The sequence below is a fragment of the Hyalella azteca genome, unplaced genomic scaffold (assembly GCF_000764305.2).
Source record: "Hyalella azteca isolate HAZT.00-mixed unplaced genomic scaffold, Hazt_2.0.2 contig14244, whole genome shotgun sequence".
NCBI lineage: Eukaryota > Metazoa > Arthropoda > Malacostraca > Amphipoda > Hyalellidae > Hyalella > Hyalella azteca.
The window spans coordinates 36,590-97,537 of NW_025944135.1; the positions used below are offsets into that span (position 1 = coordinate 36,590).

The following is a 60,948-nucleotide window of genomic DNA, read 5'->3' on the forward strand; positions in this document are numbered from 1 at the left end:
GTTCAATGAACTTCAAGATCACATTAAATATGATTAATTATTCATCTAGACTGCATAGAAAACCATTCGGAAATAACAATGAACATTTATTTTTCAATCTAGGGTGCCTATGACATCATTAGGTGATCAAATTAGAGAAAATTATTTCTATAATTCATCAATCTAAATTACATACATCATTGGCTGAACACAACAGCCTGAAGCCCGTGCCTTGACAAAAACATGGTTCATTTAACAGTCTCCTGAACAAGGATCGTCATTAGCTAGACAACCGTCAGTCATCTTGGCCAATAAAAATTTAGTTCATTCATCAATCTAGCTAAGATGTTTCATAACCTCAACAAAACTGTTCAAAGTCCCAACCTGAACAAAATTTAGTTCATTCATCAATCTAGCTAAGATGGATCATAACCTCAACACAACTGTTCAAAGTCCCAACCTGAACAAAATTTAGTTCACTCATCAATCTACAGCACAGGAAACATAACAGACGGTAGACAAACCCAAGTCATCGAGCTGCTCCTTAATTTGTATGGCCAGCTCTCGGGTGGGTGTGAGGATGAGGGCGAACATGCGTTGAGGTTTTAGTAATAATGCTTGTAGGATGGGCAGTCCAAAGGCTCCTGTCTTGCCTGAACCAGTCTCAGCAATCCCAACAACATCTTTGCCTGAAAATATAAAAACCTATTGGAAGTTTGCTAACAATTCTTTAAAAAATCTGTAGAATGATTCAAGTAATGAGTTTACATCCTAGCAAAATAATGAGAGCTCCCTTCTGGTGTATGCAATGAACTCCTTTGCCACACACAGAGGGTTAAAAATATTTTTTTGTGTCTGCAGAGTACAAAAAATCTTTCAGGTCATATTTTAAAAATTCTTAAAGCTACACCAAGAACAAGGAGGATTCAATGTGACTATTCCTACCATTAGCAAACACAACTAGAAAAAGTTAAATCAATGAGAGTTAGCATGAACAACAATAGCACGTTTTATGACAAACATTTCAATAGCTATTATTTGAGGTCCATATGGAATGACTTTGCACACAGCTGATTTAATCTTAGTAGCACTGAAAATAGCTCTAAAATGCTTCTTATACTAGTTTACTTTTGTTTAAATGTTTGATGCATTTGTGCTGTTAAAGGGTTAGTTAATTTTTAATCTGAATGTTTATATAAATCAAAGCACAAAAAAAAAAAGAAAAACTGAAGGCTGTAATGAATATCCTCCACAGCACAATATGAATGACAAGATGCTAGATACAAATTCCTTAAGTAAATGCTAGCTTACGAAATACCTTGTAAGGCCACAGGGATGGCTTCTTTTTGGATTTGTGTAGGTTTGGTCCATTTCATTTTTTCACAAGCCTCACACAGCTCATCAATCAGGCCCTGGAAGATAAGAATATTATATTGTCAGTAATACTACATAAATTATCACCCAGGCACAGAATGTATGCATCTATTTTCCAAGCAAACTTTACCCATTCCTATGATTCGTGACTACCATCAAATGAGGGAATAAGGGACAATTTAAAATTTAATTTAATTTTTTTATAACTTCTCACCATGAAACATTTTATAAACAAGTTTGAGCTCACTTTAAAGGTCAATGCAAGGGCCATCATATGGCAGCTCCAAAAAAATCATTGTTATTGTATTGTCTCTTTATGAAGAATTTGCAAGATGAGCATTCTGACATTTGGAATGCAGTTGTTAGCAGAACATTGCTCTGTAGAAAAAAAAATATCATCTAGCTTATTTATTCATATATTCTAACAATGGATATAAATAGGACCATTAGAAAATTTGTTACATAGGTATATTGTTAGGTATAAACTCAAAGCTCCAAATAAAGTTAAAAATATCGTCTGTTTTGAGCTGTTGTGTATGGAAGCATACCTTGACCACAAGTTAGAATTGTGTATGTCATGTGACTGTAAATAAAAGGTGAAACGCTTCAGTAGAGTGATTTATGATAGAGGTAATGGAAAAACAAGCAACACTGAATTTAATGGATAAAACATTATACTGGCTTACACAATTCAGGGTAAAAAGTACAAGCTGTTTGTCTGTGTTATTTCTTCAAGAATGAAAACTTTGTATCTGTATGAACTATGAATAGAAGTAACATGTGTTCCACTTCAGAATATCTGTATATGGCATTGGCATGTGACTCATGTGAGCCTCTGATCTCTGCCATGTCTTCGTTGTGGGGGTACCCTGGCCTGCGCGTCGGCCGGGTGCGCCCAGCCCACCGTAGGACTGGCCAAATGGCAGAGGCCCCCCCCGCCCGGATTGCTGCCGGGTGGAAGCCTACCCCACCTTATTTTTTTCCGCTTAAGGGTCGGGAAACCTCAGCCTCCCCTACCCCCTAACTCCCTTGCCTCTGCATCCTCCACTTTAACTGCAATGGGATCCAATCCAGCACAGATGAACTGGCTGCCTTCCTCGCACAGAACGATGTTGCGATTGTCTGTATCCAGGAGACTAAACTATCAGCTGCCTCCCGCCCCCCCTCTTTTCCCGGATACACGCTGGAGCGTAGGGACCGTCCCAGTGGTCAAGGTGGCGGTCTCCTAATCCTGATCTGTCATGACATCCCATACACCAGGCATGACATTTCTCACCTCCTGCGCAGTGATGCCACCATAACAACCATGACATTTCTCACCTCCTGCCCAGCGACACCACCATAACGACCACAACAATCTCCACTCCTCTTAATGGCTCCCCTCTCCGTATTGTCAATATATACATCCCACCAGCCACCTCCTGCCTCCTGGGATATTCCCCGGACTTCTCTGACATTGCCACCATCCCGGACAACTGTCTGATAGTGGGCGCCTTCAATGCCCATCACCCCTCCTGGTTCTCCCACACCAAGGACCATAGAGCAGCAACGAGAGGGATCAACATCGATGACTTCATCTCTGGCTCCCCCATAGTTTTTCTCAATGAGGATTTGCAGACCTGCCTTCTCTCCCATGGTCCGCCCTCCCCACCTGACCTGCCATCATCGCATGGCAGCTGCTACTCAGCACCTCATGAGCTCCTCAAGTCACCCTGAATTCCGACCATTTACCTATCTTGCTTCATTTACCTCCCGCCATTGAGGCCCCAGCTCCCAGGTCTGCCCGCTCTTATACTAACTTTAAGAAAGCAGACTGGCCCGCCTTCACTGCAGCAAGAGGCGTCTTGGCGGTGGCTGCCAAGCAGCACATCCCTATGGGCTTTCGAAAGGAGTTCTCCTCCGCAGCCAACCCTGGCACCCGGTTGCTTATAGAGCAATGGGATGACATCAGGGCGCACAACCTTAATGAATCCCAGCTCCCTGAACTCAACCTAGAAATCACTACTTCAATACAGGCTCATGCCAGGAACACGTGGCAGACACATCTCGCCTCGAGCAACAGGCAAACCCACCAGTCAAAACACTGAAATCTCCTCTGCTTACTATCCCAAAAGCTTAGCTGCCCTCACCCAACCAGCCAATCCAATTTGGTCAGACCCCCCTCTCGTCGCAGCGCAAGATTTCCATCTCCTTCTGCAAACTATTCACCTCCATTGCTCTGCACTCTCAAAACACATCCACCTGCCACCTTATGCGTCGAATTTGGGCTGAGTACCCCCCGGACAGGGATTGCACCCCTTTCACCCCAACATGTTGAAATTCGCCATCAGAGCCTCCAACAATTCTTACGCTTGGGGTCTGGACAGCCTCATGGTCCGTCGCCTCAAACATCTTGGCCCACATGGCCTCCAGTTCCTCACCCAGATCTTTAATACCGTATCTCTGTCTCCACCACCTCCATTCCACCCATATGGAAAAACTCAATAATTATCCCAATATTAAAACCAGGTAAATGTGGTAACCAAGGCTCCTGTAATGCATCCATGTAATGCATCCGTAAATGCAATTCTGCATCTGTCTTTTTTTGCAAATAAATCATAGTTTAGGTTAATTACTTTCCATTCTATGTTGCCTGTTGCACAATTTGATCTATGACATTCTATGCACAATTTTGTGATGACCAATGATGCATTAATTTTTTGTCAAGTGAAATTTTTTTTTTCGCTGAGTGAGGTAAATTTATGTTAATTGATTTTTTATTAAATGGAGCCTTTGCTAATCTAGGTTCTACTGAAAATGCATTTTCAGGGGTGTCCCTTATGACCCTATCTTGCAGATATGGCTCCCATTTTTTTAATGAGATATCCAAATTCAGTCATTCATGTTTTTTGAGCCAACACCTGTGTGCATCTTTCATGTAGGTAAAATTTTTTAACATGGCTACTATTTTTTTTTTTTTTGCTACATAGCTTAGCAGAGGAACTTTTCCAAAATCTCTTTCCACACTTTTTTCAGGGATTTTTTATATGTAGTAAATTTATGATTTTTTAACTTGCTTTGAGTTACATAGATACCGGTAGTAAAAATGTTCAACTTTATGCCACTTTTTTTTGGTTTTGCAATATCTTGACTAGTTTAGCTGCTACAACATTTCTGCAATATGTGGGACGACAGTCCCAATTTACCTCACCTCATCCATCCCTTAGTACTCCATTTGACAGTATATGAACCTTAATTTTTAGAATTCCAACCTGCATGAACACTGGTGATAAAGTGATTGTTGTGCAGATTCTGCCAGTTCCCTTTCCCCTCAGCCCTTGATTGTCAGTTGCCTTTCCATTATGCAATTTTCAACAATCACCTACAAAAATTGAAATTTTGTTTTTACCCATGCCACAATGCAAGACATTTCTGCCAAAAATTTAAAATTGGCTTTGCCTATGGACCATCCACTGTGCAGAAAGTAGGTGAATATTGCAAGATCTTTGGAGAGGCTTCTGCAGCAAAATTTACACATTCAGAAGATCTTGCTGACACATTTGGATTGAAATTATTACATTCTAGACATTTGCCATTCTTCAGCAAACTAGGGTAAACGCACCATATTCCGACATCATGGGTAATTCCGATACTTCTCAACTTTTTCCTTTATATTAAGATTTATCTTAGTTCCATGCATGCATAGATGGTTGAAATAGTGAAGTCATACTATTGCACGCCAGATTTCCACAAAACACTAGGTCTGGCAGGAAAATGTTAAGATCCTCAGCGCAAAAATCCACGTCACCCAGTGAGAACATCGAAAAACATGTCAAAGTTGATAGTTGACCTTGCTCTACCAAATAGTGATAAACTGTTTGCGTAGAAAGAATATTATTGTTTGAGACTTAAATAAGTCTGTGAATATATTAGGAATCCTTCAAGTATACTTGTATTTGCTGATTTTAAGTGGTAAATAAATTAATAGATGATCAAGTTAAGAGACGGTTTTAGACACATAAAAACTAATTCCAATACAGCTCAGAATTGGACACACACAGCTAGTTCCGAGCTGTGTCGTATTCCGATACGGCATTGGAATTTGAACAGAGGGCATTGAATTATGATTTACGGTTTTGAAGCGCTCTGTCTGCAAGTCTACAGACATCACACAGCACATTTCAGTGATGTCAAAATTAGTCTCACAATATGCCAAATTTAGTCACACACAGCGTTGGAATTCAGCAAATTGTAGATTTGGATTCTAAAGGCTTTTAAATAAAAATGGCAACAGTTTGTGACGTTTCATCATTGCTGGCGCATAGTGTGGTGTTTTGAGAGTGACATAAAGCAATCAGAACTCGAGTTGCGCATACGGTGATCTTTTTATAGCCATTCATTTCTTGCTATGTCCTTATAGTGTTGGAATATGGTGTGTTTACCCTATTTAGAAAATAGTTTAAAATCTGAAAGACCGCAAGTGACGCATGCAGTGAATAACGAGAACAATAATAATTTTAGAACTAAGCAACAGTTGCTAGGACATAGGGTTCAGGATAGCTTTGTTGATATGAGCACAGCACCATCTCTTGGCAGTCTGGGCGGCAGAATCGTGTTAAGCCTCACTCTACTTTGCTGCTCTCTCTAGTCTAAATAGAAGGCGCCACGCATCGACTGCCAAATAGCTGCCAAGCTATATGTGTTGCAGTTTGTGGAGAGTAAGGGATATACTATCAAAGTTGTTAGCAGCATTTTCTTATTAACATTAGGCGACGGATCTTTAAAATGGCCATCAACGCTTTGGGCTAAAAATTCATATATTGGCAACGCTGCTTGCACCCTCTTCACCCTAGAGGCCTATTACAATTTTTTCAGCAAAATACAAGAATAATGGTTATCTTTGCCTTTAATTTTCTACAAAAATCACATATGAAACTTGCTTTATCAATATTTATAAAAAATTCCGTCCAACATTACAGATAAAAAATTTGCTCAAAATTTTAATTTTTCAAAATTAGCCCATGTAGCTACAAGTGATACAACAATCTGTTTCAAAAAGGGGCTTAAAAAGATATCAAATTGTTAGCAGTCAAGCATTTTTGTCTCATTTATGGGTGGTTTATGCACAATTTTGGATTTTCCAGTCTAGCATGAGGCCGATGGGGCTGTGTTCTAGAAATATGGGCTAAATTTTTCATTTTTCCCTGCCTTTAGCAACAAAATTACAATAGACACTTACCAAATCTTTGAAAGTAACTTCTCTTTCTTCCATTGTAATTGTTGTTCTTGTAGATACTGCTGAAGATTTGTCTTGAAAAACAGAAGAAGGAGGTCACCAGTCAAGGGCTGCTACTTCCGTACTTAGCCTTTAGGTAGGTAGGCTACTTTTGTTTGCTTGATAGCCTACTTAAAGTTAGGTACTAATAAAGTTGGTATCACAAATTCACAATATTAGTCTTCAGCCATTCCTCACATAAGTTTTTCAGTATGGTAAGTTTGAAAATATGTTTTTAACTAGCCAACAAACTGTGGGTAGAACACATGAAAAAGAATTATTAATGTATATTTTTCATAAAAATTATGAAAATACAAACTACTACAGTAGTTTGTACAGTATTCTTTCTTTCTTATTTATTCTTATAGGAGCACTGGAAACTAGTCCATAAAGCCCCTTGCCTAAACTGGGCTTAATTGGTACCTACCTAACAATTAAACAGCTCTTAAAGTGAAAATCTGAAACAAAGAGAGAACACACACACACTGACACACATGGAAAAAAATAATAAATAAATAAAAAATACTAAAATAAAAAAAAAATAAATAAATAAAAAATAAAAATTAAAAAAAAATAAAATAAAATAGAATAATAAGAGTAAATAAAAAATAATAATAAATAAATAAAAATAGAAAAAAATAAATAAAAAATAAAAAAATTCAAAAAGTAAATAGATAAATAAAATAAAAGTAATGCAAAAATTAAACATACCTAGATAAATAACAAGAATGAAGCAATGAATGCAATAAATGTTAAGAAAAAATAAAAGAAAACAAAGAAAATTGAAAAAATAAATATATAAATAAATAAATAAAAAGGCCAAAATTAATATAATAAAAATAAAGAAAAACACACAATACTGACATTAGCAAAAAAAAATAAAATAAAATAAAAATAAATAAAAAATTTTAGAACAAAAGAACAACAAGATACAAAATGCAATAACATAACATAGCAGCATGGATGGCAAACCCATTGAAGAGTACAAGACACAGCACTCGGCAGAGCCGTGGAACATGGCAGAGCCGATGAACACGGCAGAGCCAATGAACACAACAGAGCCGATGAACATGGCAAAACCGACAACCGTGAAACACAGCAGAGCCGCGAAGCATATCTATATACAATACACATCTATATCTATACAGCGTCTCATGTCTATATACACATGGGCTATGAACTAAAAAAATAAAATAAAAAGCAATAAGGCACCAAACATTACAAAGTTGGGACTTTGTAATGCTACCACTATGGTCAGTCATCACGCTATTATTCTTTTCAGCAATTCAAGGTAAAAATGTCTAATCCAGTATTAGTTGTCTCATCCATGCCCTAACTTGCAGTCTTGCACCACACCACTATGCAGAGGGTGGATGCAGCGTCGCCAATATATGGATTTTTAAGCCCAAAGCGTCGCCGGCCATTTTAAAGATGCGTCGCCGGGTAATTTTTAATGAAAAGCCATTTACGCTGAGTAATGACAAACTATTTACAAGCCACAAACTTAGTTACAAGGTTGCATGCACGTGTTACCCCAAATAACTAATTTTACCCTAAAAACAGTCCGATTGTACAGCAAGTGTCAACTGAACATGTAATAAAGCAGTCTGACCACTCTAATGTGATCGAAACTATGCAATCAAAAAAACGTTGTTTACATTTTTTGCGGGAACTCATCGCAACTGATTTCCGGACAAGCTTCGCTGCATCGTATTCCTTCCAATGCACCGAAAACCTTACTTTTTTTCTAAATAGTAGGCCGAAGACTGAGAAATATATTAAATGCAAGAATTTCAATCTAAATGTGTCGGCAAGATCTTCTGAAGGCGAAAATTTGGCTACTGAAGCGTCGCCAAAGATCTTGCATTATTCATCTACTCTCTGCACAGTGGGCACCACACATGACATCACTATGCTAGCAGCTAGCTGAAAGTCCAGCCTGGGTCAGGGTGGGGGCAGCCTGGAGCTTCTCTTGACTTAGCAGCCAAGGCAAAATTCTACTCTACACTCTCAAACAAGAGGGAAATAAAATAATTAGAAAAAACTTTTTTAAAAACCACGTTTTTCTTGTGGACTAAAAAGTAGAAAATAAATTATGGCTTGCCCCAAAAAACGTGTGTCGGGCAGATTTATGATTAAAGCAAAAAGCACACAACACACGAATTTTGGAAATTTGATGCCATTGATGGTGAACGTACAGCCCGACCCACGTTTTTTGGGGCGAGCCATAATTTATTTTCTACTTTTTAGTCCACAAGAAAAACGTGATTTAGAAAAAAATTTCATCATTATTTTATTTTCTCCTTTTTAGTCCTTTGCTACACATGAAAAACGTTGTTGCGAGCCAATTTACTTGACTTGACGTACGACGACGTACATATCGTCTGTCGGTATCGATAATATGCAGCGTAGACTCCTGCGTCCCGAAATAATTTTCTCGAAATGAACTGGGACAGACAAAACGAGACGAGAAAATTCCGGGAAAAAAATAACGGGACAGAGGGTAAAATTTGTCCCGGAATAAACGTATGAACCGAGACAAGACTTCTGTCCCGGACTTTAAAACTTGTGTCCTGGTAAATTATGAACCAGGACGAGACAGACAGATTTGAAACGAGACATAACGAGACAAGACGAGATTTGTCTGAATTATTTACGACAAAACAAGTTTTTCAATTACGATACGAATCATTTCGAAAACATGGGTTGAAGAATGCCAAGTTAGACCTTTATTGCTAATAGGGCCATAGACAGTTACCACTTAAATTGAGTTAATTTGCAGATTTAGCAAAATTTGTCTGACTAACTGACATGGCAGTTAATTTGTGGTCGGACAAACACCGCAAACCTGTCAATGTATGGCTGAGTATTGAGTTAAAAAATGTTACTCTTAAGTCTTAACTTAATGGTCTTAAGTCTTAACTTAACTTAACACTTTATGGGTACCGTACGTATACTAGTCAAGTTCATTACGCGTTCGGAACAAGTTCAGGCGCCATGGAGCCCTTATGGAGTAGGGACGCAGTGTCTAGAATAGTAGGCCAATTAGTAGACTGTGGAATGGAGTCCTGGTAAGATATTCCTAATAATACTAAAGCTAGTTTTTCATTATCTCTGCCTTTAGTAAAATTTTGTGCTACGCCTCCAGGAAATCTTCACAATTGCCCAGTTACCTGAATTGTTATTAAACGCTTGTTTGACGTTATTTAGAAAGGATAAACATGGATATTTAGAGTTTTTTTTTTTAAGATCAAACTATTATATTTTTCCAACTTAAGGGGAGCGTCTGCCCCAAATTTTATCTCAGTTACGGTATTTATCCACGGATCAATTCGAAATTCAGTACACATATGTAAAACGGAATTCTAAGACTTTGGTTTGTGTGAATTTTTCGAAAAAAATGAAATAAAACGTGAAATTCTTCGAAAACGGACAAAAAAGGGGGTACTGTAGAAATCTCTCTCCTCCTAGGATTTTCAAGCTACAACATTGAGACACATATCATTCGATGCGTAAAGATCATATCTAAGACTGATGCAGATGGTTTTTTGAAATTCTCATTTTTGTGGGTATGGGAGCATTTTTCATGAATTTTTCGGAAATTTTTTCATTTCACCCCCGCCACCCCTCCCTTTCTGCAGAATAAAATCCAAACTATTACGAAATTAGAAAAAACGTCTGCATCATTTGTAGATCTATTATTTGCATTTCGAACGGAATATCTCTCATTGATGTAGCTTCAAAACTCTAGGAGGAGATAGGTTTGCAGTGACAATAGGTTAACTTTTCAGTAGAGCCCCACAAAGTCGCACGCGCCTCTAAATAGACATTCACGGGTGCTAGGTTGCAAGACTAGACAATACTGGAGCTCAATTTCTGTCAAGGATGGTGCGAACGACGGCACGAGAACCATCCCGTACGACTGCAGGCGGATAACTGAAGCACAGCGTGTTCAGACTAGCTATTTAAGTGTTCTACCAGTAATTTCGGCCTATCTAAAATGTTAAAGAACTTCATTACCCCTAACCCTTTCGCGATCTGTCGTGAACGCATAAATCAACGTACAGAGATGGTTTTGGTACCGTTAGATGCATCAGAATATAAGCTTTAAGATGAGTATAGAAATCAAAAAAGTCAAAAAATTTTATATTGGGGCAGACGCTCCCTTTAAATTTTGTTGTATTCTAAAATGTTGTTGATATTTCTTTCTAGACTTTTTGTTGAAGGAGATTGATCAAGGCAAGATCAATGAATCTTATTCTGTGATTGAGCTGGAGGCAAAATAAAATCTGTCCAGACAGCCGATGTCACCAGCTACAGCTAGGATGGCCTCCTCCAGATTGTGCATACCAAATTTCACATCTCTAGAGCAATCAGAAGTGGGCTAATTTTCGTTGTCAATGTTAACAAGAAACAAACAAACAAACGAGAAGCTGAGTAAAGAAAAACGTGTTAACAAATAAAAAACACGACCTGTGGCTGTGGGCAGGGCTCTGAACTTCTGAAGGAGAATAGGGATAGTTTGATGATGAAGGAATAAGTAGCACACCTCACATGGGCTGTCACTACCTAATTAGTTCTAGACTGTCTTAAATCTATTGAGACCGCATGGAGTGCTCCTTTTTCCGTAACAGGTGACACATTTGTGTGTTTAGAGGGTCACTACAGACGTTTTTTTTTTTTAATTTGATTTGAAGGCTTCGGGTATGCTGGTAGCACACCTCCCAGCCTGAGCACAACTGGGATTTTGGTCACTCCACTTCACTTTTGGTTCTACTTAGTTTTTATTCAATTTTAGCACTTCCACCAGCCAGTGTGGCAGTAAATTGTAAAGAGAGAAAGAGATGGATTAATTAGGCTTTGAAGAACTTTATAGCCTGGTCACCATATTGCAGCTTAGCAAATATTGACCCAGATGACGGATGGCAGCAGTGCGTCTCCTTGTTGGGGCGTCCCCACCGCCGAGAGCTGAGATAAGATCCCATTGTAGTGAGAGGCCTTCCAGTCTTGAGCGGAATTCCCTTCGTTGGTTGGAAAATTGATACAAGGTAGCAATCCTATTACAATGCTGCAGTCCTACTACAAGGTAGCAATCCTATTACAATGCTGCAGTCCTACTACAAGGTAGCAAAGCGTACCTGGATGCGACGTTGGTCGCCACAAGGATGGACCTCTCCTGCTGCTTGAACTTCTCCAGCGCCTCGATCCTCTTGGTCTGGGACATGTCTCCGTAGAGGGGCACGGCCCGGTGGCCGCACTCACGCAGTATCAGCGCCGTCTTGATGGTGTTGGCTTTGCTGTTGCAGAACACTATCATCGACTTCTGCTTCAGTTGTTGCATCAGGTACAATAGGTATGCGTGCTGCACAGTAAATTTAAAGTGAACATATAGCAGGCATATAACAGAAAATAAAGTTAACATGTAAGAAAGTCAACAGTAGAGTGGCCTAATGTATAGAACCTCGGGTCATGAGAAGTAGAACGATTCATCAACCCAGATAGTCTGTCCACAAGCCATTGTTGATTAATAATTAAGGTTTCATTAGAGTGGAGCAGCTATGATTAAAATTTGACAGTTAATTGTATATATTATTACCCAGAAGTCTCTGAACAAAGCGTAACAAATAGCAAACAAGTCTCAATGAATAGAATAAGGAAAAAAAATTACAAAAAGCCTACGACAACAAAAAACAAACACTCAAAGTCTCATGATTTGCATTTTGACACAATTAGGAAGAACCAATCACTTTACCTACGAGTATTCAAAAAGAACCTCTTGTCCCATACGGGGTCCTTTCAATCTTATACGGTATATCTTTCAAATATCTTAATAATGTTCAAAACGTTTGCAGTAGGTAATAATGAACAGCTCCTAGCGTGCTGACTCACTCTATCTATGAAGGGAAGGGCGATCATGTATTGCTTGAGGGTTGATACGAGTTTATAGCATCTGTTAACTTCGACTTTAACGGCGTTCTTCAGATGTGCGCGTTGTAACTGTTGTACCTGCAAAATCAATTTACAAATAATATTAAGATCTAGAAAAAAAGTTTTCTTCTTATCTACTGACGATCTTCCAAAAAATTATCACCAAGCTTCTTTGATGCGGTGACGTATTCTCATAATAGCTCAAACGAAGTCAACCATTGCACGGTAACTACAGAATTTCATCACGATGACCCATGAAACCTGATTACCGTAATGAATGAGAAAATTATATTAATTATTCTTTCAGCGGCATAAAAATTTTCAAAGTTAATCTTTGAATAATATACGTTTAAAAATTACTTTTTAAAGACAACACTTCCAAAGAATCCAGTATCTCCAATCTTACAGATGTACAATGAATTTCTCATCTAATTTTCGAAAACTAAAAAAATTTACTTTTCAATTTTTTTAATACATTTAATTTTTTTAATATATAAATTTTGTTCAAAATTATTTATTCTGTTAATTGATTCATGCATTGCCTCTGTTTTCACACAAGTGTGCAAAATTTCAGATCAATTTGACACGTAAAAGTGTGTCAAATATCAGTTATAAGATTTGTAGCTGACAAAATTATTTTTTCAATTTTTTAATATTGACAAATTTTTTTTTTACTTTTCAAAATCATTTATTTTGACATTTGATTCATGCATTGTCTCCAACTTTAAACAAGTATGCAAAATTTCAGATCGATAGGATAAGTAGAAGTGTGTTAAATTTCGATTACAAGATTTGTAGCAGACAGACAGACAGGCAAACAGACAAACAAGAAGTGAAGTTAAAGAGAAGTGTTGTAAAAATGATCATTACTGCAGATAAGCATCTCAAGAATGAGCGGCCGCAACTTAATGGTAAGCAGAATTAACTCTTGAAATTGCATAAAACCCAATAAACTAAGAAATTTACCATCAAATAATCGGAATTAAGGTAACATTCAATATAAAATAACAGTTTTTAAATTTGATGTACCTAGTAAAAAATATCAAACAATTCGTTTGAATTTTTGGGTTGTCAAATTAAAGGTTCTTCGTCGAGAGCGCCGTCACACCTCATGGCAGGTGACCACCTCATTAGTGATGAAGACACCTCATTAGTGATGAAGACACCTCATTAGTGATGAAGACACCTCAAGTGTTGGTAAAACTATTTAATTTACAAATAGTGAGATATTACTTTAGAAATTGAACCTTCGAATGCAAAATACCAAAAGAGATTTTGAATGTTAGAGAGCGCAAATCGTACACGTGCTTTCGCAATGAACGCAACTGACTTTCTCCACTACAGACGTATTACTTCTGGTTCTGCACATTTTTTTTTTTTTTTAGTTCTGCACATTTCAACTCCGTCCGCAAAACGGTTCCAGCCGGAATTGATAATAATGTGAAACATGGGTGAATTGATTATAATGTGAAATACAATCAAATCATGAATTCAATTGTTAAAAATCTAAAAGAACGAAAAATTCTTCTGTTGTTGTTACAAAACTCCAAAAACATATTTCGAATATATACACGTACGAAATATAAATTAAGTTATTTTTCATCAAGTTCTTTTTTTAAAAAGGAGATTTGACCTATTGACTTTCGGATTTTATATATTGAGTCGGCTCTTCGCAATTTGGCTAATTATCTGTTTGTTTTATATACAATAGCTACTAATATACAGCATATCATACTTTCATATAACTATTAACAGATTCATCAACTCTAATTGTAATTGTAATTGAAATGCGTATTGACCTCCGGTCACGACCTTTATATCGGTCATACACGCTGACTAAAAACTTTTACTTGCATCAAAAAATTAAAATTTCACACTCGTATCATAACAAAAAAGTTCAATTAAACCGTATTCACAGCAGTCCTGAGAAAAAAAAAAGCTTAACGATTTCGTTTCGTTTCATTTGCAACAACCTAAATAAATAAAACAACGTACTAAAACAATTCGGCACGGTCTCATGTCTTCCCACCCTCCCCTCTCTCAACCCTCCATTCCTCAAGACCCCACTCTTATCGTCCTCCTCCTCTCCCTCATCTTCCACACATTTTCCAAATATCTCTTCACACTCTCAAACAGCCGCAGTTGCTCCCTCAGACAGACCCGTAATTATTACCATCCACTCTTTGCTTGTTCTCTCATGCCCCATTTCGTTAATCTCACCTCTCTCATTCAGAATCACCTCAATCATAGACTGACGCTCTCTCTCAAACGCCCCACATTCCATCAACAAGTGTTCCACAGTTTCCTTCTCATCCCCATCCCACATAAAACATTTATCTTCCCTCCTCTCATTCCACCCGCATGTACGTCCATTCACACCTAGCGCGCCTGCCCTAACACAAAACAGAAGGTCCCCTCCTCTCCTACCATCATACATACATTCATATTTTGGCATCGCTTTCATCTGATACCATCTTAGAGTGTCCTTTCCCTAAATTCCTTGCTTCCACACTTTCAGCCCATAGTCTTTCACTCGCTTATTTATTTCTCTTTTCCACTCTATTTCATCCCACTCTATCCCAATCGCACCCCGTACTGTCACCACCCATTCGTCCTTTGGCCCACCCATGTTTCATGCATACCACACTTACGCACCACTGCCCGACATCTACGTGCCCATTTGCTCACCTTCATGTTCCACACATACTGATATACATGCCCTCTGCCAGCCATAAATCCATTAATACCGAACGGATTTTATTCAAATTTTAAAAATATTATCAATAATTTGTGGACGGATTTATTTCAGATTTTTACTTTATTTATTTCAGATCACTTACTTTTTTATTAATACGGAAAACCTAACTTCCCGTTCACCTCGCAGGTTGGGTCCTATTCAGGTCAAGTTTCAGTATTTTGTGGCAATAAAAAAAGTAATTGATGTAAAAATCAGAAATAAATCCGTCCACAAATTATTGACAATATTGATCTACTTATTTTTAACATTTGAATGAAATCCGTTCGGTATTGATGGCTTTATGGCTGGCAGAATTTGAAAATTAAGTTAGTTTTTCCGTATTAATTCACACTTCTACTTGCCCTAACTGTGTTCACTCACGTCACAAACTTGAATTTCCCCATATGTTTCCGGATTAGATTCTATTTGTACTTAGTAAAAATCAAATCCAAAATAATTGATTAATTTTTTTTCAATAGAACTGGTAAACACAACTAAAACACAAGCAAAAAATAATTTCCAGACGTAATGCATGATTGGAATACATCGGGTAATACAACTGAATGTACATAAGTCGTTGATGTCGTCCAAACATCTTTTGTGACGTTAAGCAGTATGGTAAATAATAAAGTTAAATTATGGGTGCACGTATTAAGCTGGTGGTCGTTAACGATCCTATATAGTTCCAACAACACGTACGATGCAACCACTTCCTGTGACGACGTGAGTAGCATGCAGCTCATGATTACTCGGTCAGTTTTACCTGGAGTGAATCATTTTCTGAGAGAATCATTTTCTAGGAAAGTCATTCATCTGCATTCGCTCAAGAAGAAAAATTGTACGAGTTTACTTCACTACAAATTCATAAAACCATCGGCGGAGTGAAAATTTATAGTATCCGAAAATGTAACCGCAGAATCATGAGAACATAATTAATTCAGTATGAACGCTGAAAATGAAGTGAAAGCTTGGATACTCGAATACATAGATGAAGTATTAGTATAACATATGATCTGAAATTATATATGATTTGCAAATAGTAAATATGATCTAAACAGGCGGCATCAGCTATGCCGCAACTCTATACGTATACTGGAAGCTTCTCGTGCGTCACCTAATCATTATTCAGTCACACTGTCGCCTATAATTCATATAAATTAGATTCGGTTTTAATGGGCGTGACGTGCATTTGGTGGCGTGCTTGTTAGGTTTTAAATTTTAAATGCGCCTGAGGATTTAATGGTTAACGACATGCACCTAGGACATGTTTGGTAACGTCAATGTTGGGCAATTCTAATTCAGTGACTCGTCGCTCACGCAAAGCACGGGCCGGTAAATTTGTTGGTGTAAAATGGGGTGTCGTCTCCGTTTGGTGATTATAAGCTGTAAAATTTTGTCTTGCTAATTACCTTTTGATCCAAGAGTTTACTAATAAATCTAAGTCATCTGTTTTTGTTTTCAAAACCTTTAAAAATGCGCCTCATATAAACTTACCTGAAACTTGCATTGGACGGATAATTAAAGTACTTGTACTCTCTCACTCCGTGTACATACAATCTCGATTCATTCTTCTCGTCGTTTAATTTAGATTTTTATTCAAATGAATAATACAGATTTTTCTAAAAAAAATTAATTTGTATGAAAATGATCATTTATAAACCGTGAAAAAATGTCTAGTTCACACGAAAAATGGTTTTTCGTCAATTAAAAATGCACGTAAACACAATTTATTTATTGTTGTTTGCTTTTAAACTCTGTCACGTGGAATACTGCCGATAATTCTTCTATATTCATTCATCGGTAAATACTTTGGGATCTCCAAGAGTAAGTTTTAACATGATTTTCGATCCGCAGGCGCACTGCGGATTATTTGAAGAAGAAGCCTTTTTCCTGTTTCAATGTAATTTTCAAAACAATTTGTACAGTGTGAAATTTTTTTATTGGCGTTTTAAATTTATAGGCACAGAGTTCCTGGTAGAATGTGGATGTTCTATTCCAAAACCGATAATAATTCATGAGAATGGTTTAGACTTATAACATGCATGTTCGAAAAAGTAATAGAATATATAAATTAGATTAGTGCATCTATATAAACATAACATAGCAGTGTCGGAGCTGAAGAATAGGCCGGTTTGGCATGACGCCGATTCTTGTACTTCTCGTGACTTGTTCACAGGAAATCTAAAAACGGGCATTTTTACCAGATCTTTTCAAAACTGAATTTTGTTTGAAATAGCTACTGGACTTTTAGCAGGCCCGTAGGGTGCAAAGCATTTCAATTTTGAACGCCTGGACCTGAACATAAAGGTGCAGGAGCAGGCGTGTGGCTGCGCACTTTGTGCACTCATCGCTTGAGTGAACAATGAGTGCACATCTGGTTTCTCTAAATAATATCTTTTCTGCGTATGAGCAGGACATTACATTACGCTCACAGTTTGGTTGTAGACGTCTACGTTTGGTGTTTTTTTCCACTCGATACGAGACTAGTTACCACTTCTGGTCTCGTGGAATCTTGCATGGCCTGAGAAAGCCCATCCACATTCTGCTAAGCGATTAACCGATCGACACTGTCACAGCCTGTTGATGATGCCATTAAGCGTACTGAACTCGTATGGTTCTCGTTATGTGTGATTTTAAGCTCAACAGTAACATCATTCGCTAAATATATTCAGTCATACATCGCCAAATCTAAGGTCCCAGAAGGATTACTAGAATTTGAAACAAGAACCAACACCAGGGGCCACAGCTATAAACTAAAAAGACTGCGGTGCAACTTATCCACGCGACAACATTTCTTCTCGCTTCGAGTCACCGACATGTTGAACAGCCTCCCTGAAGATATTGATGGTGCTCCGAGTATGAACGCGTTCAAGAACAGACTAGACAAGGCCATGCATGAGCATATGTTTAGTCTTACAATGCCTCGTACCCTACGGAACAACTGATATCTAGAAGCGATTTTAAATCTACCGTCCGTTGAAAAGATATGATCAAAAGGCCAGTCTAGTCAAGAAAAGTATAAGAATCGGCGACAGGCCTATCCAGGCCTATTCTTTAATGCCGAAGATACTATACTAAATCTGACCACTAATATATCTGCCCAATATCGCTTGATCTGCCCATGAATGCTAACTGCGTGTTAAGAATTATTGCTAACTTAGCATTCTTTAACCACGCGTACGGAATGTTTCGTTTTATTTTCGTCTAGTAAGGAATATCTATGTTATCCTTGAATATTTAACACACATCTCGTCCCGTTATGTCACGTATAGTTGTGAATCTATCTGTTTCGCATCCTTTCATAATTACCACACAAGATTTAATGTCCAGGACACAAGTCTTCTTGTCCCGGTACATACGCTTATTCGAGACAAATTTTGTCCTACGTCCCGTTATTTTTTCCGGTAATTTCTCGTCTCGTCCCGGTTTTCCCGGTTCATTTCGAGAAAATTATTCCGAGACGCAGGAGTCTAGTAGTTTGTTACGTCACAAGAAGTCAGCCTTGCTTTGGTTGCTGCATGTATTGTATACGCTGTACGCACTGAAGACGCAGTCTCACTGCTGACACAGACACTCGTCACTCAGCCTCACAGAAAACTTCCAGTGTTACTTGAGCCGTGCTGCGGTGTGGATGGTGTGGCTGTAGAGTTGGTGCCGTCACGCGTTCTCGACTGACATTTACTTTCGCTTTGTGAAATTTTCTATAATTTGACGAGTTACTAACCAGAGACTTCTTTGCTGTATAATATAAACTTTTAAGGGTGCAGGTGCTCCTGGAGCCATGCTTCGTAGGCTACGATCTACAGGTGAGATTGAGAAAATTCTCTGAAATCTAGTAGAAGCGTTCGGAAATGGTTGCTCAAGAGACGTAGGAGACTTGATCGCAACTCCTAAGTCGCGTATCATCTCGACTTATTTTTCGAGTATTTTCTTGTCTGATTTCATACATGAGCCTAACGTTTGGATTTTAACCAAAGAGATAACGTCAAACGTTGACTACTGACTGGAAACGTGTGGCCGAAATCCGAATGCTCATACTATATTTGACTCGAAACTTGTACCGTAGCTGGAGGCCTAGAGCAGGATAGGTCCTCCATGGAAAAAGACAACTGGAAAACATTGACTGGAAACGTGTACAATGTCGAATGTGGCTGTCTGGCTGAATACTTGCTAATTCGTCGACTAAGTACGTAACCAGTAACCAGTTGATGAATATTCAAACATTTACTTGGAACGTGTGCCAGAATACTGAATGAAAACCTGCAAGAGAATAACTTGTTCAGATTTCTTGTCAATTAAGTAGTATTAATATTGTATTATACTACTTAATTGACACGTGACAGGAAATCTAAGCACTAAGCAGAATGTTCCAATATTGACTGGACTGGAAACCGGTAGGAGACTTTGAAGTTGAAATGAATAGTGTTATTAGTGAGTGACTTGAGTGAAAACTGGTTGCTGAGTTTTGAAATTGATAGTCGAAATATATAGTCGCACTCGCATAATATAAATAATATGTATAATATAGTCGAAAGTCGAATAAATTATTAGAAAAAATAATAGTGGCGTCAATCAAGCTTGCTTCCATGTTTGCAATAGGCTATTTCGGTAGTTGACTGCCGAAGTGCCGAAAAATGACAATGTAATCAATGTAGCGGTGTTCTTGAATGAAACATTTTTTATATGTGTGAATGTGTATTATTTACGCCTTAAATTAAGTAAGCAGTTCCAGCTTCCATGTCCTGATATTTGCGCGTGCATAAAAATATTACCCTGCATACATATATTTTTTGCGGTGTACTGTGGCTAATGGCTATTGAATCGTAATCATTACATTAGTCTAAGTTTTAGCGCTAAGTTGCTTCATATTTAGAAAAATCGTCCGTTACTTGATTAATTGTCGCTACTTGCTAGACAGTTTCTTTTAAAAATTATGTGATGCGATTAGTTGAATCATCAACCTCAAGTTCTCAACCTAATTATTGAATGCCAACGCTTCAATAATTTGAGTTATCTTGGAGCATCATTTGATTTTTACAAATTTTGTGGGTGTTTTCAGCCTGTTTGGCTCTGCTGCCGCAATCTTGTAATTCTTGTTATATTATCACACACGTGTCACTCATGCCAGGAAAGGTTTTAGGCACGGCTTTCCTGGGCGGGATACATGGAAGAAGACGTAAAATCAGGGGTTTAATTATTATTCGAGGAATCATTAATTTCTCTTTCATGCGATTTCCAGTTTTGTGCGAAACTATAATTTTATTTTTTATCTACAACAATGTGCCTGCAGCATGCTTACCAATAATATTAATTGAAAATAGCTTGAAATCTAGAAAACTCGCCCATTCCGACTTCTCGTCAGTACTTACCGGCCGATACGAGTCCTGATTTTCTTGAATTTTTGAAACATTTGCATTTATTGAGTAAATTAGTGAACAATTTGTTATTCCGCCCTACTTTAGTCTACCCTACCTAAGAAACAGACGAATTAGTTACTTATAAATAACGCTCATGTTTTGTTTCTGCGTTTTAGCAGTTTTTTTAAGGTCAAAATGTTACCGTATTGCGGGGCACTTGCAACTGTGATATTGTTAGAAAAATGGTCAACGTTCAAGTGTGACCTCGAGGGACTTTAAATTAAATTTTAATGATGGGTTGTATAAGCAAAATTGAGTCATGGAAAACATATTGTATTAATATTTTTGCGGGTATATAATTTCTAGACTTATACCGTACCTATGTTAACTTAACCCCTACCCAAAAAAATTTTGTAACTCAGGAGAGACGTAATCTCGCATCAACATCAAGTACTATCCCATCTTAATTCAATACATGCCCTGTTCAGGTAATTTTTCCCACTCGAACTGATTTTCTCAGGATGACGAATTTCACGTATATTGTTCAACGAATCTGCAGTCACTTGAACGCTTGAACGGATGTGATGACGCCATCAGTACATATACGAATTAACGAGGCTAGGGAACATACGTTACTGTCAATAGACAAAGGCTCTAGTTTTAGCGGCTTTTATGATCAATCAGACTAACTAGGCTCGTGTTAGCACAAATTTGTATAAATATTCATAATGCAAAGGAATGCTCTCATCGATGTTATAATAACTTGCTGTCGTTCCTTGCCTCGCTGCCTTAAGATGCTAACGTAGAGTGCGTGTCTGTGTTTAAACATGAACGATGTTTCGATAACAAGACAGCTGTGGAATTTCAACAAGCCTTAGAAGTGCCGAGTGTCTTTAATCATAATGATAACATTGAAAGTTGACGTAAAAGTGTTGCATGGAACCGGGAACATGGCATGCTTAACTTGTTGCTAATCACTTATAGTATTGCGTCATCAATACGAATAGTTATTAAAAATTACGGAGTTTAATCGGATATGATAGCTTGGAAAACGGTAATGAAGCTAACAGGAATTTGAGTCCAAACAGTTTTGAAATATTGTAATGGATAACGTAGAAATTTATTTGAAATCACATTTGCCATTACTGAAAATTCTTACATAAAATGAGACCGTGCGGAAAAAGTGGCTGATGACGCAGCGATGTCGTATGCATAACCGACGATGGCTCATATAGCGTCGCGTGTCGGTATAGTATAGAAGTAAGTGTCGAGGCTGTCGTCATCGTTGTACAAACTTCCTCAGTACGCACACATCTTCGGCTGGGAATGCCACTGCTACGACGACTGCTAGTCAAGTATCCGCTTCAACGTACAGGCTTTCCGTCCTAATTGTCTCCGGGAAAACCTTGCGCGTTTCAGATTTGCTACAAACTATCTATAATGCGGTCCATGGTAAACAGTAGTTAGAACTTAACTGGTTCAAATTTAGACGTTATTCGTGCGGAAATTATCTTGTTATGTAAGATAAAATTAACCGAAACGTTTTTCATACTTTTTAGTTTTTTTCATTAATGTTTTTAGTTTAACTTTTTCTATATCGTTTTTAATGCGAGAATTAGTGCAACTTAACAAAAATTAATTGCCAATATACTAATTTATAAGCATTATAATTATAATTATTTACAATATGCGGCTTTTTTCTATGTTTTCTTGGAACCGTTATCATTGAAATTTACCGGGGAAGTTAGCTAGCAACATTGATAAGAATGAGCTGCGAATTGCTGCTTTCACTTGTTCATGTTGTCTTCGTGAGTATAGCAAAAGTACTCCGGAAACAGCGTGTTGTTTCCTTCCTATTGTTCATCCATTGCGCACAATTTGAAAACTTTTTAATGTCTTAGCCTGCGTTATTTATTTTATAAATTATCTCATTAGCGTGGGTCTGAATACAGGCTGAAAAGGATGCAAGTTTATATCCTGAGACAACGACTCTAAATTATTTTTGTAGAATGCTATGCATTCTGAATTTTAAAAATGATGTAGAATGGTTTGCCTGTCACTATTAAGTTCCCGATAAATTACTATCTTTGGTGCTTCTAGTCACAATTATGTGATGCTCAATTCAGGCCACCACGTAGCGAAGTCATCAATATTGCGTTAGCAAATTGCCAATCCATGATATTCGACGTATCGATCTCTAACCCATTAGAATCGTTAATGTTTCAAGCCACAAGGCTAAAGCATACCTACTGAAGTAAATATGAACTGCACATCGCCAGAATTTATTACTTGGATACATTATATATATTATTATCAATTTATACTTGTATCTCCGTGAAAAACCCGAATGCATCTGATGCCTGATTGTTTCTTGTACACTGAGACAGAGTTCATTTGCATTTCGTACACTGAGATCCTGATTATTTATGATTCATTTAATTTGCTGCAATTATGCTCGGATGCCTTCCACAGTCAGCTGCGTACTATTTATGCAGTATCGAATTTACTATTTTTTATTATATCGTGCTTTGTTCGCTTCTAATTGATAGTTTAATGCTTATTTCACGTAATTGTTACTGATTGCAGGATTGAACTTTCAAACATGTAGCAAAGAAAATGCCGAATGCGTGGCACTTACCTTGGTATAATATTGAGCTTTGCTGATTGCATATTGATTTGTTCTACAGCCTTGTTGCTGGCTGTGCTCCTGCTGGTTGAAGAAGCCCGTGGGTATTCGACTGGCGCTCCTGCAAGCGCTTGCAATTCCATGGTTCCGAGCCACGGCGGCCAGGCTCCTCAGTCTACCCAGTCCCCCTTCCAGATCACCCCTGGCGGCGCCAGTACGAACGGCAGTCCTGTGTCCGTAACACTGGCAGGAGTCTCACCCACCGCGAATTTCAAAGGATTCTTCCTGCAAGCAAGGGATGCCAACACTAGCGTTGTCATCGGCAGGTTCACCACCACCTCCCACAAGCTTGTTAACTGCGACAGCAGTATCGAGGTTAGTGGATATATCGTGTTATTTTCTTGGGCCTGGGGAACGTTGTTGCTCCCAGTTGAATGAAGCTAGTTTAGTGGGAGGAAAATGCATTTCTCTAACTTTTTTTTACTTTTATTGTATTGCTTTTAATTTTTTATACCATCCTAACGTTCATAAACTGTCGTTCATTTTTTTTCTGATAGTAGGATGCCATTTAATTCACTGTCGCAACAATTACTTCTCTACCGATATCTGGCTCATGGTGACTGATGACATCAATCTTATCAACTTCAATAAATTACTATTGCTGGACTTGACTACCCGGAAAATGTTTGAAAGATATCGTGCAATGTGTGCAATTTTTAAATATTATTTATACATCTTCATGCCCTTTTTATGTCATGTTATTACGTGTTCATACCAGGATCTAATGTCGTAGATTGAATTTGCTGCAAGCTTAACTTGCCCAGCCGGTCCTCACTAACTCAGTCATCATGAATTAGGTTTACTCTGTTCACAGTGCCCACTGCAACCAACAAATCAGTTCACAGGAATCGCCAACCTTATTTTCTGGTTCATTGAAATGAAAGTTAAATTGAAGGAGGCATTTGATCTCATTTTTTCTATGATATTTTGCCAATATTCTAATTCAATTATAAAGCATCGCTAAGAGTTTCGCCCTAGTCCTTACACACCACTTGGCTAGGTGAGCTTCCCGACTTTCTCTCGCGTGACAGCGTCCGTGTATCGAGGCGTGTCGCTTTCTTTTACTTCAGATGCCAAGACTGCTGCGATCTAGTCTCCTCCCCTCAAACATTGACTTCGAGTCTTGGCGTAGAGTTCTCAACGCGGAGTTGAAGCTGCATGTCATACGATGCTGCTCTCGCTAGTGTAACATGATCGTAAAGGAATCTCGAAACTCTATTCATCATTAAGCTGTTACTAATTATGAAATGAGTCGATGAATCATGTACTGACTTGCGTAGTTTGTATTTTTCGTAATTTTATGAGCGCGAGATGATTAGGCGTTGATTCAAACGCCAAAAAAGTGTTGCAGAAACGTTCCCGAACACTTTTTTCTGTGAACAGACATGGTTTTCACATATTGTCTGGAATATTCAGTGAGATGTAGGCAGTCTCGTGAAAATTATACTTATTCTATTATTTTTATTAATTTTTATTAGTTTCTCGAAAGCACGCGTTGCGTTACCACATGGCCAGCGCTGCTCTAACTGTACTCTTGCGTATACGGTTAGGAGCCCAACCTTGGGACGGTATATACAGTGAGGTGGCCTTGATCACTACGTCCTAGCTATGTTCGTTCATATGTTATCTTGGGCAACAGGAATGGCATTCTGTGTACAAGTAAACCATGTAAAACCCAACTTTTTTGAATGACTAGAGCTAGGGAGACACCGTGTGTTTTGTGTCTGGAGATGAGTGTTTATGCCGGTGTTTTGTTAGTCATGCACTTCAGAAGCTATGAGTGGGCACTCCATGTAGCTAGCTTTGTTTCCCACATTTTTGTCTGGTAAATTTGGATGTACGTACTTCATTTAATTGACAAATCTGGGAATTACTGATAGTTTATCAGGTCACGTTAAGATTGATAATCAACCCTTCTAATATGCCCTTGTCTGGATGATAGTATATGACCGCGTATGAATCTGAAGAATATGTTTCCGACGGCACGATGTTATGTTTTTGATATACCTTCATCATCACATGTACGTAGATCACGTGAAGTGTTACGTAATCTAAGCTGGGCATGAGTACGTGAGATTTGTTTGTAGTATGTATAACTTGAAGTTATTGTCGGATTTAAAATCCCGATCTTCTGAGGTAAGGGCTGCATGTGATGCATGACCTTCAGCTGCTAGACTTTCAGCTCTTTTAAGTTCTAATAAATTATGTTGATGCTGTTCTATTTAGAGGGCATGATCGCTGTAGTATCCCACCGTCATATCACGTTGAAAAACGACTAAAATTCGTTTCGCTAAACCCATCAATCACAGGCGAGAAATCGACCTTTTGGTGTACTTAGGTCGCTACATATGTGCTTAAGCGAGTTTTGATTGTACGGCCACTGCATGGTGGACAAATGTTGCATTAGCTTTCGAAGCTTGACTCTCAAAATGACGCTTTCTCTGCCTGCTTGGCCTATCAAAGCTTGACGCAGCTATAGCACTGTCGAGCCAACGCTAATTCTCTGTAAATATGCATGTATCACCTTTTGGTATAGATATATTTTCTGCCAAGATTATGTGTGTTAGTTTGATGCCTTCAAGCAGTAAGTTATGGTATCCGTAGATAAGATCGAATTATTTATACTTTTATTGTCGTGGTGACCTTGTTGGCTTGATGAGACTTGCAATCCGTTAAAGCGACCCTGCAGTTGTACGGGAGCAATTGTGTGAATAATTCAAATTCGCAACATCTAACAGTGCCGTTTAGTAGTTATTTTCATATTAATGAAGCCGTTCAGAATTTTGCTGTTACGTAATCGATGATTCAGCACTGGCATGCCAAACCTTGAAAAGATTTTTTTGATACCCATTTGATGAAACACCGTTTGTCTAGACAATATTCATATCAACTTGTGCATACTCTCCATAGATAACTACAAATTCCCACTGTCCTTTCACTGTTGATTGATGAATATTGAGTACCGGTAGATATATTGGAGATATGGACTATAGCGATGTTGAGGGTGGTTAGGTATTGAGATTGTTTTCGATACGATTGCTTATCTAAGGGTAAAAAAATGTTGACAAATGTGTCTGGTCTGCATTGATACAGCTGCATTGCTAGAAGTGTCACTTGAATAATTATTGCAGCAATCACGAACGTACCCAGTACAGTCCATTAGTCCAATTCATTATCGCACACCAATTTATATATAATGCGCGAAGTAGACCGATTAACAAATCAAGTTAGTTTATACTACTGGCACAAATTTAGTACAGTTCTATGAACAACTAATTTCGTGCATTTACATATCGAACATATTCAATGTTTACATGTTACTTCAACAACTTTTTGGATTCTGGACATTCATGGCACATTTCTTGAATGTATTTATCTATTTAAGTATTTTATTTTCAGGAATTTTTTTGGCTAAGCAATTCACGTTGCTGAAAGACATGCAGTTTGAATAACAATTAAAATAAAATTAATTGATGTTCACAACTCATTACGAGTGAGCTTGAAGTGAGGGATTGTCTCAGAATTTGTTATACTGAAGTGTCAGTTGCCCGAATCGGCCTTTGTATTATCATGATATGATGACGTTTTGATTTTTAGTAAAATCAGCACACACATTGACACAAAATTCAAGATAATATGCTCAATTATTTATCTCTTGCTTCCGTTAATTGCCCGACGTATGCATTACTAACTCACACTCTGCATGCTATTTGTTTTAAATTAAAAGAGTTCCGTGTCTTGTTTGAACCATTTTCGAGCTTTCCTGTAATGGGATATATGTATAAATAAACACACATGATAGGTTATGGTAATTACGATTCGAATAATGTTTAAGTAACTACGACGTTTTTCTTTGTTGTTTAACAATTATTTCTATGGCTTTCATGCTAATTTTATGCATTAAACGTACATGAGATACTGCTCTTAACTCACCGTTCGTAAATCAAAACCGTATTATACTGGTCTGAATTATACCATTTATAGTGTTTGATGCCACACAATAACTGCAAAGCTGTTTTGATATCACTATGAACGTATGTGCTTCAGTTTTGTTTATTAAATAGATTGATAAATTTTTGCTTTTGATAAACTCTTATCAGTCATGGGATTGTAAATAAATCGGTTATCTGATTCTCGCTTTCTGGATGAATATTGACATTATTAGTTCTTAGTTTCTATAAGGAGCAACCCTTCACGCACTAGACTCACGTGTCCTTTGTCATGATGAGTAGCTATTGGTAACACATGAAATATTGAAGCTCATGACGCATGGCTTCCATGGTTACTATTCTGTGTTGATTTTCTTTGTGGCGCAAAATTGATCCACCTGACTGCGTTATTTAAGGGCAGGAGTCTTGAAAAATGATTGTTTTTAGCGCAGTTTCTCATTTATGGAAAAAATGCACTATTGTGCTAGCCATGTCCGTCCGTCTGTCTGTCTGTCTGTCTGTCCGTCCGTCTGTCCGTGACCACATGCAAGTTTTCGTCGACGAGAAAATGCGCCCTCTGTCACTCACTGCAGTGAGTACTGAGGTACCTATATTTTTTGTCCACTTTCATTGCCTCTTTCCGATGGAGCTGTGAAATACCAGAGTTTGCACATCGTATAGTTTTAAGGCTTCCACACCGACCGAGCATCGTTTCTGCAGAACACTGTTTGGAAACGGTCGCGAACAAGATTTTGATGGATGTAAACTCGCGATCGCGCCGAACAAAATTTTCGTACTGTGTTCCCGAACGATTTCTAGGTTTCCGCCTCTGATGAAAAATACGCGAATGTTCAAAATATTTATTGCGAGTTAAGCGTTCAGTGTGAACTGCGTGTCTTGAGTGAACTCGGGCGGCCATTGTTGAGTTATTTAATTTTTAAACTTGAAAATCTGTGTCCTTTTTTTGTTCGCTCCTAGAATGTGGAGCTGTAATTTATTACTATATCAGTTATCCTTTTCGGCGTTTATGGTTGGGTATTGGCATAGGGGATTAACAAAATTTGAACTTACGGATTATGGCGGAGTAAAAACCACTCCCGTTTTCCACCCATTTTTGTTTTTCCTTCATTTTTTGCACGCGTTTATATATGGGCGTCAAATTTAGGAAAGGAGCAAAATATGAGCTTATTTAAAAAATTAAAAAAGTGACCGCTCCTACAGGACTTGAGGCATACATATTATATAGTTAACATCATAATATTCGTTTGGCATGGATGGTTAGAATGCCTTGTGTTTAACCTTTATATCCCGCAAAAGTGTTTAATAAGAAGCTGTTTATTTTTCGGTCTGCCTCTTTGTTTATTAGGGTTACGACTACGTGCATTTAATGTTTGGAGACAATGTTTGAATTTGATTTTTCAAATGAGTAATTTTAACAACTCGGGTAATTAAAAATTTCTTTCGAATACGGCGAATTCGGATGTGCAAACGATAGCGCTAAAAAAATTCTGAGTAGATTTTTTCCAACAATGTATAAATAAGTTAATCTATGTAAATTGACTAATTTACTGCAGGCGTCTATTGCGTTAAATTTGACAGTGGTTGGAAATTCAGTGCACGACAGGCCATTCTGAGCAACGGATGGGCCTAGTCATGACCAACGGCCAAGTCTTGACCAACGGCCACGTCTTGACCTACGGCCATGTCTTGACCAACGGCCACGTCTTGACCAACGGCCACGTCTTGACCTACGGCCATGTCTTGACCAACGGCCACGTCTTGACCAACGGCCAAGTCTTGACCTCCGGCCATGTCTTGACCAACGGCCACGTCTTGACCAACGGCCACGTCTTGACCTACGGCCATGTCTTGACCAACGGCCACGTCTTGACCAACGGCCAAGTCTTGACCTCCGGCCAAGTCTTGACCAACGGCCAAGTCTTGACCAACGGCCATGTCTTGACCAACGGCCATGTCTTGACCAACGGCCACGGTTTAACTAACGGCCATGTCTTGACCAACGGCCACGGTTTAACTAACGGCCATGTCTTGACCAACGGCCACGTCTTGACCAACCTCCATGTCTTGACCAACGGCCATGTCTTGACCAACCGCCACGTCTTGGCCAACGGCCAAGACATGACCTCCTCTACCAAGCCCTTGAAATTCAAAAAATATTTCATCTGCGGGAGGAAGCTGTACATATAGCGTTGACCTCGACTTGTTGCATTAATTGGATCGTGGTCATAAGAAGTTGACCTTACGGCGAACGCTAGAAAAACGGTGTAACTCCCGCACGTCTGAGACGACGTGCACTTTATTGCTTTTAATTCTTCTTGTTATTCTTTCGAGTCTCGGAAGGTATTGTGAAAACTGACTTTAAACGTACGTTTTGCTGTTTTTTCCACCATTTAATGAAAAAAAATGTCCCTCAATCATGACCCGAGCTGCGGGGCAAGTGTAACGGATGTTGTTTGCATTCTAAACTGATAAATACACACTAAGCTTTTAAGGCTTTGTGTTTTGTATCCGTCGTGAGACTAGGTTTAGCGGGGCATTCAATGTCTTCAACGCTGAAGTTTACAGTTGGAAATTTACGATTAAATGCAAATAATTATTAAAACAATATTTAATTTTGCTTCCTTCTAAATTTCAAACTGCATTGGCAGAAAATTTTATGTTTAATATTGAAAATAAAATGCAGTGTTAAATTGAACTTGATGTGCCGTTCATACGAAATATTCATATGAAATATTCATTTGAAATATTCATAAGGAATATTCATATGAAACGTTCATATAGGGACTCGTAGTGTCGGGTGTGGTGGCCGCTAAGCTGTGCAGCGCAATCGATGCCTTGAGTACGACGACCACTTAAATAACGAAGGCGGTCCTGGAGGGCGAAGCGTCAGTTTGTTAGAAATTAAGACAAAGCCTGTAATGATTCTTGGCAACGCTGGTCAATACCTACGTACATGGTGTGTGTAGTGATATCATTTATTTATGGCAGGTTGATGGAAGATCGACTTTCTCGCAGATTTATTTCATCGAGCTAATACGTGTGAAAAATTAATTTATTATAGTTCTCAAGTTGGCTGCATTGAAGGGTATGAATTAGGAAATAACCGGGACCTTTTCTTGTCACTTTTATCTACAGACTGGTGCGCTCGACAGAATAATAAAATCTACCCATGCATTGCTGTTAAACGGGGTCCTTTTGCACCCGATCCTTTTTATTAGTCATTGCAAGTGATAAAATTTCGTTTTACACGTCCTGGCACTCGTATGAAACTCGTTTGAGCTCGATTGGCATTTAGGTCAAGTCACTTTGAGCTGTAGAAGCTTCGCGTGACTGCCTAATAATGAACCGAGGTTCTTTTGCTAGGACTCGTGTTTGAAATCCTTCTGCCTTGATATATAAATTATTTTCTTTGGCCCGTTAAATATGTCCTTCTCCATTTTGCGGTTCATCAGCTGTCAATTATAATTGAAATGAACGGGTAGTTGGAACCTAAGGATAATTCTAATTTCTTATGAACTTCTTTCAGATAGACTGATAAAATCCGCCGTAGTTCATATATTTAAATTAATCCACCAAACTAATCTACTCATAATCTAAAATTAGAATGACAAAGATGTGCGTCATTGCCTTTTGTTCAACAGAAATTGACTGCATGAATTTTTTGTTGGCACTATCCGGTGCTCGGGAAGTGACCGCGTGCGTCTGGGATTCTCCCTTTTCTTTCGTATGTGTGACTCTATTCTAGGAACGCGAGTTTTCCTGGTACCGTAGTCGAAATCGCTTTAAATTTTTCATCTTCCTTTGCACGGCTCTCGTAATTTCGGTGTAATATTGTAAGTTTAATTCTCCATGCTGAATTAAATTACCTTGCCTACGGATGTTTGTCGAAATCAAGCTTCCGTTTGAAATTTCTGAGAAAAATCGGCCTACATGATTCCTGCAATCAATGGCTTGTAGCTTTGGGATTACCTCATTCCCAACCAATTCCTAGCACAGATACAGGATGTAATTGTCGTAATAATGTACTAGCACAGATATAGTATGTACTTGTCGTAATAATGTACGGCATAGATACAGTATGTACTTGTCGTGATGATATACTAGCACAGATACAGTACCGTATGCACTTGTAATAATGTACCGGAACAGATACAGTATGTTTTTTGTAATAATGTACTAGCACAGATACAGTATGTACTTGTCGTAGTTATTATTTATTAATGTACGAGTTTTAGGTCGCCTGGCAAGCACAGAGCGTATGCTGCGGGTTCCATTGCACGGTTTGGAGAAGAGCCATCTGTTATAAGAGCAGCAGATGCTGTTTCCGTTGTTGAAGTTCCATTTCTCCGTGCATAAATGACGTTAAAAAAACGTTGATTTCGTTGGAAAAACGTCAAATCAACGTTATTTTAACGTCATATGCCTAGTGTAATCATATTCGCAATCGGTAAATTAAACTTTGAGACTGTTTACTGAACTAAAGATACAGACATGATAATTTCACTGCGAAATTTGTTGTTTCTTTTAAAAATAACATTTATTCGGTTTTTATGATGCTCGAACATTGTAGGCGTTGGTATGTCTTGCGACTGTTGCGTTGAGTGGTTAGCCTAATGCGGGCGTCATCGATTGCGTGGCAGTTGTAGCGAAGCCTCTGCCTTTGAAATGTTGCATGTGCTGGCACTGTAATCAATAGCCGTCATTTTATGTGCAAAGGTGTGTCCTTAATACGTTTTACCGAGGGTAACTTGAGTACCTGTAGTACTTACATGTATCTATAACATTTACGACGGTTAATGTCATCGTAGACGAAAGGTTAACTGCACACTCTGCGACTGGAGCTGCATGTTCGCGTGTTGGGTCTTGATAATCCCTGATAATGACTCGCACAATGAGTCGGCGACGTGTAATCCTTTTTAAGGCCGAAACCTTCCCTGCGACTTCCCGTAAATTTGATTCACTCGGACGGTATCTTATATTTCCTGGTTTTATAGCAGTCTGATCCATGTCTCGTTCCTAAGCTTCTCGTTCTTTGTGACGCCAATCATTTATAATCAATTTTCATAGAGAATATAGCTGGAAATATTTTAAAACTTAGTATTGAACTTTTTTAATTGTGAGTGATCGTCACTCACAATTTAGCTTAACCATATTTTTGCATTAATTGTCGTAATACCTGCATTAGTGAGGTACTTGCATTTATACAGTACCTGCATTAGTGAGGTACTTGCATTCATACAGTACCTGCATTGGTGGTACTTGCATTCATACAGTACCTGCATTGGTGGAACTTGCATTCATACAGTACCTGCATTGGTGGAACTTGCATTCATACAGTACCTGCATTAGTGGTACTTGCATTCATGCAGTACCTGCATTGGTGAGGTAACCGCTCGCCTACAGGTAGAAGAAGCCTCGTTGAACATCCTTCATCTTTGCCTCACGTCTTCCTTGCGTTCTTTCTCTACCAAGTGCCATTCCTTGTCACGTTTTATTTTGTTGGCCATCCGCGTTCAATGTATTCTACGAAATTGAAGTAAAATTTTCTCGCATTCATAAGAATCGTCATTTCACTTGAAGTTTTAATCGATACGTCTGAAATGATCGAAATTAAAAATAAAATTCAGACATGAAATGACTTGCATGTTTGTCAACCTCCCGTGACGTCAGACGTGAGCCAGAGATTGCAGGCGTCTGATCGCAGGTTACCTATTCGATGGTGTCACATGTTCAAGAGCATATCTTTATCTTATCTCTTGGGTGTGTTATGATAAGTTTTTGTCCATTGATAGCAGGATTATTCCTGCTGCTCTCTGATTTAAGTTATTATGTTTATTTGTTATTAAAAATATTACGTTTGAGCTTAGGTTTTTTTGCAAAAGGAGATATATTCGTTTTTAATAAGTTATTAATTTTTGTTCCAACTGATGCTCCTGCTTAATAATTTGGGGATTTGAATATTCTTTCTTATACAATGTGGTTTATGTAAATAAAATATCGGCTTTGATGTGTGATTTAGCTCAATAGCTTGTCACTCAAAATTCATCATTATATAAGCCTCAGTTCCTTCGACGCGCGGGTGCTATTGACACTTTGATATCATTGAAGTTTTTCGGGCAATTATTATCGTCAGCTTTGAACTGATTACTGGAAGTTAAGATAAATCTTTTAGGGATCAGCGTTATCGATAACATCTGATGAGTGGAGCGAGATTCATGAGCGATAACATTTGATAAGTGCATCCGAGAAGATTGTGTCCAAATAATGGCTGGCTGCAGGAAATAGGAATCGATAATTAGAATTATACACGAAGATATTCCCTATGCGAAGGAGTTCCAAAAACATGAACACAAGATAAAACAACGATGTGCCTTTAAATAAAATTAATAGATGAGAAGCTCATCTCAATTTCTTGAGCAAGTGTACATTGCTCCAATTTATTATCCAAATGAGTTAAGCGTTTTAATTTCGGTGAAAACCATCGCGTTTTATCTATACCATTGAATTATGGCCTATGACGGTTGCAAGGAGATAATTATCAAAATATGTCAGACAGAATTACAAACAGTCGATTTTAATTTTACGTTGATCGCAGTGTAATGTAACATGTCTTTCCGACTCCAAATGAGGTACCTGCTTTATTTTCTGCGAAAAAAACTTCGTGTTTCGTCTAACGTTGAAAAAAACGTTAAATTTCGTTCAACGTTAGAAAACGTTGAAAATTTGGGTTTTGTCTAACGTTGATGAGCAAAATTTGTCAGACAGAATTACGAATTATAATTTTCGATTGTATGTTTATCGTCGTGTTTTGGTGTTATGCCCTTGTCTGCTGACTATTTTTATAACGAGGTATCGCATTGCTCGACGCGACGGATTGCATATCTCTTATCAGTTCCTTAATTGTATCGTCTGAAGCTGCATGACTTGCTGTCAATAAATCTCGTCATAACTGATGAACATTGCTATTGAAATTGTTTATTGATGGTACCTTATTTTTCCTGTTGTTCAGCATTACTTTCTCCATAAATAATACAGTTTTATTATTAATTCTGGTTAATAATTATCATGATAAATGATTGCCATTCCAATCAAAATAGTTACAGAAACCAATGCATAACTCGAACTTCGCTGCAATTGTTGATAACCCACTGATTTTGCAAAAAAGTGTTTGACCTTCGATCTGCAGAATTTTAGTTTCCTCGCTCTTGAACTCCTGGGAGAATGAAAGCATGAGGTATCACGAAGGTCAGGTTCTTGGGTAAAGATCAGCTGTACCTACACCGAGAGAAACGAGACTGTCCAAATACCGATGCATTTTCTTCCAAGGCTGGGTAAAAGGGTGTATAAATGATCGTGTGTCACTATTCATACAATATAATCCTTTACTTTTTTCTGAGTGTATGCTTTTTTTAAAGGCACCTCACGAAACGTTCATTATTTCGAGCGACCATTCACATTCACGGCCATGTTTGATACCTGAAATGGCGTCTCCATGGTTACTAAAGCAATTTGAGCATCAAGTGATCAATATTACCGATCTATGCTTCAAGCTATATAAGCATATCCGTTGTTTTATGTCTTCTAATGAGATTCGAAACTCTTGAAAATTGAAAAATTATTTAAGTATAAGTTATGCAATATTATTTAAGTATATTTTACGCATTGCATGTGCATTTGTTTAGACATAGTATTTCACACGATCGTTAATGATTTCGTTTATACAACCCAAAATTAGTGTTCCCTATCCAGGCCAGCGAAGCGACTTGCATATTTCTGCGAATTTGTTGACCGCACAACGAACGATTTTCTCGCCTTGAGCAACCGACGGTTACTTGAAATAGCTCTACCGTAATCCTCACGTTCGTTGCACAGCAATCGCCTTCTGAACCAACTTTTGAAGCGATCGCATTAATCGCGGTCAAATATTACGGTCCACAGGTTAGCTTGGAAGAATGGCCGTAGCCTACGCGATCGCTTGGAAGAATGGTCGTAGCCTACGCGATCGCTTGGAAGAATGGTCGTAGCCTACGTGATCGCTTGGAAGAATGGTCGTAGCCTACGTGATCGCTTGGAAGAATGGTCGTAGCCTACGTGATCGCTTGGAAGAATGGTCGTAGCCTACGCGATCGCTTGAAAGAATGGAGTCGTAGCCTACGCGATCGTCTGGAAGAATGGTCGTAGCCTACGCGATCGCTTAGAAGAAAGGTCGTATATCCTATGCGATCGCTTGGAAGAATGTTCGTAGCCTATGCGATCGTCTGGAAGAATGATCGTATTCCTCACGAAAGCTTGTATGATTATATCTGCGCAATTATTATAGGCACACTGCACAATTATTATAGGCAGTACGGTGCAACAAAGTATACTCGAACAATTTTGTGTCGCTGCTATATCCGATGTGCCAATAATTGGTCTCGTACCATACGAGGTATAAAAAGACTAAAGTGGCGTCTTCTCTGGTCGTAGTTTTATTAATCATGTTAGACGATTGTTCACGTATTTTAATCTGTCTAACTTACTTTTAATTGGGGAAGGTCAACTGCAACGGTCTATCGAGACTGACTGTTGTTGAAGGTGATCAAGAACCAGCTGCTTTGCCTCGGTGTCTCTGCGAACCTGTTTTCGCTGACGAGTGCTGAAATTAGTGCGAGTGGTGATCCAACATCATCTATCACTCATCAGTCAACACCTTCGCTTCAGTTGTATTTCTAAAAATATTAGCTGTACAGATTATGCATTTTTGTCTTATTTTGTTCTTATTATTATTTTGTTATTACTGTTATCGTCATTATTGTACGGAAAAGTTATTGTGGCTTCAGGTTCAAACAAACTTCGAGAGAACGTTACACTCAAGTTTAGTATTGAGCGAAAAATAAATAGACAGGAGAAAAGATGAGAACGGATAAAAATGACTAAGCACTTGACTCGATCATAGACTCCATCGACGAACCTGGCGACGAAACAGCGCTCAATTCGACGAAAAAATCGCGCGGCACAGCAACCGATCCAGGAGGGTAGATGGTGATTGCAACGCACGTAAACGTACGAGGCGCAGGTGACCCTAGCACACACGTACCAGCTGAGCTTAAAGGTGGTGGGTTTAGCGCTGATGTCAAGAATGGTAAAGTTTATCTGATCGTTTTTAACGCATTTTCTCATTTATGAAAAAATTAAAAAATGCACTATTGTGCTCGCCAAGTCCGTCCGTCTGTCTGTCCGTCTGTCTGTCCGTCTGTCTGTCCGTCTGTCTGTCCGTCCGTCTGTCTGTCCGTCCGTGACTTCACGTTTTCGTCGACGAGAAAATGCGCTCTCTGTCACTCACTGCAGTGAGTACTGAGTTATATTTTTCTTCGCCCTATGACATCGTGCGTATTTGTTAGCCATTCGTTATGAAGTATGTTAAGCCCTTTTTGCATCAAATATATCCCATTCCGATGAGATACATAGTGAGATGATTTACGTTTCAATTCTACCTGAATCAGAATTCTGTTCATTATTATAGGCTCAGTAATTTTGTGGGTGGTATGACACTCGTTATTTGCCGCTTTCGCGCCGAAGCGCGTTCATGTTTAGACGCGTCTAATACGCTCGGATGGCAAAATATGTAATTTGTGCTCTATTACATAAATTTAAATAACCTACACATGCCTTGCGGCTAACAATCCTTCATAGGTCAACCTATCGACTGACTATTGACTGAGTGCATGGCCTGTGTCGGCATTATCTGGTGTTGTGATAATAGACCCATTTTACTGTTGACCTTACGAGGCTTCATGCCACCAAGCCCGTCGTGCTGACTATCAACTGACACCGAAAGGATGATGTGTCGTCCAAATGGTGAGACATTTTCATACCCAGGGTGCATTGATATTTCATTTACGAGCGGAGTTATAATGACTATACGTAGCGATAGATTCTCATAGGGATTCAGCCTATCCTGCCTGGGCTCGCGGTTCTCAATCGCAACCTTAAACGCCCTTTAGTCTAGCCAATCTGGGTCAGATTGACCCAGATTAAGACGAAAAGTGCATCACTATTTGAATTATGTCTCTCCTCTCATTTCTCATAATGTCACTCAATGTAAAGTCACATAAAACTTTTCTATTGCAAGAGGCTTTAGTTTAGTGAACTAAATTATTCCTATACTCCACGTTTGTCAAATGAGTCCAGGGCAGAACAAATTTGTCTCGACATTTAACTAGTGAAGTGCCATTCATTTTTCAAGATTAATGGCATGTAATGCTTGAGGTGCTTTATTTGTTACTACAAAATTATTGTCTTTATATTCTGGTTTAACCAGGAAGCTTTCTTTCGTACCAATTATCCACACTGTAAGCTCTCTTCTTTATTACAGCTATAATTCATTTTTTATAGAATGACCATGAAATAGAATAGAAGGAAATATGAGTATGATGAATGAATATTCGTGCCCTCTTTCATTGATTTGGCAGAAATAAGTGGGCATTTATTTTAAGTAATATACTGACTATACGTAGCCTTGACACCAGGGTCGAACAACCTTGATGTTAAAAACTTTGTGTTTGTAGAGAGTACGAAGACTTTTAGTCACCTGTGGCCCAGTGCGTGACCGATTGAGTACGTTTGTAAACAATCCCTCTCAATATGACCGGACGATTTCTTTGTTCTTCACTGGGCTATTTTATATAGATTTAGAGCACACGTGTCGGCGAGCAAGTATTGGAAGTGCCACTGGACCTGTCGACTTCAAGGCATTGTTTGCTATTCTTTGCACAAAAAATTCCGTTCTGGTGCAATGTCGAAACATTGTAATTGATGCAATCATGTAAAGTATGATATATCAAACAGCTTCGAAATTTTCTGTTTTCAGCAGGTTATTCGCGTTTCAAGGCCTTCAAATACGAACAGTATTAACGTCAACAATAAAGTTGTAAAAAAGAGATTAGTTTATAGAAAATGGCGTGACATTTTCACATTCTATTTACTCTTAACATTCAATTTTCGTTGCTTCGCATGTGAACTATCCCTAAAGCGGAATATAAAACGGTTATTCATAGCAGTGAACTGGTATGTTGAACTAACCATGAATCGAGCTTATAAAATCGTTGAATTAACTCTGAAGTGAGAACGTGAACCGTTACTCATATAGTCGTTTGGAGTCGCGCTGTCCGATACCTCAGCCGGCCGCGCCGCTTTGGTGCAGCGCGTGACTCACCACGAACTCTGGTTGTGTCTGAGAAATGAGTAAGATGGTTTATATAGCGAAAATTAGCGATGCATTTCTTACCCTTGAGTGTGTCGTCCTGTTCCATTTTAGCATGGCAAAAAGGCATACCAGTGATACGTACACTCTCTGCTCATGCTGTGCTTGAGAAATTGTGTTACTATTTGGACAATATGGTCCATTAATTTTTTGAGTGAGCATGGCATTGTTGTTCTTGTGCGCCGGAGCGGCGAGACTGGGGAGCGCTGCCACGTCGGCTACGCGTGGTCACGACGCGACGTAACCTTGGGAGCTGAGGCCGTTGCGTGACTTGCGCGACACGTCGACGATTTCAACCAGCCGACCGAAAACGTGTTTATTGCTATAAATTCTGTTCATTATTATAGGCAGCACTTTAAATTCATTAAAGTGCTGTCAGGGATGCACTATGTAGTGTTAAGTTTTTGTTGTACTTTAGTAACTATGAAATCTGGTATGACCGAAAACGTGTTTATTGCAATAAATTCATTAAAGTGCTGTCAGGGATGCATTATTTAGTGTTAAGTTTGTGTTGTATTTATTGACTATGAAATCCTGAAATGACTGACACTTGCGCGATGGAAATATGGGTTATTAATTGGGTTCTCTATTGTTGATTGGTTTCTACAATGAAGTATTTAGCCAATCAGAGCATTTTATTTTTGCCCATCTATCCGAGTGTTCGGGAGGTGACCAAGCGTACATATAGCGAACTACCTGTGCTGGTGTCAGCAATGCTGCCGGTGCCGGGGCTGTTGTTGATCATTAATGCTTTCTCTTGCACGCTGGTCATGACTTCTGTTAGTCCCTGAGGTTGTTTATCCTTGGGCCTTCTCACGGAGCTTTGTTTAATATTCTCATATGATTGTCTATACCCCATGGACAATCTTGAGAAGTAGCAAGTGCGTTGTTCCCACGTAACTTCCCTTGATTTATTTATATTCCACAATAATGAGAAACTTTTTCAACATTGAAATGTTATTTATCAATTGTCACAGAAACCATTCTCCAGACTATTCTAGTTTCAGAGGTACATTGTTCGCTCTGATCTAGAAGTCTTCTCAGGCGAAGTAATGCTTCTTCAGTACGTTTTTCAATAGGACTTCTGTCCGAGACAATTATTCGATTTCAACCAATGCAACTATTCCCACCAACAACCGTAAATCAGCTTGTTGGTGTGTATCAAACTTTTTTAGTTGTCAAAAGTATTGGTTTCTCATTCTGTGTAGAATTTACCGTTTCTTTATTCAGAGTTTCTTGAATCTCGATACTAATTTTACATGTTACACTCTCCTCCAGAACGCCGTCACCCACCTGGACAAGACGCCCAAGCAGAGCGTCGTGGTGCAGTGGACGCCTCCTTCAGGCTACGCTGGCGACGTCACCTTCAGGTATGTTACTGGCATGTTCATTGCTAGACCTTTTGATGAAATCGCTTTTCAAAACAACCATAAAATCCAAAAGAAAAATTCTTAGTAAATTCTTTAATTTTTGATCAGTGATGCTTGTACTTCCCTCAAATTTGAGCCATTTAATACACAGATCGTATGTTCACCTGCCCACTGATTGATTTGGTTCTTAATGATGACTGTACATAACCGTAAGCCAGTCGAAACAGTAAATCTTACATTTACTTCTTGAAATTTTGCATGGTAATGCCATTGCTTACATAAGCAACTCACAACAGCGAATACCTCAACCTGCTGCAACGAAAGACGGCAAATTTGTCTACCTCTCGTAATGGTACTCGATCCAGTGTAAAAGTGGAAGGTCTTATAAGGTGCAGAAAGGGGAATCGCCGCCAAATTACTTCAATTATATGCAACTATATGGAGATAATTGACCGAAATTTTGAAATTTAGCTGTGTTCAATGGTGACAGTTATCAAACAAATTATTTGACGGAAGTATACATATCGTAAGAATGATTTGATTCCTCTTCTAACAATTTATTACCTGAATAACTGACCGTTCTGTTTTAAAGCCCATATGATTAGTTGATGATGTGTTTGTCTAATTTTGGAAAAATAAAATTACCAGCTACCGTTTATTGATGAGGTTCTTGAAGTTATTTGTCAGATTACAAGAGGTTATTTGTACATTTTAAAATTTTATTTTTGCTGTTTTTATAGTAAGTGCGGCAAATAGCTCGGATTCCAGAACTGAATGGTAGACTAAATATTTGTCAGGGCAACATATGTATTTGGTTTGGGAGGAGGTCATCGAGACTGTATTTACTTTTTTGAGGCGCTGGTGAAGGAGTAGGTAATACAGCAGAAGAATGTAGGACTATGAAGAACAAACCTCTTACACTATTTCATTAGAATAATTATTATTTTTTTTTTTCAAATCAAAATCTTGTAATGTATTAGATGGAATTTTTTTGGAAATTTGTGAAACTTTCTAACAAAATGAAATTGGAAATGGGTGGTTATCACAGCAGATGCTTCAACCTTAGTGAATTTCTCGAACTTTCCATGCATTGCTCATTATTATTTCTTATGCATAATAGTTCCTTGTAGTTGCTGGAATTCATTTCCTTCTGCATACGATGCCGGAAACACACTCTAATTGTTCATTTGTATACAGTGTGTGCGTGCATGTCTAAGTGAACTTGAGTCTTAATGAAACTCTATTATGCTCCTCTCATACTAGGAAGTTTAGTCTTTATCCAATTTACATTGAAAAGTTTACATTGCTTTCATTGCTCAAGGCCTCGTCGTTTTCACCATCTCGTCGTGTGGAAACTTCTGTCAATAGGCAGTTGTATCACTTGTTTGTGTGTGAATATTCATTGTTTCTATCGTACTCACCTCTATTTTCTTAATTTCATAAGACCAAATGTCAAGTATTCAAGCAATACTAAATGATTCCTTTCCTTTGAACAGGAAAAAATACTATTTTATTCATCTATATGACAACCTTATGAAAATGAAAGCCTTTTATATAATTCAATATTTTGTAGTGCAAATTCAATTAATTTATTAAGATACGGTTTCTACTCATTCTGGCATTTATGCTTTTTTCTCGTTGCCTGTGCGAAAAATTACAAGTAAATCTTTTACCAAATCAATTGCGCATATCATTAGAGCTCGTGCGGACCGCTGTGTTCCGAATTGATAAGATTTTTATTCATCTCTTTAGCGAGAATTTAAAAGCTAAGAAAATTGCCGAAAAATTCACTATCTTTATTGAAAAAAGCGTTTCCGAGTCCAGGTCCGTCGATATAGTTGGATAATCCAAAAATGCAAGTACATTCAATTAGTAAACCTAAATTTACCTCGCAGACATAATGTCTGTATGATTTAGTTATTTTAGTACATTTAGATTTAGCAAGTTTTTCTCATGCTGTTGATAGTTTTCTGTGATATTGGAGAGTGTAAAGAATGCATTTGTTTAGAAACGGTTAGAGGTTAATTTATCCCATTGCATGACCCAAAATGTGGAACAGGCTTTTGAGGATACGAATCATACTGCAAATTGTAATCAATGAAACAAGCGTAGCCTGTGTTATTAATTATGCTCATTTTTATTTCACTGCTCTGCGGTGTCAGTGCAATAAATCCCCCAATATATCATCTATGCTGTTATAGTCTTCAGCACAATTCGTGGGTTATGCTATGATATTTAATTCTGGACCAAAAAATGTTATCGATAGAGTTTACTGTGTTCGCATTTGCAAGATATCTGTTGAGACTTCTTGACTTTGTATGTTATTTCTCTGACATTTAGTGAATCTTAGTCGATCATGTCGGCTCCTCGTATCCGGTCGGCTTCCTTTGTTGGCACTGACTAGTGACTCCATTCTTTGAATTATCTAAGATTGGTTATTTATGACTCATTGTTTTAATGATCTAAGATAAGTGTGACTCATCGTGATCCTTAATTCTAATGCAGAGGGAAACTTCGAACTTGTGAACCCACTTACAACAGACACCGCAGTGTATAAAAAGAAACACAGTATAAAATACTTACACAAAAATGCTTTGGTTCATCAACGTGAGTTGCTCGCCGTGTGATTCTGAACAATGCTGGCTCGTGGCGTAACCTTCGCGCTCGATTTTCATGTATTTTTTTTTTTCAAATTAGTCTCGGCTTTATCTGTGATTTTTTATCGGCGTGATATATTTTTCGAGTTTACATTGTTCTCTTGACATCCCCTATCTCTAACTTTATCATGATTGCCAGTATTCGATTTAATCAAGTTTCTTTTCTGATGTGTTTTTCAGCGTTTATTTTTAGCTTGTCAAACAAATTCTTCTTTTTTCTTTCATCCTTAAGTAAGCAGGCGCGTAAGAAATGCTTAATTTCAACGCATCGGAACTACTTTTCTCTATGAAATAATTAGTAGATTCAATTTCTGATTTCTTGAAACTGATCTCTGAAGTTTACTACTGCCTTAAACAAAAACCACTTAGGTTTCATCCGCCTTGCATTGAATCTCGTGTTCATCATTGTTCGCAATGATCAAATTTTGTTTTTGTATTTTTCAGTTGATTGATTCAGTTGATTATCTACTAATAAAATATCTTTCACGGTTGCATGCTAACATATTCTATATTGACATAAATGAAAACGTAGCCATACAGCTAGTAAAAAAAAACAGAAATTATAACACCACTGTAGTGATTGTCATCACAATAAAGTTTTTGGTATTTAATTGAATTGGTGCTTAGAATTTACGATCATTAAAAATATAGCGGCTAAATCCTGCTCGTCAAAAATTTCTGTGAATTTTTATCTAGAATTTTAAATATGTTCTGATGGAAGTATGTACCTACGTTATGCTAAGGAAACTAGACTATGACGCTCGTACGAACAAAAAATGCAAAGGAATTCAAAGCCGCTGTCACCACGACTTTGAGATCTCGATGAAAGTTGAGTGCGTCAGAGGGAAATAATAACAGAAGGTATCGCAGCACAAAGACTAGTGTTGCTCCAGGCCAATATTATGAAACACCGCGTCTCGTATGCTTTGTTTGGCATCAATGCGACTGCTTGCAAAGCAATCGAACAAGCGTATCAAAAGTTATGATTGGAATATCGTGACTAGTAGCTAAGAAGGAGACAGTTGCTCCATGCTCGAGCAACAGTTTCCATTGGTGGAACTGATTTTTTTTATCAATGGGAATTTTTGTGTTTTTGTGTTGAGCAAACTTTGCGCTGTCTGATTTTCTCTCATTTTTAGCGCATTTTCCGATTTATGGAAAAAAATGCACTATTGTGCTCGCCATGTCCGTCTGTCTGTCTGTCCGTCCGTCCGTCTGTCCGTCCGTCCGTCTGTCCGTGACCTCAAGTTTTCGTCGTCGAGAAAATGCGCGCTCTGTCACTCACTGCAGTGAGTACTGAGTTATATTTTTTTTCATCGGTTCAATGTCATGATATGACCGAGTTTAATATTTCTCATTTATTTCAAATTGAGGTGATTGGCCAGTTCAATGGGTAAAAGATTAATGAAAATATGTTGCAATAAATTAAATTCTATTTTATAATCTCCTTGAGTCGTGGGCGTTGCTATATAAACTTTTGTGAAGGAAACAAGTGCCGTTCATATTAGCTACTTCGAAAAATGGCCGCAATATAAGAGTACTAATGTTGAAGATATATTTTTTTGTCAGAATAGACGAATTTTTTTATTCTGTTCTAACTATTGAACAACATGGTACAATGTAATGCATGATGCAATCATTAATGCCTTGAGTTTACATCAATTACTGATAGAGTAAGCTAGATTTAAAAATGTACGTCATCATATTTTAAGCAGCGAAGCGGATGAGGCAAAGGTAAACTACCTCGACTTCTTGACTGAACTTTGAGGGTTAGTTACTTGAGTTGCATTTTGAAAGCAGTATTATATCACGTGCATTGTACGTAGAATTCTCCTTACATTTACCTCAAGACGAAGAAATCGATAGAATTTTAATGCAAGTGGTTGTGGTGTTCACGATACATCGCGATAATAATTTATTGTTTAGTGAGGTGATACATCGCGATTATGGAAATTAATTTGTGAGGGGACATAGTAAGTATTTTCTCTGGTACCTATTGGACTCATCATGCATCAAATATTTTGTAATTATTTTTTCTTACTACAGTTACCTCAACTACATTGGCATTTTAAGAAATGTGGTCTTAATGCCTGCCAAACGTTTTGACGAGCTGTAACTTGAAATGCTTGAAGTGGCCGTTCACAAATTTCTCTGCTAGTCTCTGGTTAAAATCTGAAATTATGCCTATAGTAACCTAACCACCGCGAAAATGTTAACTATCGCTTACTATTTGTTTATTAACAACTTACTTTTTGGCTCGACTCGACTTGGTAAAATGGAAGCGCGTGTAATATAATTTACAAAATTACCGTAGTACATGGTACATTTTTATGGAGTCAGCTTAAGTGCGGTGACATTACTTATTATGTTCATTATTATGGAGTCCGCTTAAGTGCAGTGACATTGCTTATTATGTTATGAATCTCGGAGTAAAAGAATGTTTTTGTTTCAGGGCAACTGTGGTGCAGGATTATAGCACATTCTGGACAGGCGTCACGTCCGAGAAGGTGACAGTGAAGCGATCAGTTGCTGAGGTCCCACCATCGACCTCGAAAGCTCCGGCTACGACAACCCAGACAACGGCGCCAACTACAACATCGGCAGTAAGCGGTGGAGTTGTCTTGTTACCTGGCGCTAGCAACCCAGGTGATGCCGCCATTAGAGTTGTAGATGCCCCTCGTAGAGACGGAGTTCCCGCCAACAGCGATGTGGTCAGTGCGTCCACTTTAACTGTATCTGTCGCGGCTGTAGAGGATTCCGAGTCTACATCTCCTGTCGCTATTAGAGTTGTAGATGCTCCGCTAAGCGCTCAAAGCGGGCCTTCCGCTGCTGAGACTGATAGTGAACTAACAGCACCTATTTTACCCGAGTCTCTCGGTGCCGCAAACGATTTTGAGGAATCGCCTGCCGCTGCCCCAACTCCCTCCACTGGCGGCGCAACGACTCGTGCCAGGGGCCTGCTCCGGGACTTCAGAGGGCGGGTCACAACTGCTGCTCCCGCGCGGTCCGTCACAACTACGAGTTCTCCCAAGCGCGTCCGCATTGCCGGTGTTGGTGTTCGAACTTGTTCGTTGAGGCTGGCTTCGGTGCATCAACTTCTCAAAGATCTCGTAATAAATGCAAGAAGATGTCTTGTCTTGGGGTGAATTTGGCTGAATCAAGGAATTGAAAACAATTTATTGATTGTCTTTTTTCAGTTACATCAGTTTATGAATCTTGGGTAGCGGGTAATCTATCAAGACAATGAGTTATTATGCCAAATGAAATAATTAAAACCTGTTAAAGAATGCCTTCCATTTGAGGTATATGTTATGCATAATTATTCATTATAGTGCAAAGTGTCTTGAAATGCTTCATTATTCAGCTCAGATTCATATAATTTTGCTGGCCTAGCTCGAAGACAACTCAAATACTCATTCAGATTAGGATCAATGTTCCTACTCGAGCCAAAGCCAAGACATCTCATTGTATGACGAAATCTTGCAACATTAAACAGCAAGAAATCTTGGCTACGGAAATTTATAACATCATTTTTAGTACCTTCAAAGAAAATCCTGCTGAATCGTTCGGTGAATTTTCCGTAGCCTGGATGTTCTTGGTGTTGTACACGGAATTCACACGGGGGCTTTCGATGCTGTTGGTGGCTTCACTAACCTCACCGGGAATCTAAAGGTTGTATTTTCGAATAATATATAGGCCCTAATATTATTAAAATTTTAATATTCAAATTATTGTCTCCACGAACCTGTGTACTGCACGACTCGAAGCTCTATCACTAAGTATCTTGGCTGAGATTCATTTGAACTCCGAAAATTTCTTTATTTCGCTTATTGGTTGTGTTGATTTTTCAGCGACAAATGGAATTGCAGTGGAGTGATTTAGCTACATGTTGAGTGGTTGGTTTCGTTCAAAAAATTTTTGTGTCACTCTTTGTTACTTATTACTGTTGTGTCTCGTATGCTTTTTAGCGTTGTTTTAACATTTTCGGTCTTAGGAAATATCAATTCTAGAAATTTCTAATTCACCAATGGGTAAGGCATTTACTAATCTCAAATATTAATAATTTATTAAGCCTAGAAGAACTTGCATGCTTTGGTGCAGCTGTTTCATTTCATTTTTGAACGATTAGTAATGTGGTAGCTCATAGTCCTTGCGTGGCCGCATTAAATAGTTGATCACTTCGTGAGAGTGTCGCTCTATTTTCTGGCAGCAGACATCATGAATGCGTTAGGTTAGGGTAATCACGTATTCCTTTTACGTAAATTCCCTGTTCGCCGTGAAAATAAATGGATTTATTTTGCGATCACAGTTACTTTTTTAGAGAATCAACTATTTCTGTAAGTTTCCAAATGACGTCACTAAGTGTGACTCTACCATGTGGGTACAGAACATGTTATAAGAGGGTGACGTATGATAACCTAGAGGGTGATAGAAGATCACCTGACACCAATTGGTATGAATTCGTTCCCCATTTGATTAATGAGCTGTAGTCTTTAGCACCAAATTTCTTATATTTATGCTGAATTTGTTTCATAGTCTGATATAGTTAACCAAAGATTGTTTCTTTGAGATTCCCCGTTTTTTAAGGAATATTACGGCACCGGTTTGTTCTCAGCGTCAATTGACTGGTGAATTTCCGTAGGTATCTAGAATTTGATCTTTCTGTACGCTAAGCGTGAGACGCTGTGCCGTGCTTGAGATTTCTTACGAATTTTAAATTCTCATTGACCAATGAAGCTTTTTTTTCGGCTCAATTAATCGGTTTCGTCTGAAGTTTTCAATGATATTCTTGTCTTCTCAAAATGGGTCAAAATAGCAATATTAATCGTAATATATGAATTGAATGAAGTCCTTTCTCAGGACTTCATTCAAACGCTTTGATTATTCCACAGATAACAACAAAACTTAAGTGCTCTATTGCCACTTTTGTTATATTGTGCATTTCCTCCTAAAAATAATACGAGTATGTTCTATTGCTGCATGTTTTCTTGCATGAAGTCTAATAATCAACTCTCATCCTGGCGTCCGTGAATTATAATTGATTTCGTCCTTACGCTTCTGATACCTTGTCCTTAGAACAGTACCGTACCTTTAAATGCCTGGTAGATCGATTCTGCTCACTGTCCTTTTGGTGTTAGCAGGTTTAGGAATTGTGTTGAAATTGGGTTCCGTTGCTTAAATTGATGATAAGATCATAAATTAGTATTTATTTCTAAATAAAAATCGACAGCAAAGGCTTCATGATTGAAATTTTTTTTAAGTTGCATGCAGAAATGTCGTTTTGGAGCTTCGTGAACGGATAGAATGTTTGAACTGTCGAGATGAAATGCACGTAAGAAGGGAAATAAATGATTTTTTATCGTTTAATTAGAACTATGCAAAGCATGTGATGTAAAAGGCATGTTATGCTGAAGGTTGAATCCTTACGTTCTGCTAATCTATCGATGAATTTATCCCTGTACTTACAATTCTCATGAATGGCTTCCTTAGTAACTTCTTAGTCTGAAATCATATAAGTTTATTAATGTCCTGTCCTGTCTATGGAAACAAGCATGACGGTCTCTTCTGGGTGGAGGTGGTGGAGTTACTTGTGCCTTTAGCGGTACCATGTTGTGCGGTATTGAATACCCTACTCTTGTCATGTAGCCTTTTTTTTGGAGTTTGTGATATCGTTCGGTTCTGCCAATTTGACGAAAATAAGTTTTTTTCTCATAACTGTATGTTTATTGGTTCTATTTCTGTGGCCTTGTACGGTACGCATTTTCGTACTTCCAAACTATAACAATCTCTTATGTGGTTCTTAGGCGGCGCCTTTGAACCCCAATTGCTAACGATGTAATTTAGCTTGTTTACCTGTTCTCTCTACAGCATTTCAGCGGAACCATCTTTGATCATCTACGATAACTTTAAATCAAATCTCTGTGGGGATTCGCAATCGAATTGTCATGCGTGCTCTTACAACCTGGTATCCTGAAATGCATGCAATGTAAAGTTAAGGATAGTTGGACAACTACTTTTTCAACTACTAAACATTTTTCACAATTGATGTTTTGAAGGGATTCACATGGGAAGTTTTGCATGTGAACGTATTCTCATTTTCTCCGGAATCTTTTGGGATGATAAGTGGAGCATTTATTGACTAACAAGTTAGCTATAAACTTTAGTAATGCGTTTCACTTGTGCCTTGCTGCAATATTTACTACCTAAGTCTTCTATAAACTATTGAGAAAAGTTGGGGAGAAATAAGTTTCATGCAGTCATTTTCGTCTAGAATTTAACTGGCACTTTGGTTTTATACTGTGGTCATTAGGTCATTTTAAACAGGCTGACTTTGTGCCATGGTTCCAATGATACCTACAAAGGTAGTTATTATAAGCCACGAAAAGACGAGTATATTAATAATACTATGTATGGTAATAGATTCCAGTTGTTTTATGGGTCATTCGACTTCCATGATTGATACAATAATTTGCTTCTTGTAACTTTCGATTATGTTCTTACCTTCTATCTTTCTTAAAATTCTCGCTTCCCCATGTTTAAAAATATTGCACTATTTTTAAGCCGGGCATTTAGACCTGTAAAACATGCAGTAAAAAAAGTGTGGGATGCCATGGTTTTTATGTATCTGAAAATTCCAAATAACCCATGCATTGTTTTGCAATTCCATTTCATTCCAATTTGTTGAAGTGAATTATTGTGACAATCTTTGGTATTAAACATCAACTGAAATTAAGCATGAAATTTGTGAATTCACATTTAGATTTTTTACTTTGATAGACAAGTTATATTTGTATGTTCCATTCTTTTATATATGTATAGGCTGACAGTAACAACGTATCACAAGCTTTTTGTCTCGTGTACCATTGAATTCAAATCTCATACGTTCATTATACTTATCAACTTCAATATGATGTAAATGTCGCTACAAAATTATTGCGATCTCCATTTGATTTGTGTATTGGTCGACAAATAATTTTTTTTAACTGGCGTGTTTACAGAGCAGCGCAGCCCCAATGTACGTGGGCTGTAACTCCAATAAAGGCTGCTTTGGCGTCCCGCTCAACTGCGTCGCCAGCAGCAAGTAAGTTACTGTCGTTATCATGACAAAGATTGTTCTGTTACAGTGGGGGGAAATAAATATTCGTACACTTGAAAAATCGTATTTTAATGTATGTAAGTACACAAACTTAACAGGAAAAGTGATTTAAATTATGTATAGAGACGCATAGTATTCAAAAATACTATCAAAGGAAATTAAATCTCAATGCAACAAAAAACAATGCAACATGTTCACTTTTCGGGTGAAAAAAGTATTCGTACAAAACAATAAATCCGCATTATTATTTTGTTGCATTGAGATTTAATTTCTTTTGATAGTATTTTTGAATACTATGCGTCTCTATACATAATTTAAATCACTTTTCCTGTTAAGTTTGTGTACTTACATACATTAAAATACGATTTTTCAAGTGTACGAATATTTATTTCTTCCCACTGTATGTTATGCTAAGAAGTTTTATTAGCACCAAGTAACCTGCTGTCATTATCATTACGAAGATTGTTCTAAGAATGATTATGATTCTATGTATTAAAAAGTATTATTGTATTGAGAAGGTGAAAAGCACGCTTTTAAAAAAATGGTCTCCGACCATGGAATCAGAACTTTAAGTGGTTCGGTTACAAGCATCAATTTCAGTTATCGCTAGTCAACCAATTATTTAAATTTCTTTCTTTTAAAATTAATTAAGTGTTTCTCGTCATCTCGACTGCGATTCGTATCGTCTAATGTAATTTCAGAACATTAAGTTTACGCAACTGGTGTGCTCGTCCAACTAACTGATGACAGCTCCACCTTGCGTTATCACAATTACGGTTGTTAAACTACCACATTATTGGATCCGTTCACTTGCAATACTCTGTCTTCACAATTGCCGTTGTTGAACCAAAACTTTATTATTAAATCCGCTAACTTGAGTTTTTCTTACAGTTGTAAAGTTCTCTTTACCTACACGAAGTCTGATGGGGGATACCATTTTGAAATAATGGGCGACTTCACTGGTAACCAAGGCAACGTCTACGCGGCAGGGGGCCTATCTTTCGATGAATTTATGGTAAGCTTGTTTTTAGTTCAGCCCCTGTTATTGTAAGTGTTGATGCTATTCAATTGTTTCTTTTTGTTGAACATTTTCAACGTATAAATATTTTAAGATTTATTATACATTGAGAAAATACCATTGACATGCATTGATCGCTGCTGACCGTAGGAAATGCCGGTGTTGCACGATTTGGAATCTTGAGGAAATTTACTTTGAGAAAGCTAGTCAGCAATGAATGTCGTGTCAAAGAATGCGCATTTCTTAATACTGCCAGTAAATGGATTAAATTCATGCGGGTTATTGTTATTGACGTACAGGGCGACGACAGCGTCGTGGCATGCGTGTTGAACAACGGAGTGGTTGACGCCGTGATGACTTACAACCAAGGCAAGGACAACGTCTTCTTGAAAGAGGTGAGTGTCGCTTTTGGCCCTCTACTTAGTCCCATGTTTCTTGTTGTGGCTGAAGCAACATCACCTCTTGTTAGGAGCTTCGATTGCGTTTAATTATGGTTATTACTATCGAACATCTATTGTCACCTTAGATCCTGTCCACTGTCATGTGATTTTAGGTTAATATTATTACTTCAGGTTTCTTTGTTTAGGCTTTATTTAGGTAATTTATTGTTCAATGAGTACACCTCCTGCAACTTTTAAACATTGTGTTCATTTGCTGCTCTAGCTTCTCACCAAAAGATTTTCAACAACGGATTAAATCGACGTCCACACTCGGGTTTAAAAAGTTTCCTGACCATATGAGTATCTTGATACCTAATATTCATCTTTAATATCTGATCAAAACATTAATGAACTACTGACATTTGTTTTTACAATTTATATTGTTTACGACAAGTGTTTTTGTAGAACACTTTTATTATATCTAAATTATTTTCCCATCGAAGTAAAGTATCGCGTAATGCTCCCCCTTTGGTTTATTAGAAATATTTAAACAAATATTATTTCTACAGCCGCACTATGGCCTGACGGACATCACAACGAGTTTCCTGGACGGCGTCCTTCTGTGCCGCTACACGCGTGCCGCCAGGCTGGTCGTGGGCAGCAACACGTACGACCTCGACAACGGCACCTTCCATCTGCAGGTGGCCCACGGCCCTCTCGATCAGGGTACGGACAGGTGTTCGTGGTTGTATGTCTGATTTCATGTTATTTATTCTAATGTTCTTGATTGAATTTGTTGTGTATGATTCATTCTGAGTGAACTCCGTGATCAAGATTTCATCTTTCTTAAGCCAAATTGTAATTCCTGGCAGACTTGGAACATAATTTGGTCAAGATACAAAGATTTCACTTCTGTTACTTTACCTGTTTTGTCCAACTGTCCAAATTTCCAAGTTATAGGTACAGTATCGTATTCTTACCTGGAAAACCTCAGAGATTTGAATGAGGCGTTTTATAATTCTTATTGCGCTAATCAATGCTAACTAATCATTTAAAATAATTGCCGCACTCCTTGTTCTATGACTCGATTTTTACGCACGAGGGCGAAAATTATAGCTAAAGGAAACAAGTTTGACTACCTCAGAATTCGTGAAATATCACTAAAATGACATTTTTATGAATATGAAATCATGGAATATAAATAAAATGACTAATTTTTCTATGATTAGTCAGGCAGTAGAGCATGAATAATAAATCAAAACAGTTGCAATCAAGTGGAAAATACGGTTTTCTTCAGATGGCACACTGGACTACCACGCCGCCAGGTTGGCATCGGCCCAGGCAACGTCGTTGGGACAGTTCGAGGCGCTCTCAGGGGTTGACAACCAAATTTTCCTGGTCCTGCACGCTTGCTTCATGGTTGCGGCCTGGGTGGGCGCTGCTTCAACCGGTATCTTCATCGCTCGATATTTCAAGCAAACCTGGAAGAGCTACAAAACCTGCGGCATCGACCAGTGGTTCCATGTAAGAATGAGAGTAGACCTTAAGATCCTTCCAGGAGCCATACTTTCAAAACTCGCTAAGTGAACGTAAGTACTTATGCTCTATTTTCTTGTCTGGGATTGGTGGATTTTGCTTGAAAGGCCGTCAATGATTGACTGATGAAGTTACGATCTCTTAACTTTTTTTGAAAGTATAGGCCCAGGTATGAAGTACCCAGACGACAGCAACCCAAGGCCATGCTGAAAGCACCACCTTCAGCAGCTAGCAAGCGCCGCTCACTTGCGACCTTGAGAAAATTATGACGATTTGTCTCTTGCGCTATGTGGACGCTCATCTTCATATTTGATAAATGTTTACTCATTGATTTGTTTGATAAATCATTCGTTTCATAGAAGCATATGAAACTTGTTCTTTTAAATTAAGTCATTTTAAGCATCATCCGGTTGATTTTGATTAAAATTGTAGAGAAACGATCAATTTTATAACGTAATGGATTATTTACCGTAGGGGAGCAAAATTCATGCTAATTTCCTTACTCTATGACGACAGTAAGTCGTCTCATTGTTCTTTTGTCTAAAAATCTATAATTTGCCAGCATTCATTGCTATGCTTTAGCCTCAGGATGTCGACGTCTGCTTGATCCTCCTTGAGCGGAAAATTCCCTTGCATCGGCTAAAAATTGTAGAAGTAAAAAATGAATTGCACGAATTTTATAGCATCCATTTATCTACAGGATTATTTTTTTATCTGTTTGACAATATATTTTCCAGATATCAAAGGTGATAGTGAAAATTAACGCCTGTTATTCTTGTACTTGTCAGTGTCATCGGTTCTTCATGATCCTGACATGGGTGTTGACTATGAGCTCGCTAGGCCTGATCTTGTGGTACAAGCAAGGCTGGACCGACACCCCCGCGGACGTTAACCCTCATGCATACATTGGAATTGTCTCAATAGGTGAGAACCAGAATATTATTCCTTACATTTTCATGTGTGAATATGGAATTTATTATTTATATTTATATAATATATTTATAAAGTGGATAAATGAACTTTTTTCTAGCTATTTTCTAAAATGATGTGCTATTCTAATCAATTTATTTTAAGAAAGTGCTAAATGTGAGAACAAAATTTTTTAATTCGTTAATGCGTAAATTTTGGGCCACAGTTATTGCTACTTCAGGTTAAAATGTTTGTTGATGGAGCCTGTAACCATTAGAGGCTCGTAAATTGGGCCTCTAAACTTTTGAGGCATCAGCGAGTTGAGCTATGCTTTTTCTTCTCAGAAATTTGACCGCCGTTCATTTATAAAATTTTTCGATGGAGCGGCTCACTGACTACAATAACTTAGTTAGTCGCAGATATCATGTATAGACTAGATTTATAAGGTTGTTGAGTAAATGTGGTCGTTTCTAACTATAATTGATTATGCAATGACACTAAGGTACAGCTGGTATGAAATAGGATGTAGGATTTATTTTAGCTCGGGGCAGATCCACAGCTTTACGACGTTACGTTAGACTTTCTGATAGTCTCAGCGGACAAACTGGGATAGCGAGCTTATGCACGAAAATTGTGTTTTATATTCACTGAGACCTGCGAGATTGTTTGTTATAGCGTTTAGGAAACAATTTGTATTGAAATTTGCAGAGGCTTTGGCTCGTACAAAGACTTCTCGTCAGGTCATGTTTTATTTTCACGTTTGAGGTTACGATGCTAACAATTTCAACTACCCCCACTTGCTTCCTACCATGCAAAAAAATAACGTAAACTCTAAAAAATAGCTGAATTGCAGTATACAAAGTCAGATCTTATTAATAACCTTTTTTTTTATTTCAAGATTCTTTGTTTGTATTGGGAAGTAAGTTGACCGAGCAAATGCGACAAAGAAATAGTGTACCTCAAAAATAATTTCTATAACTCTGCACTACAGAAAATAAGATAATGGTCAGACATGCGTCATCACGTGCATAGAATGCAAAGGCTGCCGGATCGACACTTCAGCGAACTCGCCTGCGAACTGGCCTGCGCACTCGAATGCAAAACCTAATCTGACGTTCAACTCTTACAGCCATAAATCCAACAATGAACGGATTTCATTCAAATTTGAAAATTAAGTAGATATTATCAATAATTTGTGGACGGATTTATTTCAGATTTTTACATCAATTACTTTTTTTTAATGCCACAAACCACTGAAAATGCTCACCTGAACACTTAGTGATGGCCAGCTAAGAGCTGCCATCTATGGCTTCTTTGAGATTAGCAGCTCGGTTTCAGAAATTGGCTCGTACAGAGCCAATTCAAGGTGGCACCGTAAAGCCATAATTTAAAGGTAGCTAAATGTTGCAGGCTAGAACTTTGAACAAAGGTTTTTTTTTTTGCAGAAAAATTTAGTTTCAGGTTGATTGCAAAAAACCTTGCCAGCCTGATCTCTGTCAAGGGCTGACGCGATAGGGCTGTAAAAATACACCGAGCCCTCAGCATAGTCTAAACTCTAAAGTTAAGGGATAAAAGCGATTGTTAAACTTTGTTACTCATGTGTAGTTGGTAAATTAAACTAGAAAAAGACCCCGAAAAGGGGGAAAAATTAGAATGCAAGAAGTTGTGCGTTAAATCTGCAAAAATTAACTAACCCCGTAAACACCTTTGTGTTTCAGCGTTGTGCTTCATCCAACCGTTCATGGCGGCACTGCGCTGCAGCCCCAAGGACTCCAGGCGACCCATCTTCAACTGGCTCCACTGGGGCGTAGGCAACGCGGCACAGATCCTGGGCATCACTGCCATCTTCTATGGACTGGACCTGTACGGACTGCCCCGCTGGACCTGGTGGCTCATGATCGCCTTCGTGGGTGTGCACTGCCTCCTCCACATCCTCATGTCGGTGAGTGATCCTGGTTCATGAATATACTCTTTCGTTGGTTAATATAATAATTTTAAAAAGTGCTCATGTTGGGGTATTGATATAGTTTGCCTACTAATTAATGTACCTACATATTTCGACGTAATTTTGGTGGAAATTAGCGGCCTGTTTCTTTTTTCCTAAATCGAAGTTGCAACGCGAAGTGTGTTCCACTGAGATGAATATTCATCAGTTGTCTTATATTCCTCTTCTTAAACTATTCTCTCCGAAATACTAACGCAATCTTCTGAACAGTCGCTCGAGTTTTCCTACATACTTCCTTTAGACATTGTTAGCGTTTGTTTGTATGGTGATATATTTATCGCTATCTTGTGTCGACAGATCGGGGAGTGCGTGTCGGACTCGAAGGCCAAGAAGCAGGTGTCGGGAGGGCTGCAGATGACGGAGCTTCACAGCAGCAGGGACATGTTGCAGCCTCCACTCAACTATGATGCGCCCGTCAGTATATTTAATACTTTGCATTGACCTCAACTATTGGGAGATTAAAAGAACAAGTATAAAAGCCGTTTATGGTGCGGTGTATTTTATATAACATAACATAGTGATGTCAGCGCTGAAGAGTAGGCCTGATGTGGCCTGTCGCCTATTCTTTCACTTTTCGGACTAATCGTTCCGATTCTTTTACTTTTCGGACTAATCGTTCCGATTCTTTTACTTTTGGGAAGATCTAAAATCGTGTCATTTGACCGTATCTTTTCAAGACTGACGATAGTTTGAAATAGCTACTAGACTTCCACCGGGTTCGAATGGTCAAACACTGTTGCAGCCTCCACTCAACTATAATGCGCCTGTCTTAATTAATTGCATTAACTTCGTTTTATTAGGGAGATTACAGACATTAAAGATGAAGCAATGGTGTTTATCGTAGTTTATTTTATATAAACACTGTGACAGCCTCCGGTGCGCCAGTCAGTCAAGTCTTCAGCTCTTTGTTTACTGACTGTAATTCAAGTTGCAGGCCTTTACCTACGAAAAACATTAACTACGATTAATGTTTTTGTGTGCTTAGAGATGATCTTGTGTCCACTGACTGTACCGTTAGTTGCCAGTCCCCTTCGGTACGAATAATCTTAGCGTCGATTGCCGTTAATTTTGCCCTTGACAAAAGGTTTAGAATTAATATACCGAAAGATTTTCCCCTTACAGGGCCGCGTAAGATAGAGTTTACATTAACGACGTATCCGTGGAGTCGTAGAAAAAATGTTGAAATTCCACATTATTAAGAAATCCCCAGCTAAAGTAGTGGATGGTTTTCCAAGCATATAGTAGTATGATAGAATGTATATATTCGGAGGTAATAGAAAATGTACATAATATTAAAGATCAGAAGAAATTTGAATCGATAGCATCACTTCAGAAGATAAATGCGTAAAATCGAGTAAATTGCGTATTGATTGAAGGTAAACGTAGATACTTCTTATGGGCTAATGGGATAATCTTAGCTTATTTCGAAATTTGAACTGTATTTAAAATAATAATGTTGAATAGTATTTATTAATAAAATATTGATTTTTGGCAGGGTGGCACCTTCCGCAAGGCTCTGCTGGCGCTATACCTTGTCTCTGTTTGGCTCGTCGTCGCAGCTCTCATCGCTGTCATCGTCATGGACGAAGAGCAGCTCGAGAAGCTGGGAATAGACCATAATTAAAAGATATCTCTATTTCTACATATCCGTGATCAGTTAGACTAATGATGCTCTAACATTATATCTACCGCTAACAATTTGCGATCATTTCGCGAGACTGTGGAACAGCTGTCGTGTCAATTCTCACATTTCTTGAAACTGCATCACCGATGTCTCGTTTATTATATTAAGGCAATTCGTCAACTGTGATGTCGCAGTCAAATTTCAAGTTTTCGCTCACTATTTTTTACCGAATATAGCTTTTTTTATTCATTGTTTGCTGCCACTTGCATTTACTTGGTAACGCAGTATTAATCATCATGTGTCACGGCAAAAGTTCGATACGTAACGACGAGTTTCACATATCATGAAACGATGCATCTCTTCTATAAAATCTCGTTTCCATAGTTCTATATTTACCGCTTATGTCTTGATGGCTCAAGTTGCATTTAATTCGTAACACAGCCGTCGTAGTCGTTCATTTCATTTTTTTTATCTTATCATGGACACTGTTTGTCATGTCTTCTTGTCTCATGCCCGGCGAGCCCTTACTTATTTGTAAGAACAGATCAGAATTATATATGCTGAGTCATGTCAATGAAGTTGATACTGAAAGCAAGCAAGTAAGTTAGTCTTGAAGCTACCTTGCCAAGTAATTTTATCAAGGTTACGAAAATTGTTCCTAACTTTTCTTTTATCTGTGGCATTTTATGCATTTCCATGACTTAATCCTTTTTCTTATTTTCAAAATGTTTCGATACACAGCTAGTTTCAAACGGTCTTTCTTTGTTTTAGTTGCACTACTAAAGATTCAAATATGAAAGAAGGTAAGAAGCATAAGAAATTTCAAGTCTCCACGACTTTGTAATTTTTTTTTATTGTCAATGTTGAAATACACAACCTTTGTACAAAACCTTAGCGCGACCTCCCTTGTCTGTAGAAAGTATGATTAAATGTCACCTAAATAGTAATAGAAAGAAAACTTCTTTGAAAAAATGAATATATTCAATGGTATTTGTGTTCTGGAGAACGCAGCAAAAATATTGCTTAATGACCATTGGCCCGAGCTTCTGCCCGGTGGATGTCCTCTGAATCGGGAGCAGGAGCTTCACCTGGCCAGCGCAAGCCAGCCCAGGTAGCACAGACATACTGACGTGCTAGCTTCGTGCCTGCCATCCTGTCATAAAATACCAACTCTTTGAGATTAATGCTTACCCTAATAAATAATAATTTAGAAATAAGAAGCTGAATAGTAGAGTTTTGAATTAGGAAAATAAAATCGAAAATAAAATAATCAGAAGTTAAACCTGATGGTTTGTACACAAATGCGTGCGGTGCCCCTTAGGAGAGAAATTCATTCACTGAATTGTTATGCGCGATTTATTTTTTAACGTGTCACTGTTGTTGAATTTATTTCTGAGGAGATATAAATTCTGAGGAGATTATATTAATTAATTAGAATTTATATGCTGTCGAGAAGATTTGCACCTCGAAAGATGTATATTTTGAGGTATAAGATTTGACTTTTGATGCGTCGATTCATGAAGAAGTCGACTGCAAATGATGCATCAGTGAACATGGACTTAATTACTATTGCCATTTTATTTGGTAGGTATGCATAAAAATTGAGTACAATGGGTCACGCTACTGTAATTTATATAGAAAGCGTGATTTGTTTGTGGCTCTCTCTCTCATCGAAGTAATGTGCTGTATTGCACGTTTGTCATATCGGAATTTGATTCGGCATGCTTACAACCATCACGGAAAATCGAAATTGGTCTTACGTATGCAAGCGCATTGCATGTGAAATCTAGGGATATTTCACGTGTTGTTGAAACACTCACACGTCGGTTACGTCTTAGGCACAAATCACCTAGCAGAAAATATTAACTGTATTTTAGATTAAATTTATGCATTTTATGCTTGTCGGTATCGTGTAAGGCTAATGTGGTTGTGAATTTACAAAGAATACAATTGATTGATGGTGCGAGTAGCTCCGGTTGTGAAGACTATGGAATTATGTTGCCTTTCTGAGACCACCACTGCCCTGCTTCGAATAGACAATCATGATCCCTTCCCTCAAGAAGGTGGCCTCCAACACTTCGGGAACTGTACCTTATTAGTCGCAAGCCACCATACAGATCACATCCATTGAAGTAGATTAGTAGATAAACCAGCCTCTTGATATTTAAAACAAGTTGTTCTCACGGGCTGGTTACTGACGACAGGCTTAACCAGCAGGCTTAATAATACTGTAAGTGCTCTTGAAACCTGTAACGTTTCCTTGACATCACCTAAATCTTTCGGAGCTTTTTTACAATTTTTTGTTCATGTAGATGTATGTAGCTCATTCTTAAATATTGTGTTCCAGATGTAGGGAAATTATTTTCCGAAATAACGTTCATGTATTTTCATCACTCTTGCATGTGTCTGGATTTCTTTGGCATGTTGAGTTTTGCCATAGTTGGTAAACGTTTTCCTGTGGGCAAATAAAGCTGTTGTACCGCAATGTTGTGACGCCGTTGTTTGGGTGGTCACGTAGCACCGCATTTACCGATTAACTTGGATTGTCAGCCAGAAACCAACGGGAAAGTACAAGCGGTTGTGCTCACTACAATTTTGCATTGTGTAAAGTCTATAGTTTAGTCTATTGTGTCTACTTCAGCATTATATTCACAAGAGTATTGCATATTGTTTCAATTTACCTAAAATTCCTTTGATATCAATCGAAGAGACTTCGAATTTGTTGCTAGGAAAAAGATTTATACGTTATCACAGTATTCATAATACCTGAATTGAATCACCCGGTCTTATTGCTACAGGAATTGTTCAACATGTTTGTTAATTTCTCGCCAAGCTGTTCCCATTTCTGTTTACTAGGAAACTAATTTTTTGTGGACATTTTCAAGCAATTTGACGTGCTTGTGTCATGATATAAACTTCTATTTTGCTTCGATTTTTACCGGATTATCTGACGAGACGACCAATTACACTTACCACGAATTCATTCGATTTCACAACTTGGAAAACTTTTTAGTGTAACGTAAAGAGAGTAAGCAGTTTTTGCCGCTGCGCCCATAGTCGCACGGAGACAGATTAGTCCCTGTTTTAGGCAGGTAAATTCAATGTAAGGGAAAGATCTACTCTCTAGCAAATTATGATAGTGCAGGCAATTTATTCATCACCTAGGACCGACTGGAATGTGAACGAATCTTCTCAAAAGCGAATCTTACAAAAATAAAGCAGATCTTAACAGCCATAAGAGTTTATATCCAAGCATGGATGACGGTTTTAAAGTCAAGAAAATCTGTAATACGGATTTCCAAATATCAGAAGTAGATGAGGTCGGAAAACCAATAGTTATTATATGGCATGAAACAATTTTAGTATCATTTAAACTTTAAAGCATAACAGTTGTGTACAGTTAAATAAAGACATACAAAAATAGGTTTTTAACTGCAACTCACAGTGCAAAGTGACAGTAAATACAAGAAAGGGGAATTTCGGATAGAACTTACACGGTGATGAAGCACTTTGTGAAGGAAGGAAAATTTAAGGTTTACCTTGCTCGATGATGAAGCACTTGGTGTAAGGAAAGTAAATTTTGGGCTTTGTTTGTTGATTGATCTCACGCTGATTATCATGCGTGGTGATTAGGTCACAGTCGGCGGAGTATTTCGTCTCGCGTTTGTGATTGTCTATATACGGAGAAGAATAATAAGTATTTATGAAATATAATAGTGTCACACAATTTATGAAATCTTGCAAGCAAGTGTGGGCTACAACCAGTGGTGGGCACAGTTCCGCTAATCCGCTAACCGCTAATTAGCGAAGCTAACTTTTTCCTTATCGGATTAGATGTTCAGCTAA

The 60,948-nt window shown here is 38.1% G+C and overlaps 2 protein-coding genes across 4 annotated transcripts in view; one reads left to right on the top strand and one right to left on the bottom strand.

The window, feature by feature from the left end:
* Positions 1-6,877, bottom strand: part of LOC108679964 (probable ATP-dependent RNA helicase DDX47) — a 10,711-nt gene extending 3,834 nt beyond the window's left edge. The window contains exons 1-3 of the mRNA XM_018168711.2: positions 6,572-6,877; positions 1,298-1,391; positions 504-668 (exon numbers count right to left, since the gene is read on the bottom strand). Of these exons, the coding sequence (XP_018024200.1) occupies positions 504-668; positions 1,298-1,391; positions 6,572-6,604 (292 nt within the window). The 5' untranslated portion in view covers positions 6,605-6,877. The remainder of the gene's footprint in view (positions 1-503; positions 669-1,297; positions 1,392-6,571) is intronic.
* Positions 6,878-18,849: 11,972 nt separating this feature from the next.
* On the top strand, positions 18,850-59,764 carry LOC108679987 (putative ferric-chelate reductase 1 homolog). Of its 3 annotated transcripts, XM_047883998.1 has the most exons (14): positions 18,850-19,078; positions 23,317-23,630; positions 39,786-39,877; positions 44,987-45,137; positions 45,405-45,584; positions 49,533-49,615; positions 50,522-50,645; positions 50,948-51,043; positions 51,598-51,754; positions 52,326-52,552; positions 53,353-53,488; positions 55,192-55,415; positions 55,776-55,892; positions 56,974-59,764. In XM_047883998.1, exons 1-14 carry the CDS (start codon positions 19,054-19,056, stop codon positions 57,100-57,102), a joined length of 2,055 nt encoding a protein of 684 aa, XP_047739954.1. In that variant the 5' UTR covers positions 18,850-19,053; the 3' UTR covers positions 57,103-59,764. The 3 variants fall into 3 exon arrangements, with proteins under 3 accessions (XP_047739954.1, XP_018024226.1, XP_018024227.1); XM_018168737.2 differs by having other exon boundaries at positions 44,987-45,584; XM_018168738.2 differs by lacking the exon at positions 45,405-45,584 and having other exon boundaries at positions 18,851-19,078.
* Positions 59,765-60,948: the final 1,184 nt, after the last annotated feature.

Bases quoted from the DNA above. Each gene is read 5' to 3' on its own strand.
- LOC108679987 (XM_018168737.2), top strand. From the start codon at position 19,054: ATGCTTCGTAGGCTACGATCTACAG. The intron at 23,631-39,785 runs GTTAGTGGATAT...ACTCTCCTCCAG, and splicing joins ACTGCGACAGCAGTATCGAG to AACGCCGTCACCCACCTGGA. The intron at 52,553-53,352 runs GTAAGAATGAGA...TGTACTTGTCAG, and splicing joins GCATCGACCAGTGGTTCCAT to TGTCATCGGTTCTTCATGAT.